This window comes from Epinephelus lanceolatus, chromosome 22 (assembly GCF_041903045.1).
Source record: "Epinephelus lanceolatus isolate andai-2023 chromosome 22, ASM4190304v1, whole genome shotgun sequence".
Classification (NCBI taxonomy): Eukaryota; Metazoa; Chordata; class Actinopteri; order Perciformes; family Serranidae; genus Epinephelus; species Epinephelus lanceolatus.
In genome coordinates, this window is record NC_135755.1 from 9,427,609 (window position 1) to 9,499,697 (window position 72,089).

Consider the following 72,089-nt stretch of genomic DNA (forward strand, 5'->3'; position numbering starts at 1 on the left):
ATCATATATTTGAAGATGCAAAAACATACATAATCCTTTGATCATCATCTTTCACATGTTCTTATTTTATATATTCCCCCATGTAATGCATTTTATTTGATGACACACATATTTAGACTTGTGGTACATTCGCTTTAATTACTTTGATTTATACATAGATAACAAATTTTATGACAAATTTTTTATTATATGTTTGTACTTTTTTGTTTGGATTTTATTTTGTTTTTGGTGATCAGATGGCGCTGTTGAGCAAATACATGTATGATAAAGGATACCAGGGTGTTGTAATAGTGTGATGTAGCTCACAGTTGGCTTTCATGTCAGATCATGTGGGTTTCACATCAAAGGATGAACACATCTTGGATTCACTTCACACACTAAGTGAATACATTTTTTATATGGTGTTGAAGCTACTGTGCTGCATATGTGTTCTGCTCGGTTAGTTTGGAGAGTTCACTGTGTGTGTGTGTGTGTGTGTTTGTGTGTTTGATTCTTGTCCATCTATCTTTATGAGGACCAATTTCTAATTTAAGATGTTATGAGGACAGTTTTGGAACATTTTCAAAATGTTGTTTTTATGGTTTCGGGTACATTAAGGCCTGTGATTAAACAGTTGTTGTGATGTTTAGGGGCTTGTGAATGTATTGTGTCATTGCAGGTCCTCACAAGTATAGAAATGCAAACCTAAGTATATGTTTGAGTGTGTTTGTGCTTGTGCTTTGAACTCAGTTTGACTGCTGGGCTTTAGAAACATCATTTTGAGTTCACCTGAAGTTCGTGACCCCACACACAGACACACCTATGGTAATCCCGAGAGTTTATCTTCTCATCTTCACCTACGCCTCATGTTAGTCATTGTTTCACATGTTGTGGTTTCGATGTGCCATCAATCGTGGCTTCCTTTTTATTCTCTCTCCTCCTCCCACACTCGCCTTCTTTTTCTCTTTCTCTTTCTCTAACGTGTAGTTTTGTTTTTCTTTAGCGAGCCAATTACATTATGCAACAATTTCTTCCAGTGACTTCCACTTGTCAATGAGTCACACCTTTTCTATCATTTTCTTTTCTTCCTCTACTGGAAAAGAAGTATTAAAATAAACAAGGGAATTTTAGCAGAACACCACTTCAGTATGTGACCAGGATGAAAGCGAAAGTAACTGTATGATACGTGTCGCCAAGTTGATATATCAACCGTTGGGGAACTTCTGGAGGTCATTGGCAGGGCTTCCTGTGGTGCCCAGCAAAATGACGCACACACCTACAGTACAGGCCAAAAGTTTGGACACACCTTCTCATTCAGTGTGTTTTCTTTATTTTCATGACTATTTACATTGTAGATTCTCACTGAAGGCATCAAAACTATGAATGAACACATGTGGAGTTATGTACTTAACAAAAAAAAGGTGAAATAACTAGAAACATGTTTTATATTCTAGTTTCTTCAAAATAGCCACCCTTTGCTCTGATTACTGCTTTGCACACTCTTGGCATTCTCTCCATGAGCTTCAAGAGGTAGTCACCTGAAATGGTTTTCCAACAGTCTTGAAGGAGTTCCCAGAGGTGTTTAGCACTTGTTGGCCCCTTTGCCTTCACTCTGCGGTCCAGCTCACCCCAAACCATCTCGATTGGGTTCAGGTCCGGTGACTGTGGAGGCCAGGTCACCTGCCGCAGCACTCCATCACTCTCCTTCTTGGTCAAATAGCCCTTACACAGCCTGGAGGTGTGTTTGGGGTCATTGTCCTGTTGAAAAATAAATGATCGTCCAACTAAACGCAAACCGGATGGGATGGCATGTCGCTGCAGGATGCTGTGGTAGCCATGCTGGTTCAGTGTGCCTTCAATTTTGAATAAATCCCCAACAGTGTCACCAGCAAAACACCCCCACACCATCACACCTCCTCCTCCATGCTTCACAGTGGGAACCAGGCATGTGGAATCCATCCGTTCACCTTTTCTGCGTCTCACAAAGACACGGCGGTTGGAACCAAAGATCTCAAATTTGGACTCATCAGACCAAAGCACAGATTTCCACTGGTCTAATGTCCATTCCTTGTGTTTCTTGGCCCAAACAAATCTCTTCTGCTTGTTGCCTCTCCTTAGCAGTGGTTTCCTAGCAGCTATTTGACCATGAAGGCCTGATTGGCGCAGTCTCCTCTTAACAGTTGTTCTAGAGATGGGTCTGCTGCTAGAACTCTGTGTGGCATTCATCTGGTCTCTGATCTGAGCTGCTGTTAACTTGCCATTTCTGAGGCTGGTGACTCGGATGAACTTATCCTCAGAAGCAGAGGTGACTCTTGGTCTTCCTTTCCTGGGTCGGTCCTCATGTGTGCCAGTTTCGTTGTAGCGCTTGATGGTTTTTGCGACTCCACTTGGGGACACATTTAAAGTTTTTGCAATTTTCTGGACTGACTGACCTTCATTTCTTAAAGTAATGATGGCCACTCGTTTTTCTTTAGTTAGCTGATTGGTTCTTGCCATAATATGAATTTTAACAGTTGTCCAATAGGGCTGTCGGCTGTGTATTAACCTGACTTCTGCACAACACAACTGATGGTCCCAACCCCATTGATAAAGCAAGAAATTCCACTGATTAACCCTGATAAGGCACACCTGTGAAGTGGAAACCATTTCAGGTGACTACCTCTTGAAGCTCATGGAGAGAATGCCAAGAGTGTGCAAAGCAGTAATCAGAGCAAAGGGTGGCTATTTTGAAGAAACTAGAATATAAAACATGTTTTCAGTTATTTCACCTTTTTTTGTTAAGTACATAACTCCACATGTGTTCATTCATAGTTTTGATGCCTTCAGTGAGAATCTACAATGTAAATAGTCATGAAAATAAAGAAAACGCATTGAATGAGAAGGTGTGTCCAAACTTTTGGCCTGTACTGTATATTTCTCCGTCATGGGAGCACCGAGCAGTGGATGTTTTTCTTGCAGCAAACTCCTCTGTATGTATGCCATTAGTGCTGTTGCTTTATTATTGCCAGCTATTTTTTTAAATTGAGTCTTTTAAGAAGAAGAATAAGATATACTTTATTTATCACTGAGCAAGGGGGCTGCCCATGGACAGGCGCCCTGAGCAGTTGGGTGTTTGTTGCCTTGCTCAAGGGCACATGCTAGTTTTTATCATGTTTAGTCAACTTCATCCTTCCATGCACGTGATCGCTGTGGCTCAATCCCATTCTAGTTAACACGGTAACTCAAAAATGCCCTTTTCTTTAAATTTGGCACAAGCGTTCATTGGACTCTAGTATAAACTGGTAAGAATTTGGTGGTCAAAGATCAAGGTCACAGTGATCTTTTGTTTGTTTCATTCTTGTAAATGCGATATCTCAAGAAGGCTTGAAGGGAAGTTCCTCAGTTTAGCACAAATGTCCAAGAAGGCCTTGAGAAAAGTATTCTCAAAGGTCAACTTCACAAAACAAACATGTTTTTGGCTATAACTTAGTAATTCATAAGCTAATTATGACAAAATTTCACACAAATGCCCAATTAGATAAAAATGATGAAGTGATAACATTTTATATCCAAAAGGTCAAAGGTCAATGTAACTGTGATCTCGTGAAGTTCTACAAAAACACTTTTCTGGCCATTATTCAAGATCATATCTCAGATGGGAGACATTTGATCAGATACTGAATTAGTGACACTAATCTTGGGTGTCCACCTTGAAACTGTGTTGATTGTAAAGATCTTCTGTGCCGTTGGATACATTTGAAGCATTGTCAATTTCCATGCCTACATATGAGTCTGGACAGACATTCATGTAAACTGTAACCACAACTTGACTGGTTCGCTGAGGCATACAACCACGAGACGTTAATTCTAGTTTTAAGTGTTTGTCTGAAAGTCTTATTTTAGCCAAAGAAAACTGTAGCTAATTTAGCATAGTTTGAGTAGATAAAAACTGTTATTCTGAACATTTCAGGCAATTTGGTCTTACCTTTTTCCTTGTTTATATCTCACAAAGAATTGTTGTCATTGTTAACACCAACTCTGAGTCCTTCTGACTGTACTCGTTGCATGCTGCTGGTGTAGTCCTGATGTGGTGCATGCAGCACAGGCCGGTGCCATCTTGTCATTGTCTTGCCTTAGTCATTGAAAAAAGGTTGTTGACGAACATATTTAGTCATAGTTTTTGTTCACAAAATGAACACTGCATTGCTAACTGGTGAAAATTCTTGTTTCGATCACTTTTAGCAATATGGCTGTGGGGATCACAATATTAAAGTAGGTCGGCTGCTCTTTCTGTAAGTGGAACACTTGATGACTAAAATATCTGAATAACTGTTAGATTAATTTCCATGAAATTTAGTGCAAACAAGTTTTTGCCATCTAGCAGGTTAGTGTTGTGTCGTTGGCGAACAAATCGTTCAAAAGAGCGACTCTGTTGAGTGAAAGTACTGAACTGAATCACTTCGGGAACTGATTTGTTCATTTCTCAGTTCAGTTAAGCTCAGCAGTGAGCGTGCAGGCCGGGAGTGGAACTGCCGATTCGGTCCGTGCGAACGATCAATCACTCGCGAGTTGCGAGGCAGCCAGGGTGCAGGGAGGGACTGCCTACTGCGTGACGAATCACTCGGTGAACGAATCACCCGGTGAACGAATTACTCAGTGAACGACGTAACCCCGATCCCTGAGTGATTCAAATCTATTTCCTCTCAGCGATACACTTTCATAGGGACTGTTTTCTCCAAGCTAACGGCTAATGTAGCCAGGAGTCAAGCCACATGAACACAATCTCTCACCTCCCCATTGTTTTAACAGACTTAGTTTCCAGATAAACAAGCTTAAAACATTAGGTTGGCCAGTAATGAGACTCACCAGTGCAGGGCAGATGCAGCAGCAACTCAGCCGTGTGTCAGTTCAGTGAGTCAGACTACGCAGTACACAGTCAGGGCTCCTCCCGCCAAGCACTGAGCGATTCGGTGAACGAATCTTTTGAACAAATCTTTTTAATGAACTGATTCTAGTGATTCAGTAACATCTAAAGAACTGCTTTGCCCATCACTATAGCAGGTAGACATCTGTGGTTCAGAGTGGAATGTCTGTGGATAACTGTGCAAGTTGGTGCTGATATCCGCGTTCTTTGTGAACTTTGGTGATCCTATGACTTTCCATGTAGTGCCATCATAAGGTCATAAGGCTGACACGGGGAGAACATGCATGGGGCTCCCACCACCCTAGGGTTCAAATCCCCCACCTTGAGTTCAAATCAGGAACCCTCTTGCTGTGAGGCAACGATGCTAACCACTGTACCACTGTGACGCCTAAAACAATGAAACTCCTATTATCCTCAGCTATACTTGTGCTAATTGCAATGGTGAAAACACTGATGATGTTAAAGTCTACTTTATGCCTGTATATATAGAAAAAAATAGATAACCCTATTTCTGATATCTCTTATTTTTTCCAAATAGTTGCTCAACAGACACTGGGTATAAGATTATAAAATCACACCACACACTATCCAATTGTTATAGTAACCTTAGTGTGACTGCTAAAGATTAATTAATTAATCCATTTATCCTAATTTAAATGTTAGAGAATGCATGACTTACAATGAAATATACAGTTCTCCAACCTCACATGCACAATACAGTGAATTTTTACTTGGGAATTGGACCTCTCTCTCTTTTAAGATTTCTTCTCATCTGACAGTCACGAAAGAAGTGGAAATATCTTGATTTTATGCAGCAGAATTAATTTGAATGTCTGGAGAAAGAAAGCACGTCAAGAGTTTGACTCTGTGTATATCTGGCTGTACGCAGACTGAGGAGTGATGGATGGATAGATGGACAGACGGACAGAGGGTGCAGCCATCTCAGCTGGGAAATTTCTGGAACAAAATATTACATGAATCAACTCCAAAGTCCTTGACATGCAAATTCTTGGAACTGCTTTGGGTTTTTTTTTTTTTTGTTGTTGATGGAACTAAGAAGGCAGACGTCCAAATACCTTCCTTCTCTGCTCATTTACTTTGATACTGATTGCAAAAGGAGTGTCAGCTAGTTGGTAGAAGCCATGGTCCCTTAAAATAGTTTCTACAAGCATCGGGTTGTCATTCGTGTTTTCTTTGGAACTTTGTCATCCACAGACTGCAGCTGGAGCTATAGACAGTTTGAAAAAGATATCATACCAGGAGCAGTTCACACATGTTTGACAGGCCATTAATGCAGGAAAAACCCCACGTTACTGCAATGAGGAAATTCACACACCTTGTAGAAACTGAAACACATGGCGACTTACCAACAGATGTTTCTGCCTGCCTGGAAATATTGACACCTGTGCTCGAAGGACACGCCTGCAAGCAAAGTCGCATGTCGACAGTAAAAGGGACAAATAAAGTGCATGTACATACATGATTTCATGGGAACTCTTTCCCTGCTGGTATTTCATCTTTATCCCACTAAGATTTTTTTCCTTACACTGTTGCCAAATAGTCAATCAGCAGTCTTTGATTTTCATATCTCAATTAAGTATCATTACGCTCTGTTCTTTGATGTACCGCTTCATGTGAGATTGACAGCTTGGTACCAACGGTTTCTGCCACTTCCGGCTGCAGACTCACTCCCCTTCTGATGAAAAACCACACAGGTTGTCTTACGGGAAACGGTGTGTGCATGGAGAAAAATGAAACTAGATGACATGCAAAATCAGACTTCCTCCATTTGTGTATCACATAATATACTAAACAGCAGTTTTGCCCCGGGCCTCACATACACAATTAAAACTGCTGACACCTCCTTCGTGTGCCGTGTAATTCCTTCCTGCACTCCATCGTACAAATACGAGTCTCACTGACACTTTTAGGCCGCAGCTGCTGGGTCACACCAGCTCTTCGTTATGCAAGCTGTTAGCTCTTTATTGGATGAGGTGACAAAAGTCAAATTTAAGTTAAATATCACCCATAAAAGTAATGTGTAACTTCATCAAAGCAGGAAATACTGTATTTGTCAATGTGCACAGCCACCTCTGTGTCATTGTGAGCTGTTACTCTCCAAATGTAATGGCTTCAAAAAAGAAACGAAGATAAGAGCAGCATAGTAACTCAAGTAACAAACAGCACCTTATGCCAAATTAATAAATGGTGAAAAACAACAGTATTACCCGCAAAAAAGTGACATCTAGTCCCCAAAACAGCTGAAATGCCTCGATGAAAGTCTATTTTTTGCATTCTTCTCTATGTAGATTATACCTTAAAAGTTCCTAATTTCCATTAATTCAACCAGTAACCTGCTCAGAGACATACAGTAGGATTTGGATTAAATCAGTCCTGCGTGAAGTTTGTCACAAACCATGTTCTTCTCCTCTCTGATTTCCACTGCATCATCATCCTGTCCTGAGATGTACCATCACACTTCTGCTCCCACAGCAGTCTGAGTCTGTTGGCTCAGTCTGCGTGCTGATTGGTTATTGTCTGCTCTCAGTATTTCTCATGATCCCCTCGTACCTGCAGCTGAGGGTTCGGCTGTGTGCTCCTGCATCCAGTCCCGTGGATAATAACTGTGGTTTAATCCTTCAGAGGAGATGAGAGTCACAGCTGAGAGGACTCTCCGGTTCGCTTTGTCTTTTCTTGCTTTGTTTTTTTATTTTGCTTGTATTTCTTTCCATTGATTTAACTTCACAAAGGTAGAACAGTGATGTGTCTTTCAAAAAAGGCTGACAAACTTCCCCGATGTCCCGAGTGTTGACTTCTTGTTGCCACTACAACAGTGGTGACAAGTACAAAGCTTAACAGTCACAATGTCCACATTCATGGTAAACATGCCAGTTTGAAAAAGTGGTCATGTGACTCTCTCTCCTACAGCTCTTTTTCTCTCACAGACACAAATATTGAAATGAAATATGAACATGGTACATTTACATACATACTCATGGGTGATAGTGTGTGAGCAGGTGAGGTGTGTGTTTTTGAGCTCTAGATTGCATTTTGCAACCACGGAGCACCAGTGCAATATACAAATATTAGTAATATATGAACTGACATTATAACAACACTTCAACTTAATTATAACAGTACTTTGTTCAATTTTTTTATAACAGCATTTTATTTAAGTTTATTAAAACAGCACTTTAACTTTATTGTGACATTATTTTGTTTAACTTCATTATAACAGTTCTTTACTTAATTTATAACAGTACATTATTTCAATTATGATAACAGTACTTTATTGAACTTTATTATGACAGTAATTTTTTTTAAAAAACTTAATTACAGCTCTACTTTATTTAACTTTGTTGTAACAATACTTTGACTTTAATGTAACACTACATTCACAAAGGAAGAATTAACGTTATTTAACGTTATTGTTACAGAATTTTATTTAACTTTATTATAACAGTAATTTTTAACTTTAATGTCTCAGTTCTTTTTATAACTTGTAACAATTCTTGATTTAACGTTAGTGTATTAGTACTTTACATTTGTGGTAACAATACTTTATTTAACTTTATTGTAACAGTATATTATTAAACTTCATTGTAACAGGACTTTATATAACTTTATTATAACAGTATTGTATTTAACATTATTAAAATACTTTATTAACTTTTATTATAACAGGACTTTATTTAACTTTATTGGAACAATACTTTATTTTACTTTTTTGTAACAGTACATTATTTAACTTTATTATAACGACTTTATTAAAATTTGCTGTAACAATACTTTATTTAACTTAGCAGTGCTTTATTTAACTTTATTATTACAGGATTTTATTTAACTTCATTATAACAGTAATTTATATACTTATACTTATTAAAACTTTATTGTAACAGAATTTCATTTGACTGAACTTTATTTACCTTTACTATAACTGTACCTTATTTAACTTTGTTGTAACAGTATATTATCTAACTTTATTGTTACAGTACTTTATTTAACTTTATTATTATTTATTTATTTTATTTTATTTTTTTTTTACATTAGTGTAGCGGCGCTTAGCCTTTGTTGTAACAATACTTTATTTAATTTTATTGTAACAGTACATTTTTTTTAACTTCATTATAACAGTAATTTATATACTTTTATTGTAACAGTACTTAACTTTATTATAACAGTATTTTATTTAACTTTATTATAACAATACTTTATTTACTTTAATTGTAACAGCACACATTGTAGCAGTACCTTGCTTAACATGGATGTAACAGTACTTTATTTTTAAACTTTATTATAACAGAATTTCATTTGACTGTACTTTATTTACCTTTATTATATCTGTACCTTATTTAGCTTTATTGTAACAGTACTTTATTTTACTTTTATTATATAATAAATGCTACATTATTTAACTTTATTGTAACTGTAGTTTATTTAGTAGTTTAGCATTTTAGTAGTCAACAGTAGTTCAGGGGAGCATTTAAAATGCCAAGATATATTGAGTATTGTTACTGCTTAAAAATCCCGTACTGTTACTGAAAGGCCAATATCGCCCAGCCCTACCCCAAGGTGTCTAGTTTTGGAAATTATAGGAGCAACATAAGATTAGAGAAGGTTGATTATGTTTAATAAGTTGAATTTTGCTCTTAATTTTACTATTTGAAGCAAGTTGTCCAGTGAGAAAGTTCCGATGCAGTGCACTCATTCAACAGAAATGAAAATTGAGAATATACAGAAACAGTCAAAACCATAAAAAGAGTCTGCTCAGTTAGTGATCACAGAACTTCAGTCCATTCATGAAAACCATCAATTTATGGCCACACATACAAACACACACTCTCTTGGTTCCCTTGAAGTGGTTCATCTTGGAGTACTTAGTGTTGCAAACAGTCTCTCCTGGCGGCAAAACTAAAAACAAACAGAACTGAACTCCTTGTTCTTCCCACAAGCTGTGTGTGTGTGTGTGTGTGTGTGTGTGTGTGTGTGTGTGTGTGTGTGCATAAATTGTTTAGCCAGTGTTTCTTTCAGTCATATTTTACATTCATGTCAAATAGTAAATACTCGTCTATATTATCAGTTATTTCCTTCCAGGCATTTGTGTGTATTTCTTTGTCCATGTCCGTGTGTGTGTGTGTGTGTGTGTGTGTGTGTGTGTGTGTGTGTGTGCACTCTCAAACGATGTCTTTGAAGTGTGTGTAGTTTTACATCTGTGCTCATTGTAAAAGCTTTCTCTCTTTTCTTTGTCTCAGTTTCTGTCTTCCATCAAGCTAAAGGAAAACTCCCGGCGAACATCACAGCCGGTTTCTTCTTGATGTTCACAGACCACAGTGATCTGCTGGCTGGGGACTAAAAACAGATATAGAGGCATTGAGACATCAGTCAGTCAGTGTGCAGAGTCTAAACCAGAACACCAGTTTCGGTGTGTTCCCCACATGACGGGAATTTAGCTCCATTGTTAAGCTCATTTTGTAGAGTTCAATAACAAAGAGGTTAACATTTACAAGAACAAAAAGACAAGAAACTTCCTGATGTCTTTTTAATAGATAAAGCAATAGGCAGAGCTATTGTCAATAAGATTTAGTTGTGATTTAATCAAGTCTGTGGTCGTCTTTAGTCTTATTTTTATAAAAAGATGTGCAATTAGGATTCTGCTCACAGTAAAGTTAGCAATACTCAAAGTGCAACACATACATAAGGAGGAGGTTGGGGATCATAGAGGAAGGTTGTGGCAGCAATCTGCAGAGTAATGGTCGGGAGTGAGCGGTTAATGACCGTGCTTAAATATGAATTGACTGTAGTCACCAACAGATAATGAATAAACCAGTGATTAATAAGCATGAATGAATGAGTCAATGCAAGTGTGAGTTCTAGGGACAAGAAAAAACAATCTTTGTGATATGATACCAATACTTAAGGGTTCCCCACACATTTATTGTTTCGGGCAGCCGGCCACAATATCAGCATTTGCCACCACATATTGATTTTCTACTTTTGGAACTGGACCAGTTATTAGAAGCGCTGTTAGCTCCACAATCTCGGGGCTCAGAGCTCATTCTGGGCACAGACAGAGCATAATGCCAGACGCAGTGAAATTGAATTTAACCCACAATCCTGTCATTGTAAAGACAATGACCAAAAAGATATTGCCTGGTCAGTCATAGCTCCTGAGATCGGCTCTTCAGTTGAGAAATCAAGTTTTATTTGGGGCTGTCCATACATGATTTTAAGGTAGTGCAAAGGTGGAGGAAGTACAGATCTTCCAATAAAAGTAGTATAACTTTGCATGGTCATCTGTTGCCGGTGTGTTTTCAGCTTAACACAGTGTTTTAGCTGCCTAACTGTAACCATGAATAATTAATACTGTAGTTGTCATGTGCAGGTGTTGCATGAATATCTCAACAAAGTGCTGGACTTAACAGGCGAGTGTATTATAAAAAGTGCTGTTGATGGAATGGCACATCTCTGCAGCGTTTACAGCTATTAACAGTTTATATAAGCTGACAGAAGGCACCTGGTCTCACTTGTTCCCCATCCACAAGTTTTCTGACCATTCTGATTTACATGGCAGTGTTTCCAGTGCTCCAAGCTCGTTAGCATATGCAGGCTGCCTGCCATCTGTTTGATTTGCATGCTGGATGTGCTTGTGTACATACTTCATGTGGTTTAATAAAACACACAAAGTTGCATTCACACTTGAATTTTATGCATGCTTTACCAATTCTGGTAAAGTATGCTTGAGTATCTTGATCTTCACTGCTTTAAGAGCTTTTTGTGTTTTTACTTTATGAGAAGGCCGTCTCAACAGCCTTGACACAAGGTAATGGTGACTGTAGAATCTGTGTTGCTATTGTTTGCTGCTCTTTGAATCTTTACCAGCTCAGTGGCCTTGTGGACCAGCTCAGTGGCCTTGTGGTAGAGTGTCTGCCCTGAGACTGGGAGGTCGTGGGTTAGATCCCCGGCCGGGTCATACCAAAGACTATAAAAATGGGACCCATTGCCTCCCTGCTTGGCACTCAGCATCAGGGGTTGGAATTGGGGGGTTAGATCACCACATGATTCCCGAGCGCGGCACCGCTGCTGCTCACCGCTCCCTCAGGGGATGGGTCAAATGCGGAGAACAAATTTCACACATTCAGGTGTGTGACAATCAGTGGAACTTTACCTTTACCTTTACCTTTGTCAAGCTGCTGTACAGATGTTGCCAAGTCACTCTAGTTTTTGTACAGCTGCTAGACTGTAGCCCTGTCTACACAGAGATTGTGCTATAGGGCCACTATGAAGTCCATTCTTTATGCCTCCTTTGCATTTTTACACAGAACTACGGCAGCACGTCGCCTCAGTGTGTGATTTTAGACAGCATGCCGGCATCTCGGAAGCAAAAGAGGCGCGACGGGCGTGACATGTAGCACAATAGCATCAGCCCCTGGTGTGACAAAAAACGTACATGTCGGCAGCGCAATAATATGGCAACAATAAACATTTATCATCCATGTTATATGGCAGCTGATCTCGTCCTCCTTTGCTTCTTTGAGTTAGCTGCTAACTGCTACCGGCTAGCAGCGAGTCACACACCTAACACATTGTCAAAACAACACACCAATGCTGCCAGTGATCCTGTCATGCTGGCTGTCCTGCTTGTACAGACATTGTTTCAGCAATGTCACTACGTTTGATGTCTGCTTAAAGGCGAGACAGCTCTATGCCCTTTATTCTGCGATTGTACTTTTTACACAGCGTGGCGAGGTGGAATAATGGCAGAAAATTCCCACCTTGAAGAAGCAGTGTAAAAGGGGCCTGTTACTATGCCAAAAGCAGAAGCATATTTAAATCCTCGTAGTGTTTCTCTTTCACTATCTATAAGAAGGGGAAGGAAACAAAAATCTCTATTCAGATATCTTTTTCTTTATAGTTTATTACAGGAGTACATTTAACAATCACGGTAACAAAAAAGGAAAGGAAGAAAGTAGAACAAGACATTCATATTTAAACTAAATGAACATTTTTTTCCTGTAAAAAGAAATACAAATATTATGTACAGAATGACATAAGACAGGTTCAGAGAAACCAACAGGTGAGAGGGAGGGGAAGTGTAGTCGCATGGCACTTAAAAAATAGACATACCTCGCAAGTGCTTTCTGTTTTCCATAATTAATATCAAATAAAATGCAGTGATAATAAGTCTGAATAACAAAACAAATAATAATTATTACAGTAATCAAATCAACAATATTAACATTTTTAAACACTGTTTACAATATAACTGAAATACATAACATTCTAAATACATCCAATATTTACCAAAGACCTTCTCATTTAGGCTAAAAACTCTAAATCTGTAATAGAATAAAAAATAGCATTTCAAATATCTTATAACAACAATATTAATCGTACAATAACATTAATATTAGGTTATTAGTAGACGTAAATAGCTGATTTTCCCCATGGCTTGCTAAAGAAAGGGATATTGTACAAATTAATATACACCATAATCTATTAATGCTTTTTGCTTTCACAAAATGCAAATCATATATCTATATATATATATATATATATATATATATATATATATATATATAGGGGAAAGATGTAGCAAATCTCACTTGATACAAACTATTGCAATCTAGAACTCTCAATTAGAAAATGTACACAAGAAAAGCAGCAAAAAAATCTATTTTTATATATATATATATTTTTTTTTAATCATGAAGAAATCAGTGGTGTGGTTGGTAGAAAGAGTGAACAATGTCTAGCACAGGCAGAATCCATCTGGAATGCTATTGGACAACTGGATCATCCAATAAGAAAAGCCCTCTGACTGTGACTCTGCCCTCCCCTGAAACCTCATTGGTCCTTCTCTCTCAAGCTTCGGTTCGGAACTTAGAACTCTTTCCAGGGATTCTCGAATGTCCAAGAGTTCCGCTAACGAGTCCCAGAGTTCGATCGCAGATGCTTTCCATATATGGGAGACAAGAAGGACGTCTTCCTCTCCGATTATGGAACACACAAAGCTCTCAGAGTTCTGATTGTGCAATCACCTCATACAATAAATCTCTTATAGCTCATAAAGTTGCTTAAACCATGGAATTTAAATTGTTTTGCATTCTTAGCGTTGATTGGAGGAGCAGCAAGACAAATTGTCACCTTCTCCACACAACTCAAAATGGCTGCCCCAAGGAGACGGGATAATAACAACAGGACACAAAAATAACAAAACACAGAATGACAGAGCAACACTCAAGCAGCATTTATGTAGGTCTTCTCCTCTCCATCTCCACCTTATCCCTCTGTCTTTTCTCTTCTTCCAGCTCAGGAAGTCTCGCCGCTTCATGCAAGCAAGTTCGTTATCATATCCTCATTGCGGGATAATGTCACCGTCTAAGAGAGTACAATCTCAATGCAACTTAAAAGTGTAGTTTATGTATCAAAGCACAGGTTCAAAGAGTTTACAAAGCAGACCCGGACCTTATTACTTATTGACTTTGATTCAGTGACTTTTATCTGATGGGATGCCAATTGGGAACCTTTTGTACCATGGGGGGGATACAAAATGGTTGCAGAAGGTAATGTGTCAAGTGAGAGCCAGAGCTATCGGAAACACCTTATATCTTTTTGTTTTCGTGAAAGAAGGTGCAGTAATTGATAACTTTTCAAAAAGTAAATGGTCCAACTCTGAAACTACAACTGTGAGGAAATGACATTATTTATGTGCAGTCAGTTGGAGTTAAATATCAAAAAACAAAGGCTTAACTATTACTCACCACAATGTCTACTCTGCACCTGAGTTCACACATCACTAAGGTTACTGTGATGTGCTATGGGCAGTATTTTGAGTCAATGCTTTTGGGCAACCAGTTGGTAGCAGAGACTTGAGAAGAATGCGATTTCGCTTGAGATAAAGACAAGAAGATGGTAGTATGACATAGCTTCTATATCTTTTTCCTTGCAGTTTCTTTTACTCAAGCAGCAAGATCACTTGAATAAAAGCTTTCCAGTTCTTAACCTTTTGTCCTTTCTATTGTTTATTTTTATAATGTTGGTCGTTTGTGAAGTGAAGCTTATTATACTGCACTATATGAATGAAAGCAATATGGAAACTGTTGAGTTAAAAATCTGTGAGTGTAGAGGCAGCTTTGTGGGAAAGAAAACAGGAAAGGAGGTCAAATTTTACTGCATCATGATACAGTTGGCTCGAAGAAATGGTGCAGAGCCAATCTGACAAACTCAGTAACACTGTCTGTGCCACAACATGCTACCCAATGTGCTATGATCCTTTTGACTGCATCTGGAAGCTAGCAAACAAATGAATCTCGATGGACCGTTGATGGTAAACACAACGCCACCACTGATGTATGCCATTCTTTCAAATCTTCTTTCAAATAAGTAGAAAACATAAATTGAATCCGAGTGGCGCCGTGAAGAATTCTCGTTCAAGATTTACCAAATTTGACCAGAAAATCTAGGACTGTCACTCTATATATCCATGTCTTTTACCCTGCTAGACAACTGAAATGGTTCACTGCATTTGATTAAGCACAAGCAAAATGCTAAAATATCATATTCTTTCATCCTATACCCTGTTTCATCCATCTCACCTTCCTTACACAACCATCTTTACTTTTCTAATATCAACACTTCATTTCACCTAAGTACCACCATACTTTGCTTTCTCCCATTGTGCACTACCCACATTCTCTTTCAAATTATATTACATAGCTTTTTTGTACATACATTTTGTTTGTATATTTCTTTAAAAAAATACACAGAATAGAGCATAATTAAGAACTTTTTTTGGCAGCTTCTTCCTTTCTCAGAGGAAAGTCCCGATCATCATCAGATGTAACAAGAGACGAAGACTTCTGCTTTTCTTTTAGTCTGAAAAGGAACCTCCAACTTGGCAGAGCAAAGGTGGAGAAGAAAAAATAACTCTGAAATTCTTTCTTTCCTTCCTTCAATCTTCTCCCTAAAGACTTCTTCAATCACTCACCCCCCCGCCCCCACCTACTCGTCAACCCTGTGGCCTTCAAACAGTCGCTCCCAGCAGCTCTTCCGTCTTGGCCATGATCTCGTTCTGGTTGGAGTCCAAGCCGTAGAACTTGACCTTCAGCCCATCGACAGGGTGAACCACGGGTACCGTGACCACGCGGGGGAACTGCCGGGTGGCCAGCTCGAAACGGCTGGTGCAGGCAAGCTCAATAGCCAGGATGCGAAGGAACAGAGTGGCGAGCTGCTTGCCCAGGCAGGACCGGACACCGCCGCCGAAGGGAAGGTAGTGGAAGCGTCCTTCTTTGTCTTCTCCCCGCTCCTGGCTGAAGCGGTCAGGGTCGAAGGCGTCCACATCCTTGAACACAGCTGCGGTGTCATGGGTGTCTCGGATGCTGTACATCACACTCCAGCCCTTTGGAATCTGGACACCCTGGAGACAGAAACACATAGAAATTAAGCCAGTGGGCAGTTTTGTAGATGCAGTCACAACTGTAAGAAGATTTCGTTGGTTTAATCAATTCCGGAAAGGATGTTGCACAAGAGTCCTTGATCAGAAAATACAAAACGTCTTCATCATTTTTCCGCATGACAAGAGCCATAAATAAAGATTTTAAAGAAATATAAACAGTTAAGTGGCTACAGTATTGAGTCGGGATCTATTACTTGGCTACTCACATCAAGTTCGAATGTCTGCATGGCGGTTCGGTAGGCCCCTGAGACAGGTGTAAAGAGTCTCAGCACCTCCTTGATGACACAATCCAGGTACTTGAGGCTCACGATGGTGTCCAGCCTCAGTTCTCCTTCGGGGCAGAGGCAGCCATTGTGGAGGAGACCCCTGGCTCTGAGCTCCTCCCTCAGGCGCTCCAGGACGGGAGGGTGGCGGAGGAGCTGCATGATGAGTGAGGTGCTGGCGCTGGCTGTGGTGGCGAAGGCAGCAAAGATCAGCTCGATGGTCGACTCCTGAGGGGTGACAGAGAGGCAAGATGGTGTCATTAGTGTCCTGGTTCCTCATACTGTTTGGTTTGTTGCAAGTTGCTAATGAGTGATTCATATTCAGATGTTTTAGATCCTCAAGGGATAAAATCAGGCAATATTTCAAAAGGCAAAAGATATGAGAAGCCAGATTTTTTTTTCTTTGCCATTTTGTTGATCATCTTGCAACCACAGATAAAACTGTAGTTTGACTCTTTTCCACAAAGGGTTTAGCAAATGTCAAACTTTACTCTACAGGCAGCTTCTAAACAATCTACATACCTCTGACTGCCACTATTCACTACTCAGCCAGAGCTGGGAAAAGCCAGTCACTGATATGGAAAGTAAAGTTTAATTTTAGCGTGAGGACAAAGTTACACTGAGTTCAGAACTGCACTGAGGGCGTTTGAGTTGATCTGTCTTTACTTTGTGGGAATGCCAACTGGTTTGTGCTTCAGCTTCTGATGGGCTAATTGCTTGTCACTTGAATAAAGGGTCCGGAGAATGGAAATATAGATGGGTGAGGGTGAACATTAGCCAAATGTCCAACCATAGCCATGAATACTGTTTTTGAGGTGGTAGCAATACAAAATACACAATTTATGACTGAAGGAAACAGATTTGTTGTTGTCAGTGGCATTTTGATTTCTTCTCAAAATGTGATATCTTTTTGTCAGTAATTATTGAGCCAAACTGTGACCAGCCTGGTACCTCAACCTTACTTTGGCCACGAATCAACTACCCCACACCTCAAGCTCGCCCGTTTTTTTTTTTGGTAACACAAGGCCAAAAAAAAAATGTCAAAGCCAATACATAATAAAAGTATGCAGTTCTTGATTCCTGAAAGTAGCGTGTTTGGAAATCTGAAGTTCATATCCAATAACAACATTTAGCGCACCGTGCTGGGCCCATTATTAAGGTAGTGGAATAAGTAACACAGAGGCTGGGCAGCACGACTCTTATTATAAACCTCTCATCTGCCATCTGTGTCAAAACACATCTCTGCCTCACCCTACGTGTGTGTGTGTGTGTGTGTGTGTTATATATATATGCGTGCGTCAGAAAACTGCAGGAGAGTGCTTCAGCCTGGGCCTCTGCGACAGGGGCTCCCCAGTTCACTTTGTGTGTGTATTTATATACTGTATGTGTGTGTGAGTGTGTGCGCGCACAGGAGGCCTCTTTCAGACCCCTAGCAAGGGGAGTGTTGACTTATTTTTGGCCCTGGACTTAACCCAGAAACCACAGAGCACGAGAGAGAGGCAGAGAGAGTTGAGTTTCCACAGAATTCCTTAGAATTACTTTAATAGGTAAATAGAGGGTGTGCCTGTCCGCGTGTGTGTGTGTGTGTGTGTGTCTTGTACTGTTACTTTCGGCCTATGGGCACCAGCGTAGCATCCCTGCAGTCATATTTACATAAAGATGTGTATCATAAGTCATAGCTTATGATGCCAAGATGATTTGTTGGAGAAATTATGATAATTGTTGATGTGTACAAGCTCAGTCAGCCAAGACAGGTTTCCTTTGCCAGCACTTTGCTAGGTAAACACTGAGTGTGTTCTTTATGTGTGACTTTGTGTGTGTTTGAACACACACACACATCAGACCTGGTGTGTATCTGTTCTGTATGTGTTAACGTTCCCACGTGTGATGTTTTTTTGTGCATCTGGCGTCTCTCCAGTACATGTTTGCACACCTTTCTTCCCGCTCAGGTGATTTTTGTGCGTAGGTGTGTTACCTTGAGTTCCTGCATGGTGAGCTCGGTGCCGTTCTCTTTGGCGCTCTCCATCAGGACGTCCAGCGCGTCGCTGTAATCCTTCCCCTGGGAGCACAGCGGCTTCTCTCTGATGGCCTTCTCTATACTTTTCTGCAGGGTGTCTCTTGCACGGATACCCTGCAAACACATACAAACGAAAGTGAACACCATAAATCGAAATGTCTTTCAAAGGAGCCCATTGATTTAAACAAATACCTTATGTGCCCAAGCACCCAAATATTTTCAAATCAGTTTATTCTCCTCTTGTGATGTTGATGACTCAAAAAGGGGTGAATTAAGCGCTTATTATGCACTGGAGGTCTGCATTAGTAAGCAAAATACATTTTCTAGCAAATGCAATGTAGCATAAAGGGAATAGTTTTGTTTTTGGGGCACAAATTAATAGAAAATAGAGGCAAACAACTCATCATTTGACAAAATCATGGTAAAACTCAAGGGGTTTTTTTAAGTATAAAGTTTGTAGCCTTGAAGGAGTCAAGGGTGCCCATACATACCTTCCTGTAGCCGCTAAACGGCAGGTCTATAGGCAGGCTGAACAGGTTGTCAACAAAGTCCTGGAAGGTTGCGAACAGATGCCTCATCTCCTCCTCTGACACCCTGAATCCCAGCAGCACCCTCACCGCCATGGTAAACGACAACCTCTGGCTCTCCCTGGGGACAGACAACCAATTAGAACCTCAGTTACATCCAGTGATGAATCTCACTTGCCTTTACACCCCTTCTTAATGACCGTTCTTGATCCACAACTTTTTTTTGTCTTATGCGACACTGCGGATTAGATGTTACGCTGATGATGTGTCGCTTTATTGTGATCCATAGAAAATGATAGTGGCCTCTCCAACTTACACTAACCTGCAACAGAAATTGTGTTTCGACACAAATAATTATCATTTCTACCTCAGATGACAATGTTTTTACCCATGATGCCTCTTGCACCTGAAGACTTTCTTCTTTTTTTCTTTCTTTTGAAAAACAACTGAGATGTCTTTATTTTTTATGACGATATTGCTGCAGTGATTGATGTTTTTTACGATGAGCTGATCTTCTCATAATAAAATTGTTTATTTCTGCCTTTAGTGATAACCTGTCAATAATCCAACTCCATCATGTATTTTTTTTCTTTAGGTTGTGTTTCTTCTTGTAGCAAAAATCCTCTTGGCACAATTACCATGACATTCCTATCTCTTGTGAATGTGTTTCCACACTAGGATCTGACCCCTACCTGTAGACGTTGATGGGCTCAGGGTTGGAGCTCCATACTCTGAGGCTCTCCTGGATGACCTGCTGGATTTTCGGGAGGTAGGATTCCAAGGCCTCATGGCTGAACACTTTGGCAAACACCTGGAGAGAGAATAAGATATATATAGTGTCATCTACAGAGCAGAATTTGTCTGCACATGTCTGTTCATGACACATAATGTACAGACAGATAAAGATCAACATGGATTTTCATTAGATGCTCATAAATCGTATGACTTGGCACACAGACAGCAAGCATACAGAAATTTGTTTGAACCACTGCAAGTCCAAGCAGAAGACAAAATCACTGATTAAGCAAAACGGCTGTATATAGTAATTCCAGTACGTACAAAGACACACCGAAGCAGAATGTCCTTAGGAACCCTCTTAGTGTGGATAATCCTGACTGTTTATTCTGCTGTAATATTTACATTTATAATACTTTAACCACCCCTACAAATTTAATCCAATCAAATATTTGCATGACTGAAAGGTATATATGTTATTTTTGTGGCTCATTGGATATCACTGTTGGGCATGTCTGTCTTTCCACCCCATTGGTCCAGACTGAAATATCTTAATAAATATTTGGTGGATTGCTGTGATATTTGGTACATATATCCATGCTGCCTTTAGGATAAATACTGCTGACTTTAAGACACATGTGGTTATGTGTAGGCACAAAAAAACGTTGTTGGAGTATGGAAAAGATCATTTTTTTTGGCTTAAAAGAGACACTTGTGTTGTTGCTACAACCACAGTTGGAAATGTGCCACTGCACCTTAAGAAATATGCTGTTGTTGTCACTAGAAGCTCTACTGGAAAAGCACCAAGGTCACCTTAAAAAATACCCGTTGCTGCTGCCACAACCACTACTGAAAACGTGCCAATGCACCTTAAAACATATGTGGTTGTTGTCACCACAACCTCCGCTGGTAAAGCACCAAGGTCACCTAAAAAAATGTCCAGTTGGTGTCACCACAACCACCGCCAGATATGTGCTGACGTTGCCTCAAAAATACCTGGTTGTTGTCGCCACAACCACAGCTGGAGATGTGCCACTGCACTTTAAAAAATGTGTGGTTGTTGTCGCCACAAGCTCTGCTTGAAAAGCACCAAGGTCACCTTAAAAAAATCCTGATTGTTGTTGCCACAACCATTGCTGAAAATGTGCCATTGCACCTTAAAAAATGCCCAGTTGGTGTCACCACAATCACTGCCAGAAATGTGCTGATGTTGCCTCAAAAATACCTGGTTATTGTCTCTGCAACCACGACTGAAAATGTGCCGACGTCGCCTTAAAATGTCAGTTATCATGTAGTTCCCATCATCAGGTAATACTTTCACATTTCTGTGACAGACAAACCAACACAATGTTGATGGTATTTCACCTACTGCAACAGTGTAAAAACTTTACGAGGCTTTAACTCAATGCCCGTGGCTCTCTTGAAATTTTGCATAGTTCATCCTTGTACAGTGTTCCTAACATTCCCCTCTGTCTCTCTCCTGTCACATCTCTTCAACAATTTCTATCCATTAATCCCCTTCGTCTCTCTCTTGAATTATACCTAGACAGGACTTTCCATCGTGTGTTCCTTCTTATTCATTTTCATGTGATGCCCATTCCTTATTCATCTCCCTCCTTCTTCACAGAGACTTATACATTGTGGAGGTTTTCCCCTGTAGTCAGCAGAAGTAGAATGACGGGCAGAAAGAGCAGGGGAGAGGGGGGGGGGAGAGTTAAGTCTTTCCTGGCTGCTCGTAGTATTTCTTAGTATGAATCAGTCACCAGTCGTCAGTGTTGTTTGGACAAATAACATTCCATCTGATTTAACCTCCAAAACTGCCCTTAAAACAGTCTTGGAAATGATTTAGAAGTGGAGAGCATTGGAGAGGAGAGGAGAAAAGTGAGCGGACTGGGTTAGAATAGGGCTTTTATATTAATATGAATCAGTCACTAACACTTAGCTCTATGTGGATAAATAACACTCTTGTGCATTTAGCCTTTTGAGCTCTCTGAACAGTCACAATTTGGTCTAAATGTAGAAGAGAATGGCTCATATCACTGCTGCTCGGGCGAAACGTCAGCTTTTCAGTGACGAAGGGCAACAGTTGCACTTTCTAGCGATGTTTTAAAACACTGCAGCCTGGATGACTAATTCTTCACATTAGGTTCAATACAAGTTACAACACTAGGTTTTATTTGATCAGTAATCGCAGGAGGAAATGCAGCACGTTGTCGGGTACACATGGTTTGCATTTTCTGCCCAATGAAATGAAGCTGTAACATTTGGAGAAGAACGCTTTATATTAGAGATAAATGTTTGTCTAACTTTAAGAGCCTTGCAATCGTTTTAGAGACGCTAGTTTAGATGTTGGGCCAACGTTTGCATGTAATCGCTGTATTTCTTTATTTCCTTTTAGCTCCCTCTTTATTTTCTAACCTGCATAAACTCTGTTGCATCTTGTCCGTGGTTTTTCTCAACTTATTTTACTGTTGTGGGTTCTTGTACTTTTTATAACCATGCCGATAAACTAAACTTTGCTCAACATAATAAAGACTTCAGTTTTGAATACCTTTGATGGAATGTTGCATCATTACACGCTAAATCTCCTAGAAGACGTTTTTAAAGTGGCGTCTGTCCAGAATTAACCAGCATGACTGCACCATAGTGTGTTCGCACAGGATGTATAGCTTTTAAATCCCATAATGCGTAAAGAAAATGACTTTATTGTGTATTTGTAATATCTTTTATACACTGAAATAACATGGCTATAAAGACAAAGTGTTTCTGCTTCTTTTCACTTACACATAGCGGTCGCTGAGAGGGAAGACAGGAGCTTCTAGTGGGATTTGAGCCCAGGCCAGTGAGGGTACATGTGGTTCCTGAGGTCGATGTTTTAGCCACCAAACCATCAGTTGGGCACTTGTACTCTTATTTTGTCCTCTACCTCATTTTCCTCTCATTTTCTTTCTCCTCCATTGCCCTCTTCCCTCTCTCCCTCTCTCTCATCATTCCTCCAAACCCTCCCTCCGTCCGTCCGTCGCCCTCAGAATGAATGAACAATAGTCCACTGAGCTGGTGCTGTGTGCATGTGTGAATTACGTTGTATGCATGGGTACATATACATATATATAAATATATGTATATGCTGTGTGTGTTAGGGAGTGGTTAGCGCAGATCACAGGGCGCTCAAAGACGTTAGCAGTGCTACATTTCCTCTGCTGCCGCACCCTGGAGCCACTGGTCACAGATCAGCTTACATGACCTGCTCTCCAACCCCAACCACAGGGGATTACATACACTATCTGACCTCAAAACAGTCTGGGGAAGAGGCTGTCATGGCTGTGCTTTTGTTTGCTTGGCAGTCAATTTTAGATAGCGTGTAGGAAAAGTTGATGTGGATGTGTGTTTGATTTGCCACTGTTGGCTCGTCGATTGAGCAGGGTCAGTTAGGTGTGGATAAAACTTGGAGGAATGATGCAGCTGTAAACTGTCTGTCAGTATTTTCAAAACTACATCGATTATTCCAGGAGGGTTGCCATTGTTACACCCAAACAAGTACTTCTCTGTCTTATTTGTTCGTCACCAAGTTGGTTACTTGCAACGCATTTCCACTAGATCTAGCAAGGAGTCTAGATGTTCCGATCATCTTTTCCTTTCCGATACCAATTCCGATCCACCGTGCGTATCCGCCAATGTCCGGCGTGCCTCAGACTAAACTTCTTGTAAAACATGAACAAATACATACAGAGAACGAATGCCATAGCTGTGGCTCGGAAGGTAGAGTGGGTCGTCTACAAATCTGAAGATCAGCGGTTGGATCCCCGGCTCCTTCTGTCTGCATGTCAAAGTATCCTTATCCTACAGAGGAAGCACTGCTCCACTCAACTGCTTGATGGGCGCACTCACTAACAAAGTACGAGGGTTCCAGTTCTCTCCTGGACCAATCATGGACTGCACTTAACTGGTTCTCTGCTTACTGTTCCACACATGGAAGCAATGTGGCGGCTTGCTTTTAAACTTTCTGTTATTCCAGCTAAACAGTCAAGCAGGATCTGTTTCTGAAAACATTTGAGGCAAGAGATACGCAGCGCCACTGCTGAATCTTGTTTTGTTTTAGAACTACATCGCCTAGTTTGACAGCTTGGTCCAGGTTTTGTGAGCCAGGCGCATCATGATGGACAGACGCAGTTGCATTAAGTTGAAACTAGTCTAAAGGCAGATATATAGTTTATAGTTGGTCGTTGCAAGTTCTTCACTATAACTAGCAGCATTCACAAACACTTGTCTTTATCTGGACACATTTTCCCCACATATACAACATGCTAACGTTATTAGCACAAGCCTATGGCATTTTACATTGTATAAATTAGCCAGGGACAACAGCAACATCTAGTAAAGGTGACATTACAAGATTCAGCTTCATTTTAACTCACAAGCTTCACCGACAAAACAGTTGTCTTATACTAAACATGTTTTCCAAACAAATACAACATGCTAACGTTATTAGCACACGCGTACAGCATTTTACATTGTATAAATTAGCCTAGCAGCTAACAGAGATTTCCGCTGCTCATGTGAAGCCAGGATAAATTACACATAAGACTTAAAATGCTGTTTTGTGGGGGCTTTATTGTCTTCACAATTTATTGTTTCACAGGTCTACGACACCACAGCGTTTAGTTACTTTTACTGCTACAACGTAGCAGTACACACCTATGTAGAGCCTACAGCACAGATCTGATGTTGATTTGACGCAGGAGTATAAATCCTGCGACCAGGATACACACCACAACCCCTACTTCAAACTCACCACAACACTCCAACCATGCACTGCGCAACTGCTTCTGCTCTCCATACTTCAAAATAGAAAGCGTTGAGACACCCTTTGTCGCCAGATCTGGCGGAAATGCGTCGGTTGGTTACATCAGGTGAGTCATTTGAGTAATTTCACTGATTACTTAGTCCATTTGTCATACATAGAGTTATTAAGTACATTACTCTCGTAGTTATGTGGTCAGTTTAAGGGAGCTGTTTTACCGTCTGTTAAAGATTTAGTTGGTTATGTGGCCGTTGGTTCATTTTATGGGCTCCTTCATCGGTAAATTGGATGCTAATTCTTTAGTTAATCAGTCGTTTGAAGAGTGAATTAGTTTCCAATCAATCAGCTGCTCACTTCAGTGGTTTGCATCCATGATTCATGTGTTTATCTGTGACTGAGCCAGCTGTTGGCTAGTTTGTAGATCGCTTGCCTTGAAAACTAGACAAACATGTTTCAGAATCATCAGGGAAATATTCGTTAAGCCAGAGGAGGTTGTGTAACACTGTGAATTTAGCCATTTAACCCGTCTGCACTGGATTATGCATAATTGGTCAATTTGGGCGAGTGCTTTGCTTAGTCCTACACACACACACACACACACACACAGACATTCATAAAGTCGGAGCAGCAGGGTTGAGCTACTGTAGGACCAGCGAGTCAGTCAGTCGCTTTATGTGTGTGTGTGCAGGCGGACGGGAGACTCTGAAAGGTAACTACAGGTCAGACAAACACACATGCATATGGTATCTCCCTACACGGCCCGGCTGCCAATCAAGCACAGTTTTTTATGCAGCGTCACTCTAGGACGTTCCAAGTTCCACACAGGCCGGGGGTGGAGGAGGTGGTGGGGGGATTGTTCAGTCATTTTGCTGCACCACAAAAACGTGACTGTCTTCTGTAGCCTGCAGCGCAAAGACACAGGCTTAAAGACACACACACACACACACACACACACACACACACACACACTCACTGTCGCACACACACACAGACACGGTCGTCCTAATAACGTCCATATGTCTTAAATTATGTGAAAGTGCTGCGAGCTGCTGGTTCCACAGACATGTAAAGACTCCTTTATTCTTCTCTCTGCCCTCCTTTCCCTCCTTCTCTCTCTCTCTCTCTGTACTCCCACCTCTTCCCGTCTCTCCCTGCCCCTTCATCCATCCTTTTTTAAAATACTTCTTATTCCTTTCTCTTAGTCAAACAAGCAGTCCACACGTCTCTCCCTGCTTCTATCATCACCTGGAATCAGAAGAGGATTTGCTTTGTTGGTTTTAGATGTAGAGGTCAGAGCAGCCAGGTGAAGTTAGTGTTACAGCAAGAGTCACATACGAGGCTGAATCATATTATTTCAGCTTATGATTGATCTGAAAGCATGTTAACAGCAGTCAAGACCAACTTAAACTTATTTTCTTTTAACATCCACAACATTATCTGAACCTTAAGGTTTCACTCCGTTGTGTTTCAAAGGGAAATAATGTCCTTATTATGCCACTAAATAAGCCCGCAGTCACTAATTGGTGATTTACATACAAACACAAGAGGATATGATTCATTGCTACAATTTAATCTACTTGACATTTCACGTTTTTTAATGTTTATGTACGAAACACTTTGCTTGCAGGACATTTTGGAAGTATGTCAGTATCGGAAAACAACTAATTACTTTTAGTCAGGCACTGTTCTTAAAGGTCAATTCATAGCAGGTCCTCATCTGCGGGCATTGCCGTGTAAAAACAGACTTGATAGGAGAAACTTTGACCCATGCTATAAACTCAATATAAACTCATCGGCCGCTTTATTAGGAACACCTTGCTAGTACCAGGTTGGACCCCGTTTCTAATTCTTGGTGTCACAGATTCAACAAGGTGCTGGAAACATTCCTCAGAGATTTTGGTCCATATTGACATGATGACATCACACAGTTGCTGCAGATTTGCTCCCGTTCCACCACATCCATGATGAGAATCTTCCGTTCCAACACATCCCAAAGGTGCTCTATTGGACTGAGATCTGGTGACTGTGGAGGCCACTGGAGTACAGTGAACTCATTGTCATGTTTGAGATGATGTGAGCTTTGTGACATGGTGCGTTATCCTGCTGGAAGTAGCCATCAGAAGATGGGTACACTGTGGTCATAAAGGGATGGACACGGTCAGCAACAATACTCAGGTAGGCTGTGGTGTTTAAACCATGCTCAGTTTGTACAAAGAAAATCTCCCCCACACCATTACACCACCAGCAGCAGCCTGAACCGTTGATACAAGGCAGGATGGATCCATGACACCAAATTCTGACCCTACCATCTGAATGTGGCAGCAGAAATCCAGACTCATCAGACCAGGCAACGTTTCTCCAATCTTCTATTGTCCAGTTTTGGTGAGCCTGTGTGAATTGTAGCCTCAGTTTCCTGTTGTTAGCTGACAGGAGTGGCACCTGGTGTGGTCTTCTGCTGCTGTAGCCCATCTGCTTCAAGGTTGGACAAGGTGTTGTTGCTTTTCTGCAGACCTTGGTTGTAACCAGTGGTTATTTGACTTCCTGTTGCCTTTCTATCATTGTGAACCAGTCTGGCCATTCTCCTCTGACCTCTGGCATCAACAAGGCATTTTGGCTCACTGGATATTTTCTCTTTTTGGGACCATCCTCTGTAAACCCTAGAGATGGTTGTGTGTGAAAATCCCAGTACATACTCAGACCAGCCCGTCTGGCAAGGTGTACCTAATAAAGTGGCCAGTGAATGTATTGAAGCATAACGCACATACCTTTACATACTTCTTATTCCTTACAGTTTCTCTAAGCTTAGATGTAAGAGTGACTGTAACAGGATCCATTGCCCCCTCAGGGATCAATAAAGTATTTCTGGCTCTGATAACAATCCTCTCAGGTTTCTTAAGACAACAGTGATACAGTGAACATGGCTTTGGGTCTATGTTCACCTCCCTGTAGAAAAAACCTCACTATTCATATTTCCTTTCTTTTAAATTTGACCTTAGAGGCTGATAAAAACTGAGTGAGGCTAAGAGGGGATGGAGAGGATGGGCTTCAGCTCAGTCAGAATTGGCAGTGCCCTCTACTGGTGATGAGCAGAAGCACAGGACACAGACTCACCATCACACACACACACACACACACACACACCGAGACAGCCAGGAGGGCTGCATGCGGAGCAGCAGACTGGTTTCACTACATCTCTTTCTCAGAGTAGCTTTGACATGCTCTACCACACTGATGGCACCTTAAGGGAGAGGAAAACTGGCCTGCGTGTAAAACACACGGAAAGAAAGCAGCTTGAAGATGTCAGCTTTAAAAGTGACACTTAAATTGAGGCAGATGTCAATTCGAATCCCTCCACATGTCTTTTTTTATTCCCGTCCAATCTCACCCTCCGTGTTCCCCGCCTGTGTTTCTCCTTTTCCTATATTTAGGGATGGAGGGATGGTTTCCAAAAAAATAAAGGAAAAACAAGGGGAGAGGAAAATGTGGAGAGGGACGGAGAGAGGGAGAGAATGAGGGAGTTAAAGCAGTGGAGGAACAGAGAGCGAGAGGTATGTAAGAAGGGTGAAAATAAAGAACTGGCTGCCACTGTCAACACTGTGTGTATTTGCATGTGTGTGTATGCGCCCAACTTGGATTCACCCGCTGTTATTTCAGTATAAAGGGACATTTTTCCACTGCAGGTCATGTAGGGCTTACTGAGGCCACTTCAGCGTGTTTACTACAGCACACTTACTGTGTGTGTTGTCAGGTTACGTTGTTGGGACAGCTACAGAAATTATATATTGTGCTTTTTTTGAGCAGCCGAGGGAACGTGAGGTCAAATTTACTTAGTTTTTTTTGTCATTTGCACGCGGAACTCTTAAGAACTGTCACCTCACAGCAAAATGGTCGCAGTTCAGTCCGTCACAAGGTCAGCGTAAGGTCTTTTATGAGGAAACGTATTGAATCTTAATCGGTTCAAATCCCACATTTGATATATTTACAGCAGGTGAAGCCTATTTTCAGAAACACCTTTACTGTCCAGCTGTTGTAAAAACTTTACGGCGTGCAAGAGCAATGTTGGAACGCAAACACCTGGGATAACTAAATGTAATTTTTGAGTTCATGTCGGTTTCGTATCGTCCTAATCTCAGGACTCTGGGCTGTCAGTCCAGGGCCAATATTCCAAAGGATATCCGAGACCTCCTCTTCCATACGCCGAGCAGGGGGGTGTCTGGGCTCAGCCTTAGAGATAGGGTCATCCCGAGGGAGTTCGGAGTAGAGCTGCTGCTCCTTTGTGCTGAAAGGGGTCAGTTGAGGTGGTTCAGGCATCTGATCAGGATGCCTCCTGGGCACCTCCCGTTAGAGGTGTTCCGGGCACGTCCAACTGGTAGGAGGCCCCGGGCCAGACCCAGAACCCCAGGAGGAGCTGGAAAGGGTTGCTAGGAAGAGGGACGTCTAGGGTGCTTTGCTTGGCCTGCTGCCCCCGCAACCCGGCCACGGATCAGCGGATGACAATGAATGGATGTCTATGAATGTATATACATTTGTAAAGTTCATTTAAAGCTAATTGGGCATTGGATGATAGCTGTCAGGGTCTGAGACTACATTTCAGCCAATGCATCACAAACGTCATTGACGAATTCTACTGGGACTACAAACGGAAACCAGAACATGTCCGATACCAAAATCTTGTCCCATTGCCTACAGATGCAGACAGCTGTTTATAGAGATTAATATAGTCAAATAACACGTATCCAAGTATGTGTGATGTTTGCCTTGTGGGGGTGGGTCAAAACACTGAACTACTTCTCCTGACTATCCACAAGACTGTGCACAGGTTAAGACCACAGCCTCGATATGGCAACTGAGGTGATAAACTGTCTGTCCACAGCAGAAATGCGTATGTTTGATGTTGTTTTCCAGACGAGGATGATGTGTGAGCCCTGGCTGGCCCCGTTTGGCCCTGACCGGCCTGTAGTGGAAAACCAGGCCGCTGTGGCTCTTTGAGGGAGTTAGTTTCCTAGCTTAACACGGGGTTAGATGGAAACTGGCTGGCTGTGTTGATCCACCGAAAGGCTAATGTGCTGTGTGAAGATTGTTTTTCCGTACAAAAACCACAAGGAGGGCAGACACTAACACACACCCAGACACACACACACACACACACACACACAGAGGAGCAGTTCTGGTCCAGTGGGTCAGACAGTAAGCCAGTTGCTCATTCTTTCTCTCTAGTTGATGTTGTTTCGCTTTTGCTGTTGACTTAGTTTTATTACCCAGAAAACAGGAGGGAGCGCTGCCAACCCACACACGCACACACACACACACACACACACACACACACACACACACACACACACTACATAATTCTTGAAAACTGCCCAGCTGACCTCTCTGCCCTTCTTTCTTTCTCTCAACTTCCTCCTCATCTGTCTATCCGTTGTCCCTCTTGTTATCAAAACGATGCAACAGTCAGAAGGTCAAACGGCCACCACGTGAGAGAACTCAATTTTTCTGTTCCTGCAAGTTTCACTTATGTTACATTAAATCTTTCAAACGTATCATATCAACATTTCTAAAGGGACGTAGTATATGGCCTGACTTTGTCTTGGACAGGTGGAGGGGATGGTGGATGGCGTGACACCTAAGGGGAGACACCTGCCAAGTTGCAGACCACTGTTTGACACTAATAAACAACAAAACTGTTGTGATCTTGCGAGGTGTTGCTGTGTTTCCAGCTGCTTTTTAGCCACCAAATGTGGGTGTTTCATAGCAACCTATCAACGGGGATAGTGTCACGAAAAGTGTTGTTTTTTTGCCGAGATGTCGCTGCTTTTCCTGCCAGCATCGTGCCCCCAGACATAATCTTTTCCAACCATAACCAAGTGTATTTATGCCTTAACCTAACCACACGTACCACAGTGTTGTTGAAATGTAAAGAAGCGTAACATTTCAACGTATTTGCTACGTAATAACAGAAAAATTTAACATATCGGTGGTTTGCAGGAACGCACAATGCCAACATTTTTCTCTGGCGATTGGTTGTTTTAACTGGATGGAGGTTGAGGTACAGTTTATGTTAGAGCCAGTACAGTCAAACTCTGATGTGACCCGTCATCACTTGACCTCTGTAGAGAAAACTTCTTTCCTCAAAGGTCAGACAGACAGACAGAGAGACAGAATGGCAGCAGGTATGAGATTGCTTGTCTTGCTCAAAGGTATTTCGGCAGTGTGGTTGCTCAGCCACATGAGGCTCAAACTTTTCAGCCATAAGCAACATTACCGACCCTGTATCCGTCTCTGCATCTGGCTGTTTGGGTTGAGAGCTGGGGAATGTTCAGGTGTGTGCACATACTATGCGTTTGTGTACTGTTACGTGTGTGTGTGTGTGTGTGTGTGTGTGTGTGTGTGTGTGTGTGTGGAGCCCCCCACAGAAAGCTCCTCTTTGTGCCGTGTTGGAGGCAGCCTTCCTAATCAGGGGTCATTACATGAGGTTAGTGCGGGGGTCTCCAGGGAGAGGAGAGGGGATCAGAGCCCAGATTAGACCCAGCCGACCCCTCACTGTCCCCGGGCACCGCGGCAACGAAACCTGACCCCGCCTCCAAACCTCTCTCTCTCTCTCTCTCTCAAAAAAAGAGCAAACTAGAGACTGATTTACAGGAAAAAACACCAGACTGAGCTTCCTGTTCATCTCGTTTTTTGTCCTTTGTGTGTATGCGTGTGTTTATCTGTGACTTTGTGTGTGTGCGCATCACATGTGTGTGTGTGAGAGAAAGAGGGGGGGCAAAAGAGAGGGAAGGTATGTGCCCTGGGGATAACGGGATAATAGGAGGGAGAGGTAAGTGGCTGATTACCTGAATGGTCCTGGCACGGAAAGAGAGAGAGAAGGGAGGAAGCAAAGACAGACAGGAGATGAGAAAGAGGCTGAGAAATGAAAAAGAGACAGAGATATATATGTGATAGTCAGAATACACAAGAAATCAGACAAAATAAGAAGAGAAGATGAGGAAGGACAGAAAAACAAGTAATAGAGGACAGGCGGGTGACTGGAATCCCTTTCTCTTCATGTAGATGAGTGGAGGAGAGGATGGAGTTATGGAGGGGTTGTTCTCACGCTTCAGTAGCCAGAACGCTGCTGATAAGACTGAGAGGACGGGATAGCTTTACACTGATACTCTGTCGTTCTGTTTGTGTGTGTCTGGAAGAATGTGTCCTACCTTCCTCATTGTGCAGCACATGAGTCCAGTGCTTCTGACAGTGGATTCTTTCAAGCGCATGTGTGTGTTCGAATATGTGTCGAAACTCTACGATATATCGCTTCTTTCAGATGTGAAATAAAAAGTTCTTTACCACTAGACCAGGGGTGTCAGACTCATTTTAGTTCATGGGCCACACTCAAACTTTTTGTGATTGTGAAGCCCTTTAAAGACCTTGCCCTGATCTCCGAATGTGCATGGTCGTGCATTCGTATATTTGGGTGTGTATCTCCTGACCTTCCTCCTCTTGCGGTGGATGTCTCCGATGCTGTTGGCCAGTGAGTTGGGTCCCAGCAGCGTTGAAGTGCTCTGAGGCCAGTCTACCGTCACCAGCGTGTGCTCGCCCATCAGCACCTTGCGCACGTTTTCGGCGCCCGTCACTCGGATCAGAGGGCGGCCCAGAAGGTGGGTCTTGAACACGTTGCCGTACTTCTGCCTCCGCGATGCGTGGAAGCCCGAACCCTAGACAAAGAGGCAGAGAGGAGACATGAAGATCAATCTTAGAGCTCTAGAAATCTTAACAAAAAATATGGACTCTCAAGAAACAAGAGTTTGACGAACTATTCTAAGACCTTTTCCATGTGGAGGATCATCAGTTGGGACCTGACCCTCAAGGGTTGCTTGATCTGATCTGATCTGATTACCTGATGCTTTTTCATTCCCAGATCACCCAATGTTTTATTTAATTTCAATGACATAGATATCGTTTACTGTATTTCCTGCTACATGTTCACCTCATAAAGGTTTCTATTCACACAGGAAGAAGGTAGGGACACTTAAAACTTCGAAGCCTGACGAAAGCAAGAAAGAACATATAGTTTTAAAGGATGCTTGGGTAGAGCACGACTGCTGAGGCAATGGTGTGAATTTTGCTAAAAGGTGGAATTTCCCTTTACCAGTAGAGACATACAGTGATAAGAGGTGACAGGAAATCCCCAAACACTCCACCCTGTTTAGCTGACTTTACCTATCCCTTTGGTTGATGGAGATCCCCCTCATCTCCTACTTCTGATTTCTGTTACATTTCTTGTTATTCTCACTTGAGCTCCACTTTTTTATATACTCAGTTTGCCTCTAAGCAAACGAAAAGCAGAATGGGCTTTCAGAAATTTGATAAGGGACACTTAAATATCAATCTTTTAGGCCAGCTGGGGTCGAAAAGCTGAAGATAGAAATACCACATCGCCAGCTTTCTTTACCTTTTAAGGATACTTTGTAAAGTTGCGACAATCATCATCTTTCTTGGCGTCGTCATCATTCTCCTCGTCCTCACCATCACATCATTAACAAAACTTTCTCTACAAGCTGCCAAAAGACGCGGATGGTATTTTGCAAACCAGACCTTTCCAGTTTTAAGCTCTTCAGCGATTCTTACGACTGATTTTTACGCTTGCTATTAATTTAAAACAGCCTTTAGGATCTGACCTTCACTCCAGCTTTGATCTTCACCTCTAAAAGCTCTGAGTAAGTATTTTTTCTCTCTGTGGTTTGGGGCCCAAACAGAGCATTTCTGGTGGGTCCCCACATGCTAAAAGTTACTGATGTTTCCATCATCCCGGCTCCCAGAGCAAAAGTAAACTTATACACTGAAGGTAGCAGACTGCAGATGTTTAAGAAGTCCGTATACACCAGGTTAATTCAATGAAATCTGATTCGGGATGCCTTTAGGATGTGATCTGAGTTAGCTTTAACATCAACCAATGAATCGTCGAGGTCAAAGGTTTTCAAAACATTTTCAGCTCAGGCTTCAAGTACAGTAAATGAAATTTCTCATCCAGAAGGACCAGAATGAAGACATGTAAAAAGATCTCGATGTACTTTCTCAAGGATCAGCCCCAGTTCATCTTTTTTAGTTACTGCCTGATGGTATTGACTATTATCTTCCATTAACAGACCCCTCCTTTCCTTTACATGGATGGATCCCAGCAGTTTTTTCGGGGGCTTGCAAATGAAACTAAATCTAAACGGTAATGTGGTCATTCCTTCTCAGATCATTTTATTTGAACACTTTCTGGAGCCCCTTTTTGATTCCAGAAACGTTTTTACAATCACTTACATTAATTCACCCCAGAACCCAAGCTTTCTTAAACGGGTTTGGTAAATTCTTCTAATTTTAATCCCAGTTATTGAATCAATCTCCATTTCATAAAAGCGCTTCTTTTTGCCTTTCTAAACATTCAGGAGAAATCACGAAGAACAGATTGTGGCCGCTAATAGCAGCATGAATTGCACATCCCTTGCAACCACTATCTGCCCCGTCTCAAGGTCCGATTCACAAAAGGTAGAGTGCTAATGACATTAACGTTCAAACAGGGTCATACATTTTTGCATCGGACTGTAGTTATCCATGTAGCAAAGAATAAATGTTGTCTTGGCAGCAGTGCAATGGCAGAGAGGAAAAGAAAAGTGATATTCTCGTTCAGATGCTAATAATTTTATTGTAACTGCGTGTGGCTGTTAGCGCTGATATAAAAAGAGGCCAATTTTGTGCCAAATGTATGCGTATTATACCTAATTAAGAACGTGCTGATAGCACAGGAGCACTGAGACGTTATTTGCTTGGCAAAATAGGGGTGCATTGAGAATCACATGGTTTCTTTTTGTCTCATTTGTGCTGGTTTAGTGGACGCAAAAGCTGCGCAATCCTTTTGTGAATCAGTGCCATCAGTGTTTAATAGGAAGTCATGTGTTTGAGGTTTCCGGCTCAGTTGGAATAAGAAGAGGAAGAAGAACTAAACGGGTAATAAGAACAAACAGCGATCAGTCCTTTGGCTTAAAAGGAGAAGACAACGGGAAGGAACTCTACCTGAATCTACATAAAATCCAAGCAAGACGGCGCCAATATTTACAGCCGATCTCGAGAAGTCGGAGCACAGCGGCATCACAGCAAAGAGTGCCGAGCAGCGGATGCCAAAAATCACAAAGTATGCTTTGGAAATTCAAACGTCTTTGCTACAGACGATCCAGAAACCCCCTTTTCCCCACCAGGACCAACTAAAAGAAGCCGCACAGCCCATTTTTGGCCCCTACTCCACAGTTTGAGCAACCTGGCTGTCAGTAAACCCCCAGAGGACCAGAGCTGGAGTCAGTTAGCGAGCTGACCTGGGTTCAGCTTTGACGCTGACCTCTAAACGGTCCGGGTCACGGCAGAGCGAGAGGGAGCCGACCCCAGAACTGTAAATGGGCTGTTTGAGTGAAAAGAATATATATCAGCCTGAGGGCAGCTTACTGTGTTACACACACACACACACACACACACACACCAACACTGGCCGACAAACATATCATTCACACACATACAGTAAAAACACACACGCATGTTCAGGTACTCCAGATTCATAAAATTCACAAAAAAAAAGAAACGTGCAAAGCAAACAAACACGCAGAGGCCTAACTGCAAATTGCCGTGACAACACTAACTGGTTTGACCCCAGTTTACTCCTGGGGAAAGAGATATGTACGACTATGAGGCACACACACACGCACACAATTGGGTGACATATATAAACATATGTGCCAAAGCAGCAGTACTGTGAGGTGCTGTGAAACAGACATGTATAAGATGATGGAGACTTTTTCTTTAATTGACATTAAGAGCGACATTACTGGAAACCATCAGCACGTTTGTGTGTTTGTCTTTGAGAGAGAGTGTACGACGACTAAGCGCACGTGTGTGTGTGTGAATGCAGAATTCTTTCTGGGACTAATTTTAGCAGGTAGTTTGTTTCCTGTTTGAGACACGCCTCTCACAGCAGCGGTGTGAGTGTGTGTGTGAGAGAGAGTGTGTGTGTGTGCACAAACGTGGCTTCATCTTTTGCAGCGTTCCACTGACTGAAGCAGCAAAGTTTCTCCTCACTGTGATTCTGGTTTACGGTGTAATTTGTGGCTGCAGAGTCCTGCCGTGAAGCCTTGATACATTTAATACAATCAAATCAAAAACCTGCTGCAGTCGCCAGCAGCTGTTAAAACTGAGGAAACAGAAACTACCTGCCCAGCTGCTGCTAGTCACCCTGAGTGAAAGTACCAGATTATTATTAGCAGGAACTTTATGTTTGGTGCTGTTATCCTTTTCTTCATCACTTTAATCCTTTTCATTAACACTTCATTAAAAGTGCCCTTTTACTCTTGCATTTTGGGTTTCCTCTACAACATGTTTACACGCTTTAATGTTCAAAAAGCAATTTATTTTCCTCATACTGTTGGTGCTAAACAGTGCCCATCTCTTGAAGCCCCCCTCCCGCAAAAGCCCAGCCTGCTCTGGTTGGTCAGTGTCTCGGAGTCTCTGCATCATCATTGCAGCTGAGGACTGACCGTAACGGCAAATTGCGGACATGTTCCGGCAGGAATCTGATCTGAAATCAGGAAGAAATAAACATCTGCAAACAAGACTACAGGTTTCCCAGACATTAGCATGTGGCTACATGTAGCTGTGTACTCGCAGCTGGGGAATGACTGTAACGCAGTGTAGCGGCACTTTATGCTGTGAAAAACCACCAATGAAAGCTTCTACACCAAAATCCTGACAACAGGAGATGTTCCAGTGGGAATCTGATCTGAAATCAGGGAGAAATTTACAACATTGGCAGCCAAGTTTCCCTGATGTTAGCATGTAGCAACATGTAGCAGTGTAGGCTACGTAATGTAAACACTTGCAGAAGTGTGCCTGAAGAAGAGCATTCAGGGCGGTCTGAGGGGCCGTACACACGCCGTGTTTTTTACACCGTCAAAGTCATAGTTTATAAAGTAGACGCGGGCTGAAACGCTAGAGCAGAATTTAGCATTTGCACCGCATGTCATGTGACGAGGGAAAACCAATCACAGCTGACAGATCGTACCTTCTTCCGTAAATAGTCTGTGGTAAATGTGGAAAAGTTTTACGTCTGTAGCTCGACATCAGCTTTACATCTGTCCCACGGACGATAGGCCTACACACTTATAAACAGCGCCTGGAAGAAGATCAGCTCTGCACTCTCAGGTGACCGTAACCATGGTCTGTTTTTTGTTTGGAACATATTATATGATTCCTGTCAGTTTTTGAGGCTTCATTCACACAAACGCTTTTCAGCTCCATATGTTTCCATGGACAGGTGCAACTCAACTGTGTTTTCCTTTTCCATGGAAATCTTCAGATATTTTCAAATTTTCATTCGATGTAGCGCGACATACCTGTTACCCACACGCACAACACGTCTGCCGTCTTAACTCCCGGCAGTCGCAGCTCATCTCTTTCTCCCCTTCTCGCGACGCACCTCACATCTTAACGTCTCTCTGTGTGAACTCGGCCCAAATTGAGCACAGATGCTTCAGCCTCTTTGCAGCTCTGTTGGCTGTTTCATGTTGCTTTGAAAACTCTTGATTGCCAGACTGCTTTTATAGATGAAAAATGCTGCTAATTAGCATTCGGCCCGACATGCCCCGCCTCTGGAGCTGTAGTTTGTCATTCCGCTTAAGCTGCTTCAGATGTTACGAGCTTTTCATGAGGTGTTGACATTATTTTATCTGCGCCGTGCATTTTTTTAAGAGCTGTTTTTGAGTTTTTCTATAAAGCTTTACTCAGCATGCATCGTTGGTTGTCAGTCTCAGCTGCTTCTTCGTCTCATTTCTTCCTGTGGAGCATCAATGCAAAATGACTGAAAAGCTACCGCTCTTTGATTTTGAGGGATTTGAAGTAAATCTGGACATTTAAACCAGTGCAGAAACATTTTCTGCCATTGACTTTCATCGTACTAATTGGAAATAACCACCTACATGTTGCTCGCCAAGTTGCTTTTTTAGGAGTGTATTTTTAAAGAAACATTCTCTCTTTTATCCTTCACCTTTGCAGATTTCGGTTTCATTTTCTCCCTCTGTCGATCTGTCTGGGCACAAACTGTTGACCTGAACTGTTTTCACAGCTCCTGTACACTTCCTTTTTTTACTGTGGCATGCACACACATACACTCTCAGACACACACACACACACACACACACATTAGCGCACACACACCAGGTCGCCGGCTGGCCTCTGGAGCCCTCAGGGTGTGTGTGCGTGTAAGAGTGGGGTTGTTTTCCAAGCTACATTTTGCTGCCACATGGATGTAGAGTGGTTTAGTATGCCTGCTCACACACACACACACACACACACACACAGTCCAATTCGAAGGGAGTTCCTCAGGCAGCCAGACAAGGCTCCCTTTCACACTCCAAGATACAGCATCAGATTGGGCCGATTGTGTACTTTTTTTGGTGTGTGTGTGTGGTTGCAGCTCCGTGCATTATGTGTGTATCTCTTCATACATTTTCTCTTTCCATTTCTCTGTATTTTCTTTTCACACACACACACATTTTTGGCAGGATGCTGATGGTTTTCATCGTCTTAGTCCCCGGAAAATAATTGTGCATTTAACAAAAAACCTTCACTAAAATAATCTGTGTGTGTGTCTGTGTGTGTGTGTGTGTGTGAGTGTGTGTGTGTGTGCCAGGGGTGTGGTCTGGATGACATTTAGCGTAAAAGGTGAGAAGTGTACACCCCCCCCCCCTCCCTCCCTCTAAAATCTGGCAAAACACACACACACACACACACAGACAGAGCAAGCATGGAAAAGTTGTGATGTAATGACGCCACACTTCTCTTGCAGGAGAACACGTACAAAACCGCACACGAGATCACGGCGCACACACACACACCGAGTCGCAGACGTCGCCGCGGAGACGCAGACGTCACAGCTTCACACTGATTGCGCAGGCTGAAACACACTTTCCCTCCAAACTTCAGCGGAGCGGAGGAGCCTTCACTGTAAACACTCGCTCAGTTTCGCAAAAAAAAAAAAAGGGACCCAGAAACCAAAATTGCTACCACAACATTACGGCTGATTTTACCGCCGAGGTCACAGGCAACAAACTCTGATGTGAGCTGAAAACCATAAAGAGGTTTTTCTTAATGATGGAGGGCATAAAGTTTTAAAGCTTCTTTTTTTTTTTCTTGTGGATGTGTTGCCTAGCAACTAAGAGAGCTGCATGTGGAGGCACAAAAATGATGTGTGCATGTGGACGTAAAGGGGAACCACTCAGTTTTTTCCAGCAGTCGCTGGTTGTTAATGTGAATAATCTTTTAACAAAGCCAGAAATGAAAGTGTGTTGGGAACACTCACGCTTTTTTTCCTGTTTAACTGCAGCCTCACATGATTTTTGTGCTTGTTGTTTGTGAACGCAGGTTGTGTACGTACGGCGAATTTAAAGCTACCGTGACGTCTCTGAAGCTGAATTTCATTGCTGCAATTAACTGCAAAAATGTCTACAAATTAAATTACTCGTGAAACAGTTAGACATTGAAATGCTTTTATTTGGATTCTACTACAACTACCTAATAGTAGTATAAACAGCTGCAATGTAAAACAACGTTTATTCGCCAAAAACAAAGAGGTCACCATTATCTTTTTCTTTTCTAGATAGAAACCCCCTTTTTTAAAATTCAATTCAATTTTAAATGATTCCTGCCTGTTCACTTCAGTTGTCAGGGGTCATTAGACAGGTTTAACGTGACTGTTAATGACAATAAAGTTGCAAAATTTCTTTGCTAAAAATGAAAACGGCTAAATTAAAAAGTGTCTCCAGCATGTTTAGTCAAAGGAAAATCATATTAACCCCATGAAATTTGCAAGATCACAACGCAACCATGTTGTCTTATCGCTTAAGTATAACACGTTCAATAACACAACCCACAAATTGCCCACGAATTTCAGTGTTTGATACTCAGAATTGTCTGCCGAAGGACGCCTCAAAGTTCAAATAAAACCTATGCCCTTGCTTTAATGTGTGTGTTAGAGAGGGTTTACTCTGGGGAAGGAGCCACCAAAGGGGTTGATGTGCAATAAAAGCCCCAGGCCATATCAAAATCAGGAGCGTCGAAGTTCCACGATGCTCTACGTGCAATAAGCAACACCACAAAGTCTCCTACTTCCTCACTCCTCTGCAGTCTGGCTCGTGGTAACTTTATACAATGACAACGTCGTCTTTGTCGCAAAAAATACAACTTTTCCTGCCTTTGTAAAACCTGTAAAACCACTTTTTACCACTTTGTGTTCATCTCACTCCAAAACTCCTCGTTCACTTTGAGTTAAAAAATAAAAGTGGCGCCGGCAGGTTGAGAACAGCGAACACTGGACCCCGAGGCGTCATTAGGTGTAACATGCTGCACAGCGCTGCAGGTTAAGATTTAGGATCCCAGTTGAGGTAAGAATAAAGGTAAAATGAAGGTTATGTGAGGGTTAAAGGTTACACACACACCAGTAAGGGTCAGGAAAAGTGTTTAGTAACAAAGTGAGGGAATATTCCCAAAGTGTAGTGCTTTAGATTTCGTGTGTGTGCAGTCTGGATGCAGCCGCCGTGGTGAGCAGCGATGTCAGCTTCCACAGACTCCCTTTTATATTTTTTTTGAACAGAGATTTATCAGATATTTTACAAGAACCTCAATAAAGGAGGGAGAGAGGAGGAGGAGGAGGAGGAGGAGGGAGGGGGTTCTGTGAGGATTTTCCACACACGCCATCCAAACACTCACACATAAAACCTTTCATTACACATTCGCACATACACTCAAAAAAGTCTAACAAACGCCACCAGGATCACAGAAAATCTCATAAAATCTCCCTCTTGCACCCCCCCCCCCCACTCTCTCTACAAACACACACCCCTCTCACACACACGCTGTCCGAGCAGAGCTAGCTAGCGCGCCGGCCGTGCTAAAAATACCCCCGTCTGTTCTGTTGGGGTTGGCCTGGGGGCAACCCAGGCCTGGGCTTATAAATGTCCTCTTTGTAGCGCAGTGGAAATGTCCAACAAATGAGTCTTTTATTAGGGCAAGACAAAAAAACACAGCTAATTATGTTTACTCAGATCAACGCCGCGGCTCGACCAGCACACACACACACACACACACACACACACACACCGGCTAGCTGGGGTGACAGCGTGTGTGTGGAGAGGGAGGGAAAGTGCTGTAAAACTGAAATATCGGGGTGACGCTTAGACGGAGCAGAGAGAGGTTTTCTAGAACCAGAGGCTGATGGGAAAACAGTAGCAGGAAATGACTGACAGCATTTCAAAGTGGGAAACAAAGAGGCTCAGATGTGTCCTGCTGATAGTTTGTATGAAAAAGGGAGAGGAGGAGTCGATGATATGAGGACGAGAGCATTTTGAATGCAGCCAATCGGTTATTGAATATAATATATTTTGAATGCAGCCAATCGGTTATTGAATATCTTGTCATCTCCCAGTTGGATTTAATGTTCCGCAAAATCAATCTACAACTTAAAAATGTCTTGTCGATTGACGTAAATACATTCCACTTTAAATTACAGCACATTTATAAACTCACACAGTAGACGAAGACGCATGAAGACCAGAACATCCTGGCTCCAGAACAACACGTATCCTGACGCTCTCCGCCTTCTTAGCGTTACAAAAACTGTGCAGTGGGTTGAAATATTTTAATGCACCTATAGCACGAAGTAGAGATACCTTAACAGAAAATGTCTGTTAGAACATCACTTGAGTTAAAGTGTCAAAAGTAATTTTATTGTATTAAATCTACTTCAGTATTGAAAGTAAAACTACAAGTAAATGCTGGTGGTAAAAAAGCACGCAGAATTTTAAGACATATGCTGTACACCACCTGGCGCCTGGAGAAAAACGAGGTCTTCCTCACTCTTAAAGGAAACCTTTGACCTCCAGGGCTGACACTCTGCAGTTACTTGTCTTTATCTCCTTTAATCATCACTCGGCCTCTTTGCTGTGGGACGCCATTTTCTGCCTCCGTCTCATCGTACTCGTGGTCGCTGGTGTCTAATCTGACATGCAGCCTGGGTTTAGACTGGCAATCGAAACCTAACTGCGGCTTTGAGAGCTCTTATGATCTAACCTGCAATCTTGGACGACTGATTCGCCAAACCTTCCGATTTTATTTTGTCGAAACTCAACAAATCTTTCACACAGTCATCAAGTAATTCCTGTGATGCCCTCCGTATTTACTCGAACCCTAAATCACCAATCACACTAAACAAACTGGAGCGGAGAGATAACAGAGAACTGACTGCTTGTTTCCTCTCGGTGCAGGTGCAGAGGGTCTGTGCACGACGGCTGTCAGTTCCGTTTGTTTCGAGTGCAGCTTTTAACACGGGAAGGCAATGATGGAACGGCACGCGGTGACGCATCAGTCGATCTTTGTCAGCGGGGTGTGATGGCCGCGAAGGAGCAGGTGAGTCAAATGTTATCATTAGCAACAGGAAAGTGTCACCCGTGTCTGGAAAACAGCGTCTGGAAAACAATAACATATTTGGTAACAGGCGGGATGGCAACAAAGAAAAGACGCGTCACCTAAAGAAAAACAGAAATTCAAAGGAGGCACAGTTTGACTGACTGATTTTTTTTTGGGAAAGGCGGTGCAGAGGCACAAAGACGGGGCCAGAATGTGTCAGGAGAGGGTGAATGTTGAGGACTGTAAGTAGAATAAAGGTTAAAAATGAAAAGGAGGAAACGAGGTCAAAGGCTGTGAGGGAATTCCTTCTTTCCTTTCAGCTGTCAATCATTCAGCCGGTGCCAGAGATACCAAGGAACCAGTGTGTGAGTTTTCATGTGTGTGTGTGTGACTGTGTGTTTGAATGGTGCGATAGGTCCTCGACTTGACAATGAACCCCGTCCCTTTGCGGTCACGCCACCGCATCACAGGGACAGAGAGGGAGACGACGAAAGAGGGGGAAATGAGAGAGCGGGATGAGAGGGAGGAAAGACGGGAAAGAAAGAGAAGAAGAGGAAGAGGAGAGATAAAGAATGAGAAGAAAAGAAAAAGGAGACCAGAGAAAAGAAGAGTGTCAAAGAGGTGAGTGCCAAAAGCAGAGCGAGAGAAAGCGAGCGCAGAGCGTGGCAGAGGAGGCGGGGAGATGGGAAGGGTGCTCGCTTCAAAAAGGACGGATTAACGAAGAAGGGCTTCGGATAGTTCAGCCAAAAAACAAGGAGAATAGAGAGGGAGAGTGGGAGAGAGCAGACGAGGGAGAGCCGGAGAGAGAGGGTTGGCCCCTGACCCGGGGACATTATAGGAAGGGAGATTATGGTTGTTGAAAACTCTCTAAGCACTCACCCTGGGACCCCAGCTAATACCCTGACACACACGCACACACACACACACACACATACTGCAGCTACAAGCGAATACACACACAAACTCAACAAATACATGTACAGTTATACTTTTGATAATATTTGTATTGACATTTGAAATTTGAATAACAATCTGAATACAGAAAAAAATGAAAACTGAAAAGTCGTTCGCAAGCGAGCAGAGATGTTTAAACACTGGACACTGAAACAGTTAACTAAAAGTAATAAACAAGGTCTGGAAAACCTGGGAAAGTCATGGAATTAGTTAAATCCTTAAAAGGTTTGAAGAAAGTCATGAAAATTAGTGTAATGATGAAATTAATTTTCCGCGAATAACCTTCCACGCAATCTAATGTAACAGCAAATGTATTTTTTGTAGCTGCATATGTTTAAATTTTCTCCCTGCGTTCATCCAAGAATTTCATCAATTATGTTTTAACAGAGTCTCAATCTGATATGTTTGAACATTAGTGTGGAAAAACAAAAATATTTCGACACTGCGACTTAAAATGGAGGGTCATGAATCCCAAAGTTTCCGTACCTATGCAATCACCACGCTACTACTTTTCAATTGTACTACATGTTTGAGATGGAGCAGTGTTTGTTTTATACGTTGTGTCTGGTCATGGAGATTCTTCATGGGTCAAGGGTTTGAAATTTTGACCCCTGGAAATGTGTGAATAAATACGCAGTTAAAACAGTGAGCTAAATCACAAGCTAACGTAAACATTGACAGTTTAGTTGTGTAAAAAGAATACTGTAAAATATTGTAAAAAGGTGTTAAGTAATATCAGGTTTGAAACTTGACGAGTCGTGTTTGATGAGGGGCAAAGAAAAGGTTGGAACCACAAGTGTGTATTCATCCGCAGCTGAAAATAGTCCCCCAACAAGTGCACCATTTACTCCTGTTTGCACAACCTTTGCTAAAAATTGCAGTGCCCAGCTGTTTTACGAAATGTCTTTGCCTTTTGTAGAAATGAAAACACACGTTTGAGATTTTATTCTTCAACAGGAAGAAACTGTGTTTGGAAGCGAGCGCACCGAAGTGTCCAGAGACGGACTAACGCATTGTCGGTTTTGGTCATTTCGTGGGATTTGTTGACAATAGAAAAAGAAATTAGTAATTCCAGTCTTATTCTTAGTATTTACCCACATCCACAAAGTTCATAAGCTCTCTTTCACACACGCACTCATTGAGAGGGACAGCTTAACATTGTGCTCTAAACTCGGCCCAGGACAAGAGTGTTTGGAGGAGGGAGCAGTGTGTTCTCGGGGTGAAAGAAGGGGCAAGGGAGACCGCTGCCAGCACCTCCTGCTAATCTGAACAAGAGGAGGAGGAGGAAGGCAGGGATGGATGGATGGAGGAGAAGAAGAAGAGGGAGGAAGATAAAGGCCAGATGGAGAGTGATGCTTTTACCAATAAAAAAAAATAGATTCAGGTACTTTTGACGCTGTATTTATTTTGCGATAAAGCTACAGCGTATGTCTGCGTCATTTCTGAGCGCAGGAGAACGGGAGAACGCAGAAAGAGGCGAGGAGGCGGCTGTAAAAGGAAGACAGAGTAGAGAAAAGATAGATGCCGAAAAAAGAGACGCGAGACGAGGGGAGAGTTAGAAAGGACCGAAGAAGTGCAAAGAAGAAAACGAGAAAAAAATAGAGCGACAGGAGAGAAGCCAGTGTGGACAGATAATACGATAACGCAAAAACGCAAAGGTTAAATACAAGCCTTAAACATTAAATTCAACGCACAAAAATAACACAAATATGCCTCGCACTTGATTTTCTGTCAATAAATTGAATAAAAATGGGACAAAAATAAGAGCGATGAGAAAAATAAAGATGGAGAGAAGCTTGAAAAAAGGTTAGAGGGTTGTGAGAGGAAGAGTCCTTGGAGGTTCAGGGGTCCTGCCTTGAATGTTAACACTGTTACACACACACACACACATAACGGGCTGTCCCTTGTGCCCGCTCAATGAACTATGTATCTCTCACCCAACAAACACACACTTGCCAGTTCCCTGCCACTCTCGAAGAAAGAAAGAAAGAACGGAAGAAAGAAAGAAAGAAAGTTAATTATTTGGTTTTGTAATATGATCTGTCTGCGCTCACACTCTGCTGTGCACGTGTACGTGTTTGTCTAGCTGTGTGCATGCTACGTACTCTATATGTGCGTCTGCTGCATGTGATGTGCTTATATACTCATAGTATTTCCATCTACCGTGTGTGTGTGTGTGTGTGTGTGTGTGTTAGGACTGTGTAACCACAGCTATGCAGCACACAGCGGGCTGGACCGCAGTAATGGAACCTTACTATAGATGAAGCCACCAGGCCTTCACAATCCCCGCTCTGTCTGAGCTGGTTAAAGGCACAATCCACCTAAAAACAAAAGGTCCCACATGTGCTGTAGAGCAGAAGGGTTGTCTTCAGCTGGAAAACAGTTTCAGGATATAAAGGAAGACACTCGTAACAAGTGGGCTTTGATATCGTGGAGAGTCTGTCGCCGTTTTTACACCGAGATCGTGCCACCAAGGCCTTCCAAACAGCGGTGGCATCATGCCGCTCCAGTGTGTGATTTTAGACAGCATGCCGTCACCAGCAGAAGCAAAAGAGACGTGATGGACATGACAACAGCACCAATCTCTAGCGTGACATGTAATATACGCATTGATCCATAACAATGGCTTAACATGGCATAAACAATCATTTCCTGCCCCTGTTATATGGCGGTCGATCTCGTCCTCTGCTCAGAGGGTAAGGAGCTCCCTCACATCACTCTTTTCTCAATTTGCGAACATCTTTGGCCGCTGTTCTTCCTCTTTGAGTTAGGCGCTAACTGCTATTAGTTGCTTTTTAAATCTCCCTGTGGTGGAGGTTGTTGCAGCGCCGTTACTACCTCCGCTGCCAGCTTGAAGACGAGGCAACTCTGTCCCCTCATCCCGCAATTTCACCTTGTATACAGAACAGTGAGGCGGAATAACAGCGTGAAATTCCTACCTTGAAGAGGCAGCGTAAAAGGGGTTTGTGAGTAACAGAGCAGGTCACCATAAGAGCAGGTTTTCGGTCAGGTTTGGTCGATGTAAACATTTTATAACCAGTTTGATATTAAGCCAAACACCTGAGCGGACCAGTATACCAAATGCCGCACTTGACTGAGCAGCAGCTCCCACAGTCAATGCGTGTCCAACTATTACATCAGAGCTCTCCATCCACAATGAATTTTACCTCTGTTAACTGATTCCATGCCATTACGCCTTCTGCACAGGTTACTGACATAGGCTACTTTTTTTATTTGCCAGAACGTGCCTTAGTGACTGCTGGTTCAGCTGGTTTACATAAAGTCAAACTGGTTTAAGCCTGTACACCGGACTGTACCAGCAAAACCAGAAATCCTAACAGTAGTTTTTGGATTCAGATCCTTTGTCAGCTGATTTCTTGTTAGTTTGTTGGAAGCTGTCACCATAAAATTTCTGAAATGCTTAAACTGGCACATGATCCTGAAGTTTTGAGTTGGTTAACAATGGAAATCTGAACACAGACGACGACAGGCTGCAAAAAAAGTCAGAAATATGTAATTCCAGGTTTTTTTGGAAATGTTAAAGGGCAGTGACAGGTGTTTTTATTTTGGGTGTCCACATCATTTCCTCACACCACTGAGCTATGCTTGAAACTGCCAAGTTTTCATACTCAGTATGTTGACGAAATGCTAAAACATGCAAGTGCACGTTTGCAGCGCCAAACACTTGAAGTTAGCCAGTTGCGACGCTGCCAACAAACATGTTAGGTTTTTTATTTTTGTCTGACAAGTTTACATTATGACCCGTGAGCTTCCTGCAGCACAAAGGGAAACACAGCTGCCTCCAAACGCAACTTCTGACTTTGTATTTTGGATACGGAAAGCATTTAAGTGGTTTAGCTCTTGAGAACAACGCTGCTACGTGACTAACGACCAGAACTTATGAATGATTTTGTGTTTTTTACTTTTAAATATTGCAAACTTATGTTAATGTTTACATCAAAACTTGAAGCTCTCAGAAACTTTCCACCAGCAAAGTTCTGAAAACCACATTAGATGGTTGCTCAAATTGACTGTTCTGGCAAAGACGACCGCACTTGAAGGCACCACGAGTGTGCCACGAGGGACAGATGGAGATTAAAGGATGGATTCACCCTTAAAAAGAAATCATTACCATGGCTGGATCCCTAACTGCCTGTTGAATGTTGAGGGATTTGGTTTGTGAAAGTGCTACCAGAAGGAGCAGGAGGCAGCAGGACAGGTGTAGAGGAGGAAGAGGAGAAGAGGGAGGAAGACGGAGAGAGAGCTGTCATCACTGTGTGAGATGAGAGAGTGTTTGGTCTGCAGGACTGTTATTACTCTGCCCACCATCATTTACACTTCATCACTGCAAAAGACAGAGACAAGAAGACAGGCTGGCAGACAGAAGGACAACGCATTAGTGTGTGTGTGTGTGTGTGTGTGTGTGTGTGTGTGTGTACAGTGTATATGCATGTGTATCTGATGCACTGAAGCTAAAGTTTGTTCAAACTGCTGAAGACCAAATTTGCCTACTGATAACACAGAAATCTTCTGTGTGTGTGTGTGTGTGTGTGTGTGTGTGTGTGTGTGTGTGTGTGTGCGCGTGTGTGTCGCTCTTTCTGGCTCAGGCTCATTCACAAACTTAAATCACACATACACACAGTACAGTCTGAGTGTCTCTGCCATGTGTTCATTTCCTCTGGTCTGACCCAGATTCAGTCCAGCCTGTCTGCACTGCATGCGTATGTATTTGTGTGTGTGTGTGTGTGTGTGTGTGTGTGTGTGCTAGGTATCAGCACCAGACCAGGAGAAGCTGTATCCAGAATAAGTGATAGGCTTGCTTGCTGACTGAGAAAAGCATCAGTCTGTGTGTCGATACTGATTCTGACAAACACGCTCTGTGCTGTCCTCCCCACGAATATTGACCCCAGTCTCACTCCAAAGTCGACGACTTGTGGCGTCAGAAATCAACAAAAAAAGGGCATCCTTTAATGTCGGCATGATACGCGGCCGATTGCCATTATAGTTTATTGGCGACTGGCGGCATCAGGGGGGGAAACGCAGCAGGACAATGATGAGAGTTAAGGCAGCAAAAAGTTTGAGTGGGGCGGACTTTCACCTGAGAGAGCGGTGTTTGTGTCCGGTGAGACTCAATTTGCGGTGTTGTACTGACGTAGTGTGTTTATTTCCTGTGAAAATGGAAGTGTATCTTGAAAGAAGACAATGCATGTAACAGGCTGAACTTGACACGGCGTCCCAAAACGTCAACAACCAACACACCCAGGGTACCTTGCACGTCGTATGTGGACGTTGAAAGTCCATGACCAAACGTTAATATGTGACGAGGTCGGAGTGAGAATGTGTTGCAATTTGCGGATCCTGGGATAGCGAAGGAATGTCCTGCCTTACTCTGCCTCTGATTGGCTCACCTTTCTTACCATAACCAATCCCACTCCTCTTACCTAAACCTAACCAATCCAGCTAACGAAGGCAGTGAATGCTAGCCAATCATAAGGAGAGTAGGGCGGGTCATTCCTTCGCTGTCCTAGGATTCACAAATTTGCGTTCTAGAAGGGCAGAAAAGTTAACTTTTTTTGGACGTTTAAAGAACTTGATTACCCAGAAATCCTAGAACACTATTTAACCTGTTCATAATCTAAACATTCTTAATTTCTCATCTAAACAGTCAGTTAATTAAAAACCACGTATTGGAACTTTGCTCTTTGGTGACCCCAGGTGGAAGCACAAGGTAACTACTTTAATTTTCAGCACATGTAAAATATTTTATGCTATTTTGGTGAATAACGTTAAGTTTGCATGTTGCTGTTTGGGAATCACTTTTGTTTTCCAGTTTGAAATTTAATTTGTAGCTAGTTCTTGGCAAAGAAGTTCCAGTATTGTGTTTGAGTTAAAATTTTCAAATCCAGCAAATCTTAAGCACGTATTCTGTAAATAGCGACGTGTTTCGACCCTACTGAAAGCTTTTTATTTGTTGCTTTGTGTCTGAATAATTTCAAAATTTGTAGACGAGAGCAGTTTTTTAAACAAAAAAAGTGTCCATAACGTTAACTTTTGCGCAATTAATGTAACCCCCTACATTGGTTTGTCAAATAGGGACACAGGTACCCCCTAGGGTTTCTTTGGAGTACTGCAGGAGGTACATGAGAGTTTGATTAAATGTTAATGTAATCAACGTAACCTCGTACAAGGATTCATATGATATCCTACACATTAGATATTGTGGTTACGTTAAGGAAAAGAGTGTGGTTAGCCGTCTTAAGGTTTAGGCAAGTTACTGTTGTTACCTTCACGAAAAGAATCAGGGTGACAGCAAACCTTTAAATCACTCAAAGTTCACGTGGTTCCGAACACCGGTGTCCTGATGAAAAGTCCTATGTTTTGTGACCCGTCCACCACCCCAACCTGCCTTTTTAGGTGGACCACTGGGGACCGATTCCTCCTTTACTCCTATCAGTGCGCTGTTTACGTGATCGCAGCCTTCCAAAATATGCAAGTTATGTATGAATTACTGGCTCATGATTATGTGGGATATTCACGAAGTTTTGGTGCATTTCTTCTCAAAAGAAAACGTATAAACAGGGCGTGAGAAAATCTTGATTATATCAGTCATGCATAAATCCTAAGATAATTATACTATAATAAGTTACATAAATAACACAAACCACATTTTATATTCAGCATTCCTATTTACAATACAATCATTAATCATTATAATATTGAATGAAAGACGAAAATCAAGAAAATCGATTTGTCATTTAAACATCAGCAATACAGCTGAAAACCAGCCGAACGACGTGAAAACGAAAGCCAAATCAGAACCAACAAAAAACATCAGTAGTCCATCAGGAAGAATGTTTAAAGGGCTTCACCTCATTATTTATCGAACCTCTTTATATTTGCGCAGGTCAGGGGGTACGTAGCTGAAAAAATATGTCATATTTGGTACGTTGCTGAAAATAGTGTGACAACCACAGCCCTGACAAAATGACTTAAACTGACTTGTGAACATTTTGTTGAAATTTACAGCGTTTCTCTGGAAAAATAAAAATAAAAGTGCCGTCAATTTCCATCTGGTGTAGTTTATAAAAATATCCATATAAGTTGTGAAAACATGTTAATGTGTGGATTCATGTTTGTGTTCATAAATAACATTATGACTGTAAACATTTAAATGAATGAGAGTGCGTGTGGTCGTCCATGCTTTGTGTTTAAACGTGTGTATGGAGAGCATACTGGTGTATCTGTGTTTATCTCGACATATGCATGAATCTGCACCATGTAGGTAGTGTTTCAGTACGTGTGTGTGTGTGTGTGTGTGTGTGTGTGTGTGTGTGTGTGTGTCTGCGAGGTAGTAACACTCCTGCTTGGCACCGTCCCTTCAGAAAGCTCCAGCACCTAATGAGAGCAGACAGGTCTTTGGCAGAGTGACCGTAAAACTTTTTTTTCGGACTGCAGAACGCTTTAAAATGGATATGTCACAAAAATGTTCTTCTACTGCCGCGTGTCGAGTTAAAAATAAACTGTATGTATATGTACTCACATTCAGACAGAAAGTATGTAGTAAAAGATCTGGAGGAGACGTTAAGAGAAAAGAGGAGCAGGAGTAAAAGAGCAAAAGAAAACGAGAATAAAGAAAAAAGAAGGTGATGAAACTTTAACGTATTTAAAGTCCCAGTGTGTAAGATTTAGGGTGATATGTCGGCTGAAATAGAATATAATACAATAAGTGTGTCTTCTTTAGTGTATAACACCTGAAACTAAGAATTGTTGTGTATTTGTTACCTGAGAATGAGACGTTTATATCTACTTATATATAGCAGGTCCTCGTCCACGAAGTGCGGCATGTTGCTAGGCCATATTTCTACAGTAGCCCAGAACGGACAAACCAAACACTGGCTCTAGATGGGGCAATTTTCATTTTCACGTCAGCTACCATATTTAGCTAATAAGAGCGCTGCCAAAACACCGATTTGTAACATTAAACTGCTGAACAATGAACACTGAAGGAATTCTAACCAGGAGAAGTTTCAGCTGGTTGCATTTTGCCATCCTCACCTCTAGGGGCCACTAAATCCCCCGAAATCTTACACACTGCTCCTTTAAATGGATTTTTGGCTGTTCATCCAAAGAATTTATGCACATATCGCTCATTCACACATACAAACACACAATGTTTAACTACTTTTCATTACCCTCCAGTAAAGCAGCTGTACTCAGTATTTCTTTGTCAAAACAATGTGACAATATGAAAGATGTCGCTTGTCTCCCGCCCACAACTTTACTGTTTTGGTTCACCCTTGCGGCATCGTTTTCGGCTGCAGCAGCTTTAAAAACCCACTGTACGTTACCTGCTCAACACCAAACAATAAATAGACAAAGTTAGTGCTTAGCTGGTGAACATAGTGGAGCATTTGGCAGCTAAAGAGCCAGCTGTTTTTGTCAGGAGTTGGTGGAGACCAAAATCGGAGCTAAAAGAGAGTGAAAATGGGACTTAAATTCATCAGGTGGACACAATCATGACTCCAAATGAATAATGATGTTTGCTAACCAGTTCAACATCAACTTAAAGTTTGTGTCTGAATCTCTGTGAGTTTGGTAGAACAGCCGTTTAAGTTTCATAAAGGAGATCTTGACTCAAAAACAGTGTTTGTAAGACTTGGTTCGGCGCTGTATTTGACATGAAAGCATAAATCAAGAACTTCTTATCTCTTCATCAAATGCTAAAATAAATGACATGCACCGTGCCCAGCTGTGTTCCTCTGTTCTGACACACTTAATCAAGACCATGTAGCAACAAAAACCCAACATCTGCCACTTCTTCTCTTAATTTCTTGAACTTAATCAAAAGCTGTGTGTGCCTCAGTTCTTGGCACATTCGGAGCTCTTTTCTGTCGCAGAGAGACGACTCGTCTCTGAGCACGTCTGACATGTCGTCTCCGCGAGCAATCAAGCAGCAGACCAGTAGCTGAGACATTAAACAGCATCTGGGCAAGAAGGTCCCATCAGATCTCCATCTCTGTCCGTCTCACTTTGCCCACAGAGCACATGAGGGTTAGGCTGCAGCCCAGCATCTCAGTCTCTCTCATACATACAGTTTAACAGTATTCATGAGGCATTTCATCGACTGCATCAACTTTGACTTTGAGATCAGGTCAAAGGACCAAAGCTCTGCTCACTTCTGCCAGGTTTCGCTCCGCTTGTAGGGACATTTGGTCCTCATAAGTATAGGCACACTCAGCCTTTCATTCCTCTATCTGACTGACATTACTCCACCCCCTCCCCTCACCATAAACTTGGCCGTGGTCCTCGGTTGCATTCCGGGAACGCGTCTCGCTCGGTGTCAGATGTAACGGAGAGGAGCACCGCGAGTTCAAGCCCCGCACACGGCCAACGTGCCTCCGCTCGTCGAACCCCTGCTTTGCTTTTCTCCCCCTATTTAAGGTCTTACATTTTACCTCCCTCTTACTTTTTTATTCGTTCTCCTCCACACACCCCCAACCTCTGTCTGTCGGCGTGCTCCTGGGAGCCATCAGTTCACGCTGAGTAGCAGGACTGGGGTCAGACTGCAAGTCCTCAGCTGATAAAAGTCTCCTTCTCTGGCTCTGAACATGAAGGTTACACACAGGTTCAGACTCATGCATAGTTCCTCCTGCCCAGAGAGGACCGTGGGGCTGATTGATCGGGAGCAAACACTGTGTACAAGATCACTACCTCAAGTTTGGAGGCATAAAGGTGGAAGAGTGAAGCGTGTCACCGATACATGATCCATATCCCTCTCTGAGAGCTTCAAAAAGTCACAGCCACACGTGCATGTTTGAGGATTTCTGCAACTTTACACTCCGTGTGCCGATCAACTAGTAAGAGGAGGATTTTTTTGGAGTGATTTCTGAAACATGCAGCATGCTGGGAACTTTGGATGCAGCCAGGATGAGTATGCAGGGAGCGGAGCTGCAGCGTCTGGACTCAGGAGAAGACAGGAGGGAGTGCGAGGTGTGCACAGCTCCCCTCTCCTCCCCTCCCTCAGTCTGCCTCCGCGCAAACTTTCCCGAGTAATCCCCACATTCTTGTCATTTTCTGCATATTAAACATCAACGTGAGCTCATGACGTGATAGTGAGGCTTTATATTCCAGTCTCTATTTGCCCTCCGCGCAGACACACCCGCCGGCACTAATTGCCAGCGGCGTATCAGATATGATCGATAGCCTATCAGCCTGACTGCAGCTCGACCCCTCCGCGCAGGGAAAGTCGCGCCGCGGTTGGCTGACCCGACACGCTCCCGTCTGAGATAATAAAACAACAAACTGATGTGATCGCCTGATGGAGCCCCAGTAGAGTGGGAGAGAGAGATTGCAGGGTTATAAACTAATCAAAAGTGAAGTGAAGGTCTTTGATGCTCGCGTGTGTGTGTCGCTGCCGGCGGCTGCGCGCCGACCGGAGTCGCTCTGTGTGCAGGAGATGAGGATGAAACAGTTTAAATGAACCTAAAGACACACATTACGCATGAAAATAGAGATTACACGCGCCGATGTGACACTCTATGAGCTGGTTTTACAGTGCGCATCAGGAGATGTTGAGCCAAATTGATAAAAGTTCTAATATGATGAGGGAAATGCGAGTATTTGCTTTGTGAGCATCACTGGCTGGAGCGCACGCAGCGCATGTGGCAAAATCTATGAAAAAGCAGCAATATGTGTGGTTAAAATGCTCCGTGCTAGTCAAAATCAGGATCACCACCATCCCGCTGCAGACTAACTCATCATTAGTAACTTGATATTGCAGACAGAGATCCGTTAAAGGAGCGCACACAGTTAAAACACACTTTTTAAAAGCGCGATGGATGAACTCAGAGCGCTAAATTAAAGAGAAAGTGTTGAAGAATCAAATAAAGAAATAGATCAGAGTGATTTCATCACACACGGATAAATTCCCACTCCGTGTCCGTGCAGACACCGGGACCCGCGCTGACCCAGACACCGTGTCTCGCTCCACCGATCCCCCCCCTCCCCGCCCCGAGGGCGCGCTTACCTGCAGGAGCCAGTGGCAGGTCTCGCCGATGAAGGGGAAGCCCATGGATCCTTTGGGCATGGGCAGCTTGCAGTTTTTATCCCGCGTGGCCGTCCACCGGAGCTGCCACAGCTGCTGGGAGACGGCGAGGAGCAGGGCCATGGACACCAGGCAAGCGGCCAGTGTGGCCAGAGCCGAGACGAGGTCGAAAGTGTCGAACAGCATGGTGATGGAGAGCCCTGCGGTCTCTCTGGAGCTCTGGACGCCTCTGAAAAAGCTGCTGGAAGTTTCTTTAAACTTAGTATTTGTGACAAAAACGAGCAGCTCTGGATCCCTGTGGTGGTTTTAAAGTTGGAGTTTCAAGTTTTTTTGCGTAAAAGCGCAATGCTCCTTTACGCACTCCAAAGCCGTGGCGGCTGTGACTTCAGAATGAATGAACTGTGTGGAGTGCGGTTCTTCCTGTCAGATAGATGTGATCTCTTTCTTCAAATAGTCACAAAGTGGCGTTTCATGTGCGTAAAAAGTGCAAATCAAAGTGTCGGCTGAGCGGAGGAGATGCTACAGGTGAGCAGCGCTGCCCGGCTCCCCGTATCTTCACTATCACACCTCAGCTTGTAGAGTGGAAAAATAAAACCATTAAAACGCACTTTGTTTTAATGATTTAAGCATTTCGAACAACAACCACACAAGACTGGGGACTGTCCTGATGTTTGAAATCTCATCTTTGGTCTCGTTTGTGGGTCAGTGACATAAAATGAAGTTGTTGTTTTTTTCTTTTAGAGTCTGAGACTTGAAGGCAAGCAAAAAATCTCAAGGTGACACGTTTATGTCAGGAGCTGGGACACCGTGGGACACGTGGAAAAAGTGAAGCCGAGCCCTGGAACTAACAAGGGCTTTACTTTTTAAAACTTCTCGAGGGATGGAAAGACTTGGTTTGGGGGGGAAAAAATGAACGAAAAGTCTTCCACGAATCGCGTCTCTCTCAACTCCAAAAAAAATAGAAAGAAAAAAGAAACAACAAAAGCCTCTTTACAGAAGTTGTAATCTCTCTCTGGAGCAAACACGAGGAAGATGAAGTGTAGAGTTTTTATGATCCGTGAGCGTGCAGGAATGAAAAGGTGCGCAGGAGATGCTCAGGAGCCACCGTCCTCTTTCTCCTTCTCTTACTTTCTGTCGTCCACTCTCTTCTCTGTGTACCTTTCTGTTTCTGAGAGCGCTCCTCTCTCTCCTCTCCTCTCTCTCTCTGGCTGCCTATACAAGTCACCCTCAGTGTGTGTGCGTGTGTGTGTACGTGTGTGTGTGTGTGTGTGTGCGTCAAGCCAGAGGCACCAATGAGTGTTTATATAGTGCGGAGGCAACTGGAAGGCGAATAGGCGGCCAAGGGCTCCCGTCGCCCCCCTCCAACCCCACCCCACCTCACTCCAGCGCCGGCTACAGAGCGAGAGAGACTCCCCTCCTCCTCCTCCTCCTCCTCCTCCTCCTCCTCCTCCTCTCCCCCCGTCCTCCCTCCATCCCTCCCCTCTGCTCCACCTCTTTCAGCTCCTGGAGGACCCCCTCCTCCTCCCCTTTCCCCTCCCCTCCTCTCTCCTCTCAGAAGGAGGGGTGGTGTAAAGTGAGCGGCAAGCGGCGCAAGAGGAGAGGAGGCTTGGAGCGTGCTGGAGCTGGCCGAGCGCCAACCAGAGAGAGACAGAGGGAGAGGGAAGGAGAGAGAAGCGGGGCTTGGAGTTACTTTTATGACTTCTGTCTCCGTGCAGTACGTGCGCACTCCTGAACTAATCACCTGCAGACTGAAGCAGCGCCGCGCGCACGTCGGGATTAATGTCACCTAATTTTTTACCAGCTAGTAGAAGCATTAGACTCAATTAGAATCAATAACAAACCCCACTGCAGTTAACAAAAAAAAAACAAAACAAAAAAAGAGATCGCTCCAAACTTTCCAGGGATTTAAGACGCACGCTATTACGCACGCCCTTTGGCGCACGTTTGTAGTTTATCCGCCGCGTCTCCCGCTCCGCATCTTCGTGTTTTGTCACGTGCTTGTTCCCGGTGCATCACGTGACGCCAATCGCGGACCTCGGACCGGAACTGGCATCATTTGTTTCCAGAATGTGTCTGTGCCAAATGGATAAAATCAGCCTGGAGGAGCGGAAATGTTGGTTTCACTGTGTCAGAAATGATTCAGAACTCCTCAGTGTTCATTTGATTTACACATTATCACCTTATTATCTTCATGTTTGACTCTTGTGCACACTGGAGCAGCGTGTTGCTCAGAGGCACTACAACAGAAACGGAAAATCCCGCTCTTTCTTTCTGTCTTAATTTCTTCGAAAGTAAGAATTCCCTGATCGTCATCCCGTCAGCCCCCTCTGTCTGCTTCCCCGCTGAATCAAAACTGACTTTAAACTCCGATGACCTGCAAGCTGAACCGACTGACTCAACGCGCCCCGTAACCGGAAGGGGTCACGGGTTCGACTCCAGCTCCCCGGCCACGTGTCCCCCATCCCCGTCCTCGCCTTGGCTTCTCCTTCCTAACCCCTTAGAAAACAGTGAGATCAATCAGGAGCAGGCACTGGGGGAAGTCGGGGCTGTTCTCGGCACGCTGCTGCGCCACCTCCATTCCAAAGAAAATGACTGGCTTCAATTAGGTCCTCTCTGACTGTGATCAGGGATATAACCGGCCGTTACGTAACAGAGAGTCAGAGAGGAGACCCTGACCCCAGCTGCGGCACACACACACCTGCAAAAGGTCATTCAGACAATAAGGAGTGTGAATGAAGCAAAAGCGTTCGGCAGTTTGCTTCACAACATCTGCTCTTCTTCTTTTTCTCATTACTGAGTCTCAGCTGCTGTTGTTTCCCCTCTTGTCTTTTTTAATTAACTTTTGTGCTTCTTCTTTGTCTCATTCTCATCCCCTCAATCCCTCCATCTCCCTTTGCCTTTCCTCTTCATCCCTCCTCACACCTCTTTCCTTACTCATTCCCTCATTCAGCGCAGAATAAGGAACAAGCCAGTCTTTGATTTCACTGAAGAACTCCAGGTCTCTCTGTGTCTTTCCCTTTCCTTCTCGTCCACCCAGCATCTCACACTCGATCTCTGACAGCGGCTCAATGCTGCCGCCTAGCGGAGCAGAAACACATGGCAGCCGGCCAGAAAGAGGAGAGGAAAGAGGGGGGATGACAGGAAAGAGCAGAAGACGACAGCGTTGTTTTGATTTTCTTTTGTTTTTCTTTTTTTAAGTTTACGGTGTTTTAGATCTGTGCACACACAGCTCTCTGGTGAATACACACACAGATGCACTGATACCTCATGAACGATCTGCTGACATGACAGGAAAGGTAAACACATCTGAGGGGATGTGATGACTTAATCAGCTCTCTAGATTCCTATGAATGCTCATTTGTGACTCACTAATGCTTCGTCAGAACCTTTGTGGGGATTTTTATGTGAGAAAACAGCAGGTTTACATCACTTATTATCCTCGAGCATGATTTACCTCAATATTTGAAGGTGACTCAACACTCTGTGGGCCGCATCTGCTTGATGAAAGATTCTTGATCTCATTTCCACGAGCCTTCAGGAGTGAAGAAATGAGAATGTGAACAGGGTCAAAAGGTTAGCTCTGATGTCTTCAGTGTTCAGTTCGGAGAGTTCAAATGAGATTGAAGACTTGTTTTGTGAATCTGAACCACGTGGAATAGATGGAAAAACTACCATACTATCGGCTTAACACTCTCACCACAAGATCCATTTAATAGCTGTTCCAGAGCTTTTGATCGTATTAGTTGATCTTCAGCTGATGGAGATTCTGGGACTGTAGGTGTTCAAATTTAATCTTCCCTGAACACTTAAACCTTCCTATTGTGTTTTGGTTAAATTGGACCCATTTCAAGTTAAAATCTTTTATAAATCATCCAACTAAATAAACACAACGAAACCATCATTAATCATTTTATTTGTGTTGAAAAATTCTCCAAAAAAAAAAAGGTCACGTCTGTGGTGTTTCGGGTCAGATCTGACCGGTGATTCTGTTGATACAGTCTTACTCAAACTCGCCTTAAAGCTTTACTTCGAGTTGAGTCTGGTTCACAAAACTACCCAGAATGCTTTATTGCTGCATGTGGGTCAGAGCGTACCCTATTTTTGATGATTTGGTTTGATGTGATTTTCAGCAGCGAGCTAAATGTGGACCACAAAATGAAAAAACGTCAATGTAGATTTTGTGGTTATGAATAGATAACATGTTAGTTGGGAGGTGAGACACTGTAGTGGGTAAAAAAAAAGTTTATTTAAGTGTTGTGGTGAATTAAATAATGTTTTTTTCACCAGTGGCCTCAGCACATTTAGCACCCTAGGAAAGTTGTATGTGTTATAATAGTATAACAATAAAAAAGCAAACAATTAAAAAGTGAAGTAAAAAGTAAACAATTAAATATGACATTTTAAAACAACAATAAAATGTACTTATTAACTTTCTAATTGGATTAGGGATGCACCCATTTTCAAATTCCGGGCCGATACTGATACCAGTTTGTTTTTTTGTTTTTATTTATTCTTCTTTTGTCCCAGGAAAACACGGAAATCCACACTTTCAAAAAAATAAATGAACAGTTTTAAAGCCATACAGTTGTGTACGGAAGCGTATTGCATTCACTTGACAAATAAAAAAAGCCCTGTTTTTCTGAGTAATTTTTTTCTGTTTTTCCGAGTAATTTTTTCTGTTTTTCTGAGTAATTTTTTTCTGTTTTTCCGAGTAATTTTTTCTGTTTTTCTGAGTAATTTTTTCTGTTTTTCGTGGTAATTTTTCTGTTTTTCCGAGTATTTTTTTCTGTTTTTCCGAGTAATTTTTTCTGTTTTTCTGAGTAATTTTTTCTGTTTTTCTGAGTAATTTTTTTTTTCCTGAACGAGGAGACGAGATACTTAATCTCGCGAGAAGCTCCCACCTGGCACCTGCAACTGACCCCTGCATCCATGTTGACTCCTGCTCATGGATGTATTTTGCATCCGTGCTCCTGCTCCTAGACAATTCAAGCTACGGGGTCAATAAGGGTAAGGCACATAATTAGTTACACACAGGGTATGATAATCTAGCTCAGAGAAAAAATCATGTATACTCTAAGAAACAAATACAGCACCTTACTGAAGATTTGCCAGCCCTACTTGACGTATATAGATACTTTACCAACACTTCTATCAGATTTGTTATAAAAAGGATACCAGACTGATACACCGTTGGTCTTCAGATTAAGCCAGGGTTATTTATATTGCATTTTACTTTATGTTCATGCATTTTCCATAACCGCTTATCCTCTTGAGGGTCGCGGGGTAGCTGCAGCCTATCCCAGCTGACATTGGGTGAGAGGCAGGATTCACCCTGGACAGGTCACCAGACTATCACAGGGCTGACACATAGAGACAGACAACCATTCACACTCACATTCACACCTACGGACAATTTAGAGTCACCAATTAACCTGCATGTCTTTGGACTGTGGGAGGAAGCTGGAGTACCTGGAGGAAACCCACGCTGACACAAGAACATGCAAACTCCGCACAGAGGGGCTCCTCCACCCTGGGTTCAAATCCCCAGGAACGCTCTTGCTGTGAGGCAACACTACACCACTGTGCCGCCTCTTACTTCATGTTGTATGTATTATCAATAAATTTTCGATTTAACCTACTTTTTTTGAGTTAGGTCCTCTTTTGGTTTGTATGTGGGGGCGGAGGTTGTGTATGTGTTCTGTAGGTTTTGTTAAATTGAAAATTTGATAATAAAATATTTAAAATGAAAAACAAACAAAAAACAAACAAACAATTTGATCGAATTTCCCTGTCCCAAATATAGAGGGAATCGCCTTGTTGTTTACAAATACTTCTGGGTAGTTTTAGCCATATATATATATATATATATATATTTATAGTCTATGAACACAATGATTGAACAAAGATTACTATTTCTGTGTGCACGTTTTGTAATTAATAACATGGTTATCGTAGATTAGCTGGGCTAACCGTTAGCTGTTAGCCGTTAGCGGTGTCTGTAATAACTCAGTAACTCATTAAACGGTCCATGAAAAAAATATTTTTTCCAGTGGATATCTTAGTTACAACATGATTGAGCTAGCAAAGCAGTTTTGTGTTGCCATGTGTGGTATTTATTCAGTTTTGGGAAATCACGATGTCTAGAAAGCATCAGTGGCTGCAGCTGACAGGGACAGCTAACAGCAGCAGCAAAGCTAACATCAGGACGTCATCTGTTAAAAGCCTCCTGTTGTCGGATACTGAAACTAACTAAGGAAACTACTCAAAAAAATGTTTTTTTCACGGACCGTTTATTGAGCTACTGAGTTATTACAGACACCACTAACGGCTAACAGCTTACGGTTAGCCCAGCTAATCTACAATAACCATGTTATTAATTACAAAACGTGCACACAGAAATAGTAATCTTTGTTTAATCATTGTGTATTTATTGACTTTACAAACATCGGATTAGTCTAAACGGTGATATGGTGATGTGAAAAATGTGAGAAATGTATATATATATATATATATATATATATATATATATACCCGGAAGTATTTGTAAACAACAAAGCGATTCCCTCTATAGGCCTGTTGATTTCAGTGATTTAAGCAGATAATAGCCCGAGCTATTAATTGAAGTTTTACAGCATTTCAGTGTCTTGTTTAGTTATTAATAAGCAGTAAGTCTAAATAAAGTTATAACAAGCAGACAAAACAAAAACAGAGAAAATGTCAAACAGGAACTAAACAAAAATGAAAAAAAAAAAAACCTGCAAAAAACATAAAAAATAACAGTTATACATGCTAATAATAAGAATGCATTCAAAAACACTGAACATGAATCAAAGCTGCACATAATTTATGTATATACATGAAGCATGTTTAACCTCAGCACACACGCCAGTGCCCCATGGATTACTGTAAAGAAAAGACTGTATGTAATGTATGTAAATCCTCCAGCAAAACAGCCTTAAGGTACAATCCTCCACATTCATACACAGATGAGCCTGTTTTTCAAAACAAGACGCACAGATTATGCAAAAGGTTAAACGCTGAAAGGAAACGTATAGGAGCTGTTCAGCGTGGGAATTATACACTCTGCATTTATGTGTGTATTCATACAGTTTAAGGTCTCGGCATGAAGTGCTCCAGTTTGTTGTGATGCTGTATCTATTTGCTGCTGTTTGCCGCCCAACATCCCAGTGGTTTCACTTGGGTTTCACAATGAACGCATGAAACTTGGCCTCACATTCAACCTTTGACCAGTATTTAGTAGTTCAGCCCACTGAGGTTGAGATAGAGCTAAATCAGAGCTACATGAAAGTTGACTTGAGGTGGTGGGAGTGTCAGTACCATGGATAGTGTCAAAGCACTGCACATATACCCAACCAAACATTTATCTCTTGTCTCAGTGGTGGAATGAAACGAAGTACATTCACTCAAGTACTATAGTCATGAAGTACTTGTACTTGACTTGAGTATTTCTCACCAAAACTGGACAATAGAAGATTCACTCCACTGGCTTCCAGTTCGTTTTAGGATAGATTTTAAACTTCTGTTGTTTGCTTTTAATGCCATTAACAGCCAGGCTCATCTCTACTTGTCAGAGATTTTAACTATCCGCGATGGTGGCAGGGCCCTGCGCTCGTCTGGTCAGCTTCTGTTAGAAGTCCCAAGGTCAAGATACAAACAATGGGGTGACCGTTCTTTCGCTGTTGCTGCTCCAAGACTGTGGAACAAGCTCCCCCCTGGCATTCGCACCACTACTGATCTCAGCCTTTTTTTAAATCTAAACTGAAGACCTACCTTTATAGAATTGCTTTTAATTCTGACTAGCGCTATCCTTTTTATGTTTATTCTGTTTTATTCTATTTTATCTGTGTTGAAAGGCTTTTAATACCCTGCAGCACTGTCGCACTATGTATTGTTTTATTGTTTGTTTTGGTACTTCATGTACTTTCATTGTTACTTGACATTGTCGCTAAGCCCTTTGGGTACCTTTGGGTTTTGTAAAGGGCTATAGAAATAAATGTTGATTGACTGATTGATTGAAAATGAGCTCCACTATAATCAGATGCAACATTTTTAATATAAAGTTTATTTATAAAACATAAAAAAGGGTCAGATTTATTAAGTATTCACTTCCTTCTACTCCTTTTTGTGCATACATTTTTGTTGTTTACTGAATATGTCTAGCCTGGAAATCCAGACCCAAATCTAGAGAGATTTAGGGTCTGGCCATGAGTAATGCAAACGGCCCAACTCCAGGGGCGGCACCAGGCATGCATTTGAAAATATCACTGCACGCAATTGGATAACACTACGACCAATCAGAACAATACACGGGGGACGTATACACTTAGCTACCAGCGGAGCTAACTGGTAGATTAGACTCTTGCCATATCCGGTCGGCAAAACAGCAAAAACATCCTTCTTGCAAAGGAAAGACTCGAGCGCCGTCTTCTGTTCCTCTTTTAGAGAGAAAGCCAAGTCTAACTCGTTCATTATAGTGGCCAAAGCCGTTTCAAACAACTGGTGTTCATCTGTAGCCATCTTGCAATGTTTACAGACTGATTCCGGACTTCGTCGTCACAGCGCTGTCGTCATCTGTTTAGCTCGCCTCTGGCCCGCCTATATCAGATACACCAATGTGATTGGTGCAGCTCGGCTCCAACGGCATGGGTAATGAGCATCATTACTGATTGCCAGAGTGACTTGCTGAGCAAATTCAAATTGTGCTCTCGCGAGAACTCTGGATTTCCAGGGTAGAATATGTCTGCTACGTAATTTAATTTTGTTTTCTTACCTATAATTTTATTTTTTTATTTATTTCACATATTTGAAATAAATTTCAAAAACATATTAATGCAGGACTTCAATTTGTAAAGTAGTAGAGTGTTTTTTTTAAAGATATGTTTTAGGGATTTTTTGACCTTTAATTGACAGGACAGTTGTTAGCGTGAAAGGGGGAAAGAAATGGGGGACGACATGCAGCAAAGGGCCGTAGGGTGGAATGGGCGTAGTACTGCTACTTTTACTTTAGTAAAATATTGGAATACTTCTTCCACCACTGTCTTGTCTTGCTATAACTGACAACCTCGGTTTCTGCAAACTATTGATACATTATATTTGTACATCATTATGTAGCAGAAACATTAAAACTTTATGTTTCTTATGTTTCAGCAGCTCTTTAGTTAATGTATGGTTATTAGGCACAAAACCACTTGGTTATGGTTTGGAAAAGATTGTGTTTGGACTTAAAAAACCCGGTTTTGATGGCACAATCGCGGCTGGGAAACAAACACTTTTCATTCACTATCACAGTTGGAAAACAACAACAGGTTGCTAAAAGACACCCATGTTTGTTGGCTAAAAATCTGCTTAAAAAGCAGCGGTGACTCACTCGTCTCGAACAGTTGTCTGCAGCTTGGCAGACGTCTGGCCTAGGCGTCCCACCGTTCACTATCCTGATGACAAAGTCAGCTCGCATATTATGCCCCTTTAGAAATGTTAATAATTTGTATGAAATGTACAAATTAACATTCTGTAAAACTTTGATTAATAGCCCAGGCTAATATTTGCTCAAATCACTGAACTCAGCAGGCTTATATTTGGGACTTAGTTTGTGAGGACAAGGAGGGCGCGCAATTCCTTGTCTCCCCAGTTGCTCATCTTTACAGTGTCTGTCAGGTTTGCCTTTACCCCTTTCTACTAGCTGCTCGCTAATTCCTGCTATCAGCTGTTTCCTGTTTATCCACTGCCAGTGGGTCCCACGTGCTGCATCATCAACAGCTCCTCCCACAAGTCTTCAACAGCCCCTCCCGTGGTGGAAGGGCGCCTCGTTCTGTTTAAACCAAAAAGGGTTCCGCCAATATGTCTACCCTACGAGGCGGAAAATTGGGCACCTCATATCAACTCGCCAATCCGGCTCTGTGTGTCTAAACGCTCACAGCTTGCCGGCAAAACGGCCCAACATTCGCTGGAAATCTGGCAGTGTAAAAGGGGCTATAGACTGCTTATTAATAACTAAACAAGACACTGTTTGCTCACTATTTGCTTAAATCACTCAACCGGCCTGCATTTGTGACACGCCTGTAATTCCTTGCACACAAAACTGTTGCTTCAGCAAAGATGGGGAATACAATCAAATTATTTGAACCAGTATGAATATTATTTGTATAAAAATAAGACTTTGAATAACATATCAATTATGTGTCATATTATGCCACTCTTGTCGTGGCACTCGAGGATTACGGCACCCGGCATACCGACCCAACACCACTTTAACCTGTTAAAACAATGATCCTAACTTGGATTAATTTTTATGAAAAAGCACTTTTGATTCAATTGATTATTGGACCCTTACAGACTAAAGGAATATCACTGACGTACCATAGATTTGAGTAATGGACACACATTCTGACTTAAGTCTAGAGGTAGAGAGTCACTACTTATTATTCCATCATGCCGGTAAATCTGAATGAGTTACAGTCTTCTCTGGTGCTCATGGTTTCAATAAAATGAAATGAACCAAGCTGAAGATGTGTACCATCTTCATACTGACAAAACATTTGTATTTGTATGTGCGATCTAAACAGCTGACTAATGTTAGCTCCAGTGGGTAGTCAACAATCCGGTTTTATACATCCAAAGAACTTCTATAAAAATGAACTGCTTGGCGCCCAGACCAGGCCTCTAATTGAGACAGGCCTCTTTTTGACTGAATGTTTGTTACAGTTAGGATCATTATATACATTATATCACTAATACCCAAGCAGGAATGTTTTACTGTGATTATGGGCATGACAGTGATGTTATGGACACTGTTGGCAGCTTTAAAGGAACCATAATCACAGAGAAAACTGCCCCCAAAACATAAATAACTTTCCACTGTTGTAGCTGCTCGAGGTGGCGTTGAGTTGCTAGTATTGCTTCACATACAGATGTTAAAGAATTTGAGTTTCCAGAAGTGAATCTCAGAGTCTGTAGTGGAGAAAAACAATCCCCAAGGAGAAGCTGATGATGCAGATAAAAGCAGCTGTGATTCAATCTTCTGTTCTGATTGAACAGATTGTGACGAAGCGATGACTGTTTTTCAGAGGTCAGTTGAGGTTCAAACCAGCTCTTAATCATGTCGCTCCTGAGCGTTCATAAACATACAACCAAACTGCTGCCACCCCAAAAAAAAAATCCTCCTCCTGCAGCTTTAGGTGACCTCATCTGTTCCGTTACAAGGTCACAACCTCTTGTGTAATGTGTCAGACTTCCAGTGTACCCATTCCAGGTCAGGGACGGGAAGATTTGGCGGTGCTTAGCCCATTAATGCCGTCATGTGTGTAAGTTAGATAATTACCATGGGGCTGCAGCTCAAGGTGTGTGTGTGTGTGTGTGTGTGTGTTTCTTTGTAAAAGCAGAGACGCCTTATCTTTACATTCCACAGCTATGTCCGTTTAAGCTTTTAACACTTTACATCAACACACACACACATTTACCTCAGTTAGCCCGAGTGGAGACGGTGTGGGTGTGTGACAGTCAGTCAGCGAGGGAAAGACAAGAGTGTGTCAGTGTGTGTTAGAGAGAGAGTGTGTGTGCATGATGATGGTGCGTGTGAGTTTTGCTAGCGAACATATTTTCAATTTCCTCTGACCCTGGAACGACCTTTCACAGCCGAGGTGTTTAGCTTAGGCTTTAGGGGGCTTAGTGGGACACAGGAAGCGAACACGAGCACACACACGCATGCATGTGCATGACAAGGGGGAAAAAAAAGAGATGGAGGTAAGACGGAAAAAGAGAAAGCGAGAGTGTCGTAAAAAATCCTGGAAGATCAGTGTATAATCACCTGGAAAAAAAAAAAAAGAATCATTGTGTTTTTGTTACCTCAGAATGAGCTGTTTTTAACTACGTAGGGAGCAGAGGTCTGTACATAAGCCAGCTCAACTTACCCAGGATATCTTAACCCTGACCCTAACCTAACTCTGTGTCAGAAAAACACTGACTTTTTAAACGTGAAACTGCTTTATTCAGTGTTTTCTTCCGTTGAAATCACTGGGTCTGTTTGTTTTGGTGAGGCGGAGACCTCTGCGGAGAATTCAGCTCCTGGTAAAAAACCTCCTGAATGTCTTGATGAGAAAATAGGTGAGCACACGTTACCAGGTGGTGGACTAGTGGCCTGTCTCCAACATGCCAAACATCGTCAGAGAAACACTGATGTGTAACATGAAATTATTAGCAGTTAGCATGCCAGGCCAGTAGGTGGCGATACGCCATAGAAGAATGTTATGTGCGTGCACAGTGATTTGTTTTCCTCTTGGCGCTAGTGATAAAAACAATAGCTATGTTTCCATCCAAAAGTGATTCGAATCATTGGGAAATGCGCATTACAACAAATACGAATCCTGTGTGTTTCCATTAAATGTACGGACTTTGGTGAAAACTACAAACTCGCGCGAGTTTTCCGCAGAACCGGAAACAAAACAAGTCATGTATTCTTCTTCTTCTACGTTTTCTGGCGGTTGGCAACCAGCTTGTAAATGCATTACCGCCTTCCCGACCCGGAGTGTGGATATCACCATGGAGAGAGGTGCGCTACGTCAGACTTAATTCGAACATAACTGTTTCCATCCCCTGTTTTGCGAATCAACATTTTTTCAAATCAACCAAAACCGAGCGAGCGTATTTTAGTTTGTGCAAATCAGGGGATTTTAATTCGAATTTTGGCGTTTACATCATAATTTTCTGATGTGATACTTCTAGATGCGCAACTAAACAGGCTGATGGAAACATGGCTACTGATAAACTACATTTTAACCTTATGTAGCATAGCTAGCTGCTATGCACTTACTAATATCGGGCACAGCGGACGTCTTTGTGCGCCGATGTAGCGGTGATGTTGATGCAGCAGTGCTAAGTTCATTTGTAAGCTTGTAAGTGGTCCCAAAAGTGCTAACAAAATGTAAACAACCCGGCATATATCCTCCATTGTTGTAGTTCCCGGGCGCCTAATGGGCATGTGCGAACTGGGTTGCAACGTCATCATTTTCCAAAATCTTTGTATATCCTGTTTACACGTCTCCATAGGAACGGATATTTTTCAGAACGGATATTTTTAATAACATTAACCTTGGAAGCCGTTTTTGAAAATCTCAACACAAACAAAGGCAGAATGTGCCGCCATGTGACGAGGTAGACCACAGCACAGGAAATCACAGGCAGCAGAACAGGGTCACTCACAGCGTAGAGCTGACTGGCAGTCCCTCTACTCAGCCATGGAGAACAGGCGAACAGAAACCAGGGACATGAAAGCAGAGCTCGTGGTCGCGGACAGACGGCTGAGTGGTTTACCGGGGAGCAAGCGAAGCAGGAGAGTCAGAGGCAGGTGGTGGCCTGGCGGGGTCAGTGGAAATTTACTGGGTTAACTCAGACAGTGGCATGTATGACAGGTTGGAAGTGCACACTGTGACATGCACAAGATAATTGTGACTTTTGGGTCTCTGTAGCTCACATGGCAAATCAGAAAAAAATCAGGTAGTGCAGAGCAACACACAGGACTCCTAGAAAATCCTGAGCAATTTTCCTCTTTTTTTTTTTGTTTGTGTATGACACAGCACTCTCTTATGCAAAAGTATATCAATGAACCATCCAAAAAAGTTGCACAATAGATCTATTTAAGGAGTAACATGTAATTGTGGGTTTTAAAACACAAAACACAGCACAGACAAACACATTTTACCTAAAGACAAAATTCAAGAGAACAATAAAAACAATAAATAGCATGAAACACAGTCAAGATGTGAGGCATAAAAACTTGACTCAATATAAAAGGGGAGGGGCGAGCCAGAGAATCAACAACAAGACAGAGGTTTTACAGTCATAATGACCTCATTAGTGGCTCCCTGGTGACCCCGCCGTCTGGGTTATATTAGAGCACGCGCTGTCGTATGAGGTCAACGAGGTATGACATCATCACACGCTGCCTACTGACTCACAGGAATCACAGACTTACAGTAACACACTGGTTTACAGGCAGCACAGGCAGACTTCTGAGGGTTCACAACAAGTCAGATAACAGCCAGAGACTCCTTTATATGAGGACATTTGCACCGTCAGCCTTTTCTTTGCTGTTTTTTGGGGATTTGTGGGTGTTCCACAGTAAAACCAGGAGGGGGGGATTATGGGAAGTTGCAGCCAGTGCAATCGGTCAGTGCCGGAGGGTTGCTATTATCTGCTGATGGAGCACAAGCGATTTACGAATTAGGACAAATTTAGCCAAGTTTTGGCACACAGTAATGGTAGTTTGGTGGGTGCATCGCCAAAATATGTTGGATAGCTTTTTAACCTCTTCAACCCTGACAGACTAGGGGTGAGAGAAGCGTTCGGATCCTTCACTTTAGTAAATGTTTCTGAATACTTTTAGCAAAATGCACTGAAAGCACAAGTGCTCAGTGAAATGGGATGATTGTTACTGGTGCATTAACATGTAAGCAGCACCTTAATACTGAATCCAGTATTTTCTTCACTTTGTTTATTGTGTTTTGTAGTAACATACAACTTTATAAAAAGTTACAAGTATTTATATTCCCTTGATACAAAGACATTATAAAAACAGACAATTAAGGCCCCGATCACACAGAAAGTGTTTTGCAGGGTGTAAAATGTGAGGCGCACTGCACTGCCTTTTTATTGTTGCCGTGCAACCACCTTATCACCCTCGGACCCTAACCTTTTTGTGTAATCAATCTACCTTTTTTTTTCTTATTGTTTGTTTTTCAAATTTCACAGTAATTAGTATCTAGTTCCTGACATGTTGAGGCAGAGGGTATTGTCTGTAGCTCTGGTTGAGGGTGAGAGGCTGTCAGCAGATAAACAGAGATCTGTGTGGGTACATGAGACCCTAAAAAAGAGAGTTGGTCATGAGGAGTACCACCACTTGGTCCAGGAGCTTCTCCTCCATGATGGACGTTTCCAGGCATATTTTAGGATGACTCAGGGGCAGTTTCACAACCTGCTGTCTATCACTGGGCCGTATAGCTCTGTGCATCCAGCAACCGCTACCACCAGTTTCTCCTCCATTGTTCACCAACTGTGAAGTTGTTGTCGTTAGGGATGTCACGATTACTTGATTTCACTTTTTAAACGCCATGGTTAATTATTCGTAAAGATTCCTCAACACCATCATTCTCCAAAGATTATGCCGGGACGCAGAACCATATACAGTAGGCAGATCAGCGCAACTCTCACAGGATGAAAACAAAGTTACACAAGCGGTACAGGTGAACAGGCGTCTCCGAGTGATGAAGTATGGATTATTTATGTTTCAAAGGGCAGCTATAAATCAGAAGCTAGCTAGATGTTTTTTTTTTCCTGTTTAAAAATTCTCTTCTCAGGTCCAAAAGAAATGTTCAGAAACATTTTTGTAATATAGTTTACAGAAAGTCTGTAGCATACATGTAGCATTTGAAACCTTTTTTCCTAAAAGGGAAATCCTGCTGTGGATGTTTAACACAGAGGTGATTTTTGTTGATTTCCAATGGGATTATTGTCATTAAATCTTGTACTTTTTGGTTACTTTTCTTTGTTGCTATATTATTTTTGTTATGTTGGCATGGAAATAAATGAAACTTAAAGGACAACTTCAGTATTTTTCAACCTGGGCCCTATTTCCCCATGTGTATGTGTGCGTATGATTCATAGGTACAACTCATTCTAAAATTGGTTCAGTATTGAGGGAGCCGGATGCAGCTGGCAGCCGCGAAACAAGCTAAAACGGTAACGGGGGCAAATGCGTCCCGTATAAGTTTGCGCATTAAAAGTGCTTTTTTTCACCACTGACCAGTTCAGATCACCAGTGCTATCTCTGTATCTGTTTTCAAAAGAGAAACTTTTTACACATAGTTCCATTAAAAAAAAAAAAAAGAATTGAAAAGTTTTTTTCAATCAAAGAACATTCAGTTTTAATTTCTTTTGGGTGTTATAAATGATAATAATAGTAACAATGAGAAAAAAATAATAATAATTGTGTAATACCTTGATACTGCAAAACTGTGATATTTTATGAAACGGTTATCCTACAATGAAAATCCCATAGTGTTGCATTATTGGATGGTCGACGTGGAGCTCATTTTCAATTCATGTACTGTTAGATAGTTGTTTCTATGCTGGCTGTACCACAGCATCATGTATAAAAGATGAATATATTTTTACTGTGCACAATGTGTAGCTGTAAAATACAGTTAATGTAGTGAAGTAAAAAGTCCAGTATTTTCTTTTTAGAATGCAGCGGAGTCGAAGTATCAAGTAGCCTTACTCACTTTTGTACCTTACTGTACTACGTAGGTGTACACATTTCCACTGCATGGTTTAGCTCAAGATAACTCTACTCTCTTTTGGCACAGTGTGCTTTTCGAGATTTCATTTTCCACTGCAGATAGTACCCTCTCAATGTAGGTGAGAGTCTGATCATCACAACAAGTCCACCTTCAAGTGTCGGCCCAGATTGTTAATTTTTGACAGCTGTTTCAGATATTAGTCGTTAGATGAAAATACTAGGGCCCGACCAATATGGATTTTTTGGGGCTGATGCCGATTCCGATATTATGGAATAAAAAAATCCGATAACTGATATATCGGCCTATTAAATCTTTACGTTTTTCAATTTAAAACCCCCCGAAATACCTGCTTTTGATGGCTTAAAGGGAAATTTCGGTGTATTTCAACCTGTCTCCTTCATTCCTAAATTTGTTTCAAGTGACTAGTGACATAAAAATAATAGTTAGCATGTTAGCCGTTAGCCTAGATACAGCCGGGGCGCATAGTAGCGTCAGACCTGTTAAAACATAAGTGAAGGGGCAACCTTCAAGTGCAAAGTTAGTCCACTAAACAAGCTTTTTTTTCCACAAAGACCGCCTCATATCGTTAGGATAAATGTCAGAGAACATATAGAATATAGTTCAAACACTTGTTACAAAGATATAAATTTGAAGGAAGAACATTTTACTATTTTCAAATACTTTTATTATCAGAAATTGTGTGGAACAAGCAGCATATGAACAATGTGAACACAACATTAATCAAAAATATGACGTGCAAAAAGGCAGTAAACCTCTGGGACATAAAATAATCATGCAAAGTCTATATGAATTAAGACATTCACATGTATGTTCACAGTACCACAGTTCTTCTTATTATTGCCAATTTAACAGAGGTAGGTTATAGTGCAAAAAGTAACACAAGGACATAATTTCTAAGTAAAACACCATATTCCCTGCATTTTATTAGTGATGAAAATATAAGTGTTAACATCGGCGTCAGTTGGCCAACTTTTGGCTGATTGCCGATTATTCTCTAATGGCTATGATCGGCCGGCCGATGAATCGGTCGGGCCCTAGAAAATACTTATTAGTTTTAGTCACATTTTAGTCATGTTTATCCTTCATAGTTTTAGTCAACGAAAATTCAGAACCTTTTAATCAGCTTTTAGTCATTATGTTTTCCATTTTTTTTTCTTTTAACTAATCCAGTGAGGCTCATTCATGAATCTGAAATTAGAATCAAGGTAACAGGTTGTATAAAAATTTAATTTAGACAGTCCTACACACTTACTGTACAAACTATCATTTCTCCAGCGGTGATTGACAGGTTTAAGGGGTGATTTACGAGCACACACTGACTGATCATCATTTGAAAAGCTCAACATCTCTCTGTTTATGCTCTCAAAAACTTTGACACCACATATGACTAATCTGAGACAACTAGGATTTGTCCCCAGTTTCATTCTCACTGCAGCCGGTGGCTGCTAGCTCCGCTGCCATTCAGCAGCTAACAAGTGGAGCTACCTACTAACTGACGCTGCTCCGGTGTGAGTGATTTTGCTGGCTAGCAAAACATCCTGGTGCAGACTGTTTACTGGAGTATACTAGGCTGTTGCTCTTGCGGTATTTGAAGAAATTTGTAATCATGGC

General features: G+C 42.2%; 1 protein-coding gene across 1 annotated transcript; it reads right to left on the minus strand.

Moving 5' to 3' along the window:
* Window positions 1-15,173: 15,173 nt before the first annotated feature.
* cyp26b1 (cytochrome P450, family 26, subfamily b, polypeptide 1) lies at window positions 15,174-54,696 on the minus strand. Its single transcript, XM_033610031.2, has 7 exons — window positions 54,130-54,696; window positions 32,156-32,380; window positions 19,837-19,955; window positions 19,109-19,265; window positions 18,576-18,731; window positions 16,544-16,828; window positions 15,174-16,298 (listed from the first exon to the last, which is right to left on the minus strand). Exons 1-7 carry the CDS (start codon window positions 54,331-54,333, stop codon window positions 15,906-15,908), a joined length of 1,539 nt encoding a protein of 512 aa, XP_033465922.1. The 5' UTR covers window positions 54,334-54,696; the 3' UTR covers window positions 15,174-15,905.
* Between the last annotated feature and the right edge of the window lie 17,393 nt (window positions 54,697-72,089).

What these genes read in the sequence shown, in the direction of transcription:
- cyp26b1 (XM_033610031.2), bottom strand. Translation starts at nt 54,333, where the DNA reads ATGCTGTTCGACACTTTCGACCTCGTCTCGGCTCTGGCCACACTGGCC. An exon ending in CCTGCCACTGGCTCCTGCAG is followed by an intron (nt 32,381 to 54,129) that starts GTAAGCGCGCCC and finishes CTCTTTGTCTAG; the next exon opens with GGTTCGGGCTTCCACGCATC. An exon ending in TCACCATGCAGGAACTCAAG is followed by an intron (nt 16,829 to 18,575) that starts GTAACACACCTA and finishes GTCACCCCTCAG; the next exon opens with GAGTCGACCATCGAGCTGAT.